Genomic DNA, 68,883 nt, shown 5'->3' on the forward strand with positions numbered 1-68,883 from the left:
TGAGTAATCCAAATAAGAGCCATAAACAACCAGTAATCACAACAAACCTAAAAACTAAGGCGGCCAACAAGGGCGATAACCAAAGGCAAAATTTCGTAACCAAAACAACCAAAGAATCAATTGTGATTTTGCACACTGAATGAGCATGCACTGAAGGGGGTTAAGTCAGAGCCGCCGTTGAGAAGCCATATCTTGGAGTCTAAAACAGGCGGTACCCGGCAAGAAATGCATGGAGGATACCAAAACAAAAGCTACAACTAGATTGGTGGATTTCCGTACATGGCCCAAAAAATGATACCATCTATCTATGGAGATCCATTACTGGAGAAATGGAGCTAGCACAACATGGCAGGAAAGCACAAAAATAAAATAAAAGAACAAACAACAAAAAAACAACACACAAAACAGAAGCTCAAACATGCACCACAAGAAAAACTAACGACAGCAACAAATGTGGAGGCATTTGAAACACGACGATACTACAAACGAATATCAAAACAACCAAAATTCTACTAGCCCCACAAAACATCAAACAACAAAATACTAAAAGTCTAAAACAAACGTACAAGAATTCAATTACAAGTCAACAACACACATACAAACAAACAGATCCCCACACAGACTACCCATCTTCAGTTTTTGCAGAACCATAATAATGTATACAGCAATCTGCAGAAAACTCATTGAAACATAGCTCTTAATTTTCTAAGTTCTTCTTAAACTGGTAGCTTTCTTGATCTGATTTCCTCCCATATTTCAGCACTAGAGTATTGACCTCGATATTTTTGAAATCACTTGTGCTATAGCTAGCTTGTTTGAAGATCTTCTTTTGTTTCAACTAGCGGTGTACATGCATGCTAAGTTATTTAAAATTTTAAATGACATAATAAAATATACACCATATAATAATAATAATAATATATACTATTAAATCTCTAAAATATAATATGAACCATAAAATGAATTTTCCCTATTTCACTTGAAATAAAGAAAATCTTGATTCATGCATGTGATTGGTAGGCGGTTGCACAAATTAAAGTATCTTGACAAAATAATTAGTTTATGTTTGCTAAAGTACTCTTTGTTTTTTGTTTTTTTAAATAAAATTATTAACAAATAACCTGATTAAAACATAAAATGCTCTTTAAAATACAAAAAAAATATTCACATTTGTACGCATCATAACACTTTTTTAAACTAAAATAAAAAATTCGACCAAAAACAAATAGAGCTATAATTATAGAATAATTTTTGGATCCAATAGAGGAAAAAAACACAAATGAATTTATTGCCATTCTTGAAGGCATGGAATTGAATTCCATGCATTTCTAGTTCCATTTCATGAAGTGAGAAAACTTTTTTTTAAAAAAAAGGGGTTAAAGTATTTATTTCTTTGACATCAAGGGTACGTTTGGCATTACAATTTCATAATTAACAATCTTAAAAAAGCTGTGGGATATCTTGGCCATGCATCGAAACAATAGGCGCGTACAAAATGGGATGTAAACTTCTTATTATAATTCGATCGGAAATGTTTATCCACTAAACTAGTTGACACCCATACGATTCACCGCTACGAGATTCTAGGCTTCTAGCTATGATGCACCAAAAAATAAATAAATTCATTTGAGCAAGAAAAACTTTTGGGTAGGCCGGAGCCCAACCCAAAGTTATTTTGGGCTCATTTTAGATATATATGGCCCATTGTAAAGGGCTAGTAATTAGCCCAGCCTAAAAATTTACAGAGTGCGAGCCGCGCTGTGAACCCGCCCATTCCTCAAAGACTCAAAGTCCAATACACTTCAATCTATTCCCGTGGATCCACGTCACGCTCGCACCGAAATGTACGGTGAGCAGGAGATCTCTCGCTGCCCATTGCACTGGAATGGAGCAAACGTCAAGGACCCCATAGACTCTGTACACGTGTACTTTGTCAGGTCCCACGAAGTCCACTTCCACTTCTCATTTCCTAAAACCCTTGGCTCCGACTCCGAGGCCTCGTTCATAGGTTTCCATGCTTTGAATTTTCACCGGTAGCGTAAAAATCAGCCTGTTCGAGAACAACACAGCGAAGTACCTCTCGCTCTCGTCCATGGATTCGTCTTCTTCGTCTTCTTCTTCTTCGTCTCCAACGACTTCGTCTCTGCAACTAGCCATGGCGGCCTTGGTGGGGGCCTCACTGATGGCCATCTCGGCCTTCTACATCCACAAGCGCAGCGTCGACCAGGTCCTCCAGCGCCTCATCGAGATCCGCCGCAAACCCTCTCGCAATGCCGGCGACCGTTTTTCCATCGAGTATGACGACGAGGCAGAAGAGGAAGAGGAAGCGGAAGCAGAAGAAGAAGAAGAAGAGCGAGACGACGACCGGGGGTACGGCTCCGACGAAGAGATGGTGGTTGATCGGAAAATGCGGGGCCGGAGTTTGTCTAGGTCGCTGGACGAGAACATGCTTCGGAGTTCTAAAATTTCGGCGTCGTTGCCCAATGTGGCGTCGAGGAATGATTGGTGGGACGAAGACCCCAAGCTTGATCAGCCACCGGTTGGACTAAGGGCTCAAGGTTTTGCTTTCTCGCTGGACAGACTCAATTTGATTCCCCAGGGGCTTCCGCCTCTTCGACTGGATCAAAGAGACGGTATGCCTTCCATTTTCTGCTTGGAAATTTAAAAAATAATTTTATTAAGGTTTTTAGTGATATTATTCTATAGAGGTTCGGAACACTTTGAATCAAATACGGTTCATTGTTGGTTGAAAATAATTTGAGAAATTAAAGTCATGTGATAAAAGAGAAAACAAAGATAATGCTATCTTTTACTTATAGTATTGTTGGTTTTCAACTTCTTGAGTTTCTGTATTTTTTAAGGAGTCTGTGTATACTATACATTTTAGAAGTTGCAATATTTTAATTACTTATAAATAAATAAAAAGTCATTTTCCCAATATTTGAGGATATTCTACTTGGTCTTGAATAGCTTTTCAATCAAAGGACAATTTGGGATCCTAAATTGCATCAAAATTTGTTTTCTTTTGGCTATTTGCAGGAGAGAATCAGTATGTCAAGCGTTCTGGTATTGGTACAAGGATAGTATCTGTTGGTAGGCTAGTGACTCCAAGATCCCCTGCTGGCAATGCTTTTGATAATGCAGGAGATTCTGACGAGGAAGGAACTGAGCTTGCAAATGAAGATGACATACTTTTTAGCTATGGATATATAGATTTTTCTACTGATATCACAAATGCACAAGTATGTGTAGTACTATTTACTTAAGCTCTTAACTGTCACATTCTAGTATACCAAAAGTAGGGTACAGATGATATTGAGGTTACCAAAATTAGCAGTTTCCTTGAAAAGTAAACTCAAATCTCAGGTTGTTACTTTGTTGTTCATTACGGGGCGAGTCATGTCAACATCAAGAAAAGTTCTGTAGTCTAATTATATACTTATTATTTCTGTTACTAAGGATACAAGTGTGACAACATATTTATGATTAAGTGAGAGAAATAATAAATCTGTTTTGCTGGTTGATGGATTTGCAGGATGTAAATTCAGACAACCACCAAAATTTGTGCACTGTTCCAATAATGGGTGACGATGGGAACTTTATGCAAGATAAGATGTGCAGTCCAACAGCAAGTGAAGCAAAAGCTGGTGTAGATCCGCTTAGCAACGGAAAGATAGATAATGCTTCAGGGCACATAGTGGGGAATGATCCTAATTTTGGCAACACTAATACTCTGAGAACAACAGTACATGGTATTTTCAACTTCCTTGTCCTAAAGAGTTTCATGGAGATCTATGTCTTGTTTCCATCACTTCTCTATTTTGTTGATGCCTGTATTTTCTGGTCATACTATCTGTTGACCAGCTCATTGGCGTTATTGACATTTTTCTACTTGTTGGGTTTTTTTAATCACAATTCTATGGGGAAAAAACCTAAAAAGTATGTTATAAAAATTTATCAGTTATAGAGATAATTAGCCAACCATTTGCACTCTTGTTTTGGTTAATTTGTATTATTTGAAGAAAAGACTAACTACTTGTGGCATATTTCTCTTTTGTCAAAACAATAGGTTCAGATTCAATGAGCACCGAAGAGGAAGAAGTACAGAAAATTATTCGTGAGTGTCTAGATTTGCGTAAACGTTATGTCTATAGAGAATTAGTTGAACCATGGTTGGTAGAAGCTGTTGGGGAATCTGGTGCGTCAAAGATGAATAGCGATCCATTTCACTTTGAACCTGCTGAACCAACAGCTGTGAGTTATTCTTTGCTTGTTCACTGTGTGAAATTTTCTAAAGATTTTTTCTGTTTTGTTTTAAAGTTAAACAACATATTAACATTCAAGTACTGCCATTCATTTGTTTGTTAAGCTTTCTTCTGATAATTTCTTTCTGGTTTTCCAAGCAGCACCATTTCAAAATGGAAGATGGAGTGGTACATGTTTATGCAAGTAAAAATGGTAAGCATAGCACTGTAGTTCAGAGTGCGGTAAAAGTAACAATTATTTGTTGAATACTTGATGACTGATTATCCTTTTGTGTTATTATAGGAATATTTAAATATTTAAGCCTTTCTCTGAATTTTAACTCAGATACTGTGGATCTTTTCCCTGTTGCAAGTTCAACAAGATTTTTCACTGATATGCATCACATCCTAAAAGTTATGTCTCTTGGAAATGTTCGATCTGCATGCTATCATAGACTGCGATTTCTTGAGGAGGTAGCATTCTGCGTTCTCCATTTTTCACTTCTATTTCTTAAATGTTCAACATAAATCTTACAAAATTCATTTGACATATATCTGAACATCATACAGAAATTCCGCCTTCATCTGTTAGTAAGTGCTGATAGGGAGTTTCTGGATCAAAAGAGTGCACCACACCGTGATTTTTACAATATCAGAAAAGTGGATACACATGTGCATCATTCTGCATGCATGAACCAGAAGCATCTCCTTCGCTTCATCAAGTCAAAGCTAAAAAAGGAACCTGATGAGGTAGAAACTGTCCCCCCACCTTTCCCTGAAGTTTTTGTTTGAGTTTTTCAACCTACATTTGATGAGTCAAAATCAAGGCAATTCCACTTTAATATCTTACAAAATTTCTCCCCCTTTTCAATTTCATTTTGTTAATGCTTTTTACTTATGTAACTACTTTGGGCAGGTCGTCATATTCAGAGATGGAAAGTATATGACCCTTAAGGAAGTTTTTGAGAGTTTGGACTTGACAGGGTATGCACTATTATAGTTCTCTTGATTTATATTTGCAGAAGAACCCCTCTTCCCAAATTTAAATGTGTTTTCACATGTATGCCCATGTTCTAAACTGAAGACAATTGCAATGCAGGCATGATCTCAATGTTGATTTGTTGGATGTCCATGCTGATAAAAGTACCTTCCATCGATTTGACAAGTTCAACCTTAAGTATAATCCTTGTGGACAGAGCAGACTCAGAGAGATATTCTTAAAGCAGGACAACCTTATCCAAGGTTTGGTTGATAATAACAGTTAAACCTATTGCTTGTAATTTTTTATGACTACAAACTGGAATGGGATTTAATTGCTTTGGAGAAACTTAGGGAAATACTGCTAGTTTCTGTTTGGCTTGGCCTATCCATTTATTGTGTAATTGCTTTGTCTCCTTCATTATTAGTTCAAAAGTTTGTTTAGAACATCACATGAACTTATCATTTAGAAATTTAGATTTTCTTCTGCTTAAACTTGGTAAATATGCATATGACATTGGATTTGTATATTCTTAAATAGTTTGAAGTGAATTGTTTTATCTCTCAATGTGCACCTATTATGGTTATTACTGTTTTGGTTAATTCATATGGGTGGTGCGTATTCGAAACCAAAAATATGGTTCATAAGAAAATGGAAAACATGAAATTAATTTAGTATTGACTAGTGTAAGAAAAGTTTTTGGGGAGGACTGAGTTCATTTATATAAGCATACTTAGCAGAGAATTGATCTTAAGTGCTTGCGTTGGTTACATATATACTTGTCATTTTACTTCAAGCAATATGTTTCTTGAATCCTTAACCATGTCTTTTCTATCCAATTTTTCTTTTTCTTTTTGGTGCTTTCATTTTGGTTAATTTTGAATCAAATCTCTCGAATACAGAGTAGGTAGGTTCCTTTGAGCCCTAATTTTATAGAATTCAACTTGGAAACTCATATTTTTCAAATTTAGATTCTATATTCTTTACCGTTTTAATTATTATTCTCTTCTTTTTACTTGTTCTGTACTTAAGATAGCAATCATCATTCTTAATTTATTACTTTTGTGAAGCTGATTGTTTGAGTGAATATTACAGGTCGGTTTTTGGCAGAAGTAACCAAGCAAGTTTTATCAGATCTTGAAGCAAGCAAATACCAGGTTTATTAATATATGGTGTCAGAAAGTGTAGAACGTCAAATTCATTTCTGCCTTGTTCTATTTCTCCTTTTCTATGGTCAACTGTATCTTTTGATTAGAGTATGCTTGTACTTATAATTGCCATTCTCTTGGTGATATTTTTGCACAAAAATCATGTCTCCAGCACTTAAGTTCAACATAAAAAAGATATTTGTATGTTTTAGATACATTTACATGTACAGTCTCTTCAAGGTTTTTGAATTCCTTAAACTTCCACAAATAATCTTTACTTGCTGACCAGGTTAGTTTGAAAGCCAAAATTTGATTGTGGATAGTTGATATTTGCTTTGTGAACTTTGTCTCAAATTTGAGCGATGTTTCTATATTGGTGGATCTCAAGTATTCTTCATGTCTATGGATTCCCTAATGCAATTGTTTTTGGATCTACTTGGTTCATTTTTTTTTAATTCATAATGGCAAATTTGAGATTTGTGGTTACTTTGGCAATGATGACAAAGAAAAAAAAAAGATTAATTGGCAGTATGTTTTCTTTGTAATAAAGGAATTGATGCAGAACACATTGTAAAGTTTTATAAAATAAAGGGTAAGATGAATTTTTGGTGTTTGAATAAGCCAAAAAGTATACTGCATCCTGGATCATCGAGGGCATAATACTGCTGCTTATATCAAATTGATTCTTTGGTGTGGAAAAATTCCGTTGTGTCATTTTTTTGATGTTGGCTTTGGTTTCGGTACACCTCTCTTAATAACTACCTTCACTTATCAGTTGTGCTGAACATAAATCAGTAGCTACACCAATTGGACTCTTGTCTCCTTGGTATCTCAAAGAATTGGTCACTTCAATTCTAAAGAGCTTATATGTCTCTCGTTTTCAGATGGCAGAGTATAGGATTTCCATTTATGGTCGGAAACAAAGTGAATGGGATCAGCTGGCAAGTTGGTTTGTTAACAATGCTATTTATAGTGACAATGCTGTTTGGTTAATCCAGGTATATTATGTTTTTAGCTTCTTATTCTCGTAGCTGCTTTAGTATGTGTGGTTAATTGTCTATCCACTTTGCCAGTACTAAATTAAAAAATGAGGAGTTGGTCATGTTGCTGGTACCTCATGATCATTATATCTTCTATATGTTGAACTTGGTTTGTATGAATACATTTGGCGTGGTCCTGAATGTGGTAGCAGCATGGCTCTACTGCCTCAAGTAATTATTTATTTAGTATTTTTGTTTTATTCATGATCGTGGGGAAAAGATCATATTAAAAAGCAATATTGGACCTTTTGATGTTACTCCAGACTTTAGACCAAGCATATTGAACTTTCTTAAGCATATATGTGCACTTCTTTTATTCTGATCTAGACGTGTTAATTAATGAATCTCATTTTGCGTTGTGAAAAGATTACGTTTAAAAGTGATACTGGATTATTTTATCTTACTTCAAACTTTTTGGAAACTAAATGTTTGTTTAACAATACAATTTGCAGCCTTATGGCAATTCCTTTCTTTTGAACACATGGAAGATAAACCAGGCATAACATTTAGACACGGCAATATGGATTCTACTCTATGTGGCAAAAAGATCTTGTTGAAAAGTTATATGGGACTGCCATATTGCTTGGGACAATATACCCAGAGTGAACCTATGCAAAATATGTCTGTCCTGCACACATTTGAGCCTCATGATAATTTATTTATTTTGTGATGCCGTAAGAGATTGATTACATTTTGGAACGGGTAAAAAATGACTTAATTTTGCATAAATGATTCAAAACAATGTGGAACATCACATTCTGAAGAACCTTTATTGTCTTCTTAGTGGTAATTTTATTTCCTTGTTTCTCATTTGTCGGCTTTTATCAAATTTTTTGAGTTGGATTTTCATTTTAATTTTACCAATGCATTGTTGATTGCAACTTTCTCCTTAAATTTCCGGTGAGTTGTATAGTTCTACATCATTTTTATTAACCTCATTTTCAATTTTTGTGTACACTTTGATGTGCAGTTACCACGTCTATATAACGTGTACAAGAAAATGGGAATCGTTACCTCTTTCCAGAATATTTTAGATAACGTGTTTATTCCACTATTTGAGGCCACAGTTGATCCAAGTTCTCATCCTCAATTACATTTGTTCCTGATGCAGGTTAGTTGAATGTCATATTTATGTATATCCCCTTTTTGATTGACAATTTTATAATCATTCCACTTTTCATTGATTAGATAGAGTTAATTCTCTTTGCCTTCTTTCTATTGGCCTTTTGATTGTCTAGTAGTGTTGCAGCATCATAAAAGTGTTCTCATTACATAGTTGTTCTTGTTTTTGCATGTTTTAGTGATCTTTAGTTTGTGATTTTATGCTAACATAGCACTCTGTGTATATTGGCTTATGGCTTATTTCTATTATCCAATGTTATTATTTTTTCTCTAATTCTACATGAGACAACTGCCAGTTTGTCTTTCTATTTGACTGAAGCGGCTTCACACTGCTCCATTTGAAGAACAATTTTCTTTGATAAGTAATCGAAATATTATTAAAAGTCTAAAGTGCCCCTAGGTACACATGAAGTGTGCAAGAGAGGTCACCTAAGGAGAAACAAAAGCATCTGTCTAAAGATACAATGTGTTGAAAAATAGACTTTTACTGTTTATCCCTTTTGAACCTTTAACCGTTTATCCGTGTTGAACCTATACCTGAGTCAAGTACTTGGCAAATTATGTCTCCTCTTTGCCCACCCTTCATTTTTCTGCATTCTTCTTGTCACTTGGGACCCTTTAACTTGAATTGAAGCACTTGTTTATACTGATTACTAATAGGTACTTGTTGCTAATGGCCAAACCATCTTATATGAGTTTCCCTCATCTTGTCTTATCTTATTGCCACCTCTTAATAAGGTTAATTGTTTCTTAATTCAGGTGGTGGGTTTTGATATTGTTGATGATGAAAGTAAACCAGAAAGGCGCCCAACTAAGCACATGCCAGCACCAGCCGAATGGACGAATGAGTTCAATCCTGCATTTTCCTATTACTCTTATTACTGCTACAGTAACTTGTATATTCTCAACAAGGTCTTACTATAGTTTATCTTCTTCACAAATTAACTTCATCTTGTCCTCTTATATTCTAGAAATGCTCCCCTTTTTTCTAATACATTCCATTCTTTTTAAAACCTCACCTTAGCACCTAAGAAAATAAAAAAATATGTAGTTGAAATGGATATAAAACTCTTTATCTTTTATTTTCAGCTTCGTGAGTCAAAAGGAATGCCAACAATAAAATTTCGGCCCCACTGTGGAGAGGTTTTATCTACCACTTGTGTTTCGGTTCCTATCCTTTTATGGTTATTGTGACGCTTATGATTTTCCCGACCTTTGTAGGCAGGTGATATTGACCATTTGGCTGCTACGTTCCTTCTATCCCACAATATTTCTCATGGGATTAACCTGCGGAAATCTCCAGTTTTGCAGTATTTGTATTACCTTGCACAGGTTTGATCCACATTCTCTCTCTCTCTCTCTCTCTCTCTCTCTCTCTGTGTTATTCTATATGCTAATCGGTGTGAACTACTCTGATTTTCTCCTGCCTGTCATAATATGCAGTTCTAAAGTTAGTTCATGGCATTGTGGAGTGTTTTTGGTAACTTTGTTAATGAATCCTGTCCCAATTTCGCTAATGTTGTAATTCCTGTTATCTTTTTAGATTGGATTGGCTATGTCACCTCTGAGCAATAACTCCCTCTTCTTGGACTATCACCGCAACCCCTTTCCCATGTTCTTCCAGCGTGGCCTAAATGTCTCGCTCTCAACTGATGATCCTTTGCAAATCCATTTGACAAAGGAACCTCTCGTGGAAGAATATAGTGTTGCTGCAAAGGTTTGTTAAATATTGTTTTATATCATTGCTCACGGTCATTTTTCTTATATAATCATATTTTGCAGGTCTGGAAGCTCAGTGCTTGTGACCTCTGCGAGATAGCTAGAAATTCTGTTTATCAATCTGGATTTTCACATCTCACAAAGGTAAGGAACTTGATGAACAGAAATCTTCAATTTGGCTTATACAAGGCTGAATTTGAGAAAAAAAAAAAGAAAAGACGACTATTTAAAACTGTAAATGGATTTGTACTCCGAAACTTTTTGGTTCAAGAAAGTTACAACCACCCCCTTCCGTTTGTTCTCCATTTGGTTGTGGGCAGGTTTGCTTTCGGCATGGAGAAGCAGAGTAATTGCCACCTGTTGTTACTTTATCATGGTAAACTATAGTAATGATAATGATAAATATTCCAGTTACTATTTTGATTCCTTTTGCAGTTGCACTGGCTTGGTGATAAATATTGTATGAGAGGCCCTGAAGGAAATGATATTCGCAAAACAAATGTACCCAATTTAAGGATTGCATTTCGGCATGAGGCAAGTTTTATGAGTTTTAACATAAACCATAAAGTGCAAGTAGTTTGATGTCTCTGCTGTTTCTTAGCTAATGAGATTGATGTTTCGCAGACATGGAAGGAAGAGATGCAGTATGTCTACTCAGGAAAAGCCCGGTTTCCTGAAGAAATAGAGCAATGAAGCAAACAGTATAGAATCCCTTCTTCCCTGTGAATAGGAGAGAATAGTTCAAAGGCGGGACCCACTTTCATAAGTGAGTCTTCTTCCAATCCCCTGGCTTCACTCAATATAAGAGTTTATTAGGAGTTGCAGTTTCAAGAGGGATGAATCAATTTTGTTAGGCCAATATTGTAATGTTCTATCAATCTCCATACCTACTTAACCGATTTTGTCCAGGTCGAGTGGGGATTTTAGTTTGTACAGGTAGATGGTGGTTTTGCCTTGCTTGTGGCATGATCTTTGGAAAATGACTTCATTTTGGACTATCTATACTTTAAATATCTGTCTCATCTGATAAAGATGCCGTATGATCTACGGTGGATTCTTGCCCTGTCTACACCATTTTTTACTCTAAAAGCGATGAATGATACATGAAAAAAGTGAACCGTCCTTTACATTAGGCTCCATTATTTAACCTTTTTTTTTTCTCCCTAAGCATACTGTTTCCATTAAGAACTAAGAGAACCATATTCATTTGCAATGTTCCTAAAGGCTAAAGGTGCCAGTGACAGGTGAACCTATGATTCTCGAAATAAATAAAAAATCCTAATTAGATGAAAATATAGTGGTAAAAAGGAAAAAACCCATTAACCTAAACGTGTCCCAGTCCCGTGCTTTGTCATTGCCTCTCCTCCTCCCTTTAGCCCCCAAGCTCTGTTTAGCAGCCACATAGACATCTCTGTCCGATTTGGCCAATTTTTCCTTTTTTAATGTAGAGCTTGAATCTAACTTTTGCTGCCATTATTGCTTGGTAATTGCTATGTCAAATAAGTGAAGGATTCACTTGGATACTCCATGGCCGACTCCGCCTAAAGACACAATTGCAGTACCCAAGCAAAGGCATGTATGTCGCTATTGTTAGGGCTGAGAAGGGTTTCCCAATCCTTCAACACTTCAATATGCCGTCGTTCCTTTGCCCATTGTCACTTCACTACTCAATCTCCCACGGGCCGAATCTTGTTCTTAGCCAATCTGTCTCAGCGGGAGCAATACTTCTACTCCGCAGAAATCAAAGAGGGTGGAACCCTACCCCCAATCTCTGTTCAAATATTTGAAGAGGACAGGTTCCAATTCTGTAATGGCTTGTTATACACTCACGGGATCGGTCAAAACTGCATGATTGGTGACGGTGGTAAAAACTACATCATTAGTCCCGACACCGGAGAGGTCTCCCCTCTTCCTTATGAACTTCGGCAATGGCGGATTGGGGATGGGTTCGATCAATACTTTGGGTTCGATCCTTCGTCCAACAAGCATAAGGTTCTCATTGTTCATTATGATATGTGGCTTTTCAGGATTTTTACTCTAGGCAGTGGCGGATCGTGGAGAACGATACACACGTTTCTATCTAAAGAAAAAATTAATCATCCATGGCCTCGCAATGTTGTGTATGCTAATGGCACAATTCATTGGTTTTATTTTGGTTCTGAATATGTGGTGGATCATCCTGATGTTGAGATATATTATCGTATTCGTGGGCGTGGCAGAAATGATCTACACCAGAAATGTATAGTATGTTTTGATATGGCGGATGAGCAATTTACAAGGATTCATTTCCCTGATGATGATTCGTTCCCTCAATATCTAACTGAATTTGGTGGACGTTTGGCTTTGTTGGAAGAGTTTGTATTGCGGAACAGGAAGATGTTGGGGTACAATGTGCTGGACGTGGAATATGATAAATTGCAGTATTGGGTATTGGAAGTCTACAAGTGGGTTAAGGAAACAATTCATTTGCCTTTTGGTTGGATGAGACATAATAACGTTGTTGCCTTCAACAATAACACCGGCGAGATGTTGCTAACATCGGCAAATCGACGTCGGAATCCAGTTAACGTTAAATCCTTACTATATTATAATACCAAGACAGGATTTTTTCGGAGGCCCCAACTCACCGGTGAAATCACCGAATTCCTTGAAATTCCCCAAAAGGACGGAGACAAATGTTATTATGATTTGTTTCTAGTCAACGCTACTTTCTGTGAGAGAAAATTTTCAAAATAGTTTTTATTTTTTGGATGACAAGGGAGACGAGGCTTCAACACTAGAAACAATCGTATCCATCCCACTGATTATTGCTCTGGCATGAATACATCTGCTTTTTGATTATTGATGTTTAGTCCTTATTTTATTTCGTTTTGGGAGGATTCTTGACTACTCTCTTTGTTAATTTGATTTTCTTTTGTTTAATATTTATTATGTATGGGCTCCCAAAAGCTTCCATTCACTTTATGGTTTATGAGTTTTAACATAAACCATAAAGTGCAAGTAGTTTGATTTCTCTGCTGTTTGCAGGTAATGAGATGGATGTTTTGCGGACATGGAAGGAAGAGATACAGTATGCCTACTCAGGAAAATCCAGGTTTCTTGAAGAAATAGAGCCATGAAAGCGAACAATATAGAATTCCTTCTTCCCTGTGAATAGGAGAGAATAGTCTTCTTCCAATCCCTTGGCTTCACTCAACAGAAAAGTTCATTAGGAGTAGCAGTTTCAGGAGGGATGAATCAATTTTGTTAGGCCAATATTGTAATGTTCTATCAATCTGCATACCTGCTTAACCAATTTTGTCCAGGTTTAGTGGGGATAAATACTTGTACTACACAAGTAAAAAAGCTAGTCCCTATTTAACAAGAACAGTTTGCAATCCTGTAATGGCTTGTTCTACTTTCCCACTGGGTACGGTAAAAAACACACATCTTCAATCCCGACACCGGAGAGGTCTCCAATCTTCCCTATGAATGTGGTCAAGGGGGGATGGGGTACGATACGTTGGGTTTGATCCAGAATCAGATAATTGCCCATCATTTTTCTGTAACGATTCTCCAGATAATTGAACGGAAAGTTTGAAATTGTTTTTTATTGGATTGAAAAATAACAGGCACTTTTAAAAAACCGGCCTGACTTGAGGTAGTCCGATGACAGCATGCCTGAACATCCTGCACAGCCAAAAACGCTCATTTGTATTTGTCAGATTATGTAGATGTACATTTGTCGCAACCCCCCGGTAGCCAGTATAGTTTGACAGCAGAAAAACAGATTTCAGGGTTGAAAAAATAAATGGACGGGAAAACTTACCTAACCTAGATATGGCACAAAAGCTAATTCAACAAATATTTCTAAAGCTTACTGTCAAAATGAAAATTTTTGTACAATAACATCAATTCAAGCTACTTCTTAAGGGGTATCTTTGGCCGTGATTTCATACTGGCTCTCCGTGCAACGTCCCATGCCTTGTGTGGGGCAAAGACACCAAGCTGTGCAGCGAAAAATGACTCATACCCTGGTGAGTCAAAAGCAAAGCCAGTGTGTTTTGATCTCTCTTGCGGTAGTTGAGATATGGCATATCTCCTTGCCTCAGCTGGCGTAAGTTGGTTCCCAGTGTCAACCAGATCCAACCCGCCCGTATCATCAGCCTCATGCTTGTGAAGTTCCTGAACAATCTGATAATCATAGGGGAAGAACCATCTTTGAACCCTACATCCAAATAAAAAAACCACATGTTAATGCACAGAAAGTCTACCATCAAAAGAAAAAGATGTTCCAAGTATTTATCAAAAAAATTATTAATTTATAATAGGGTTTCAATGTGAAACGCAAACACAAAGTGCAAAATGGGGAGGAAGCTTTCACCATGCTATATGCTGCAATCACAACATATCTATCTGATGGATCGCGACAATGCTCTGGTTATTTTAAATCGGGAGATGTAATTACGAGATCCAGCTTCGTAATTCACCAAAAGGACCACACCTAGTGTGCAGGTTGAATGAGCATTCACCACAATTGATGAACGCAAATGAACCAAACTAAGAGTCATCAATACCTTAAGTTGATTCATGGAGACACATTCCAGTCTCTCTTATCACTGGCCCATTTTGTACAAAGTCAATCCTCCCTTAAATCATATTCAGTAGCTGAGAAAGGCTAATCCCCGCAGGACAGCGAATTATTCCAGGCAAATGATGTTGGGGTCCTATTGGGAATCATAACAGAATACTTACACAGGTGTTGCATTGCTCCAAAAGCAAGAATAAGAAGATAAGGAAGGTAGTGTTGCTCCCAAAGCAAGAAAAAAAGGAAAAGGGTAGTGTGGCTCCAAGCTCCAGAAGAACACACTATACGAGTATAAAAAGTGGCCTTACTACAAGCTTCGTCAGTTGAACCTGACCCTGCCTAAAACCAATAATCCTAACTTCTTGATATGATCAATGAAAACATGCATTGGGCAGCTTCATAATGCATAAAAGACTTGCAACTTGTTTCATATATAAAAGCCAAGGAATACTTTTAAAACTAATTTCTTACCCTTGGTAGATGAAGTCACCAAAAAGAGCAACAATGGGAACAAGAAGAATTGTGAGGTAAAAATAGAATGTACTCATCAAGACATATATGGTGAAATAAATATTCTCCTGCAATGAATGTGAAAAAAAAAAAATTAGCATTTAGAATGATTTGAAAGGGATTTTAAAAAATATACCAAAAAAAAGGACCCACCTGTCGATCCATTGGGGTCATAATTCCTGAATAAATAAAAATGAAAACAAACCATGCTAAAATACTTCCTCCAACACTAATGTAATGCCACCTTGTAATCGAATTACACATCATTAGAAGTCGCAAGTTGACTGTCACTACAACACAAGTAAAGGCCATCGTGCTGACATCCCAGAGACCAAACATCTTTCCTGATGGATTTTTACCATTTTTACTGGAAGTCGTAACAAAGTTAAAGAATATAAGAGATTGGTAGATGGAAAAGAATGCCCATATCGCCACAACTCTCCATTTAAAAAAGACGTCTCTTATTCCTTCCCTATACAGTTGAGGGTACTTCTTAGAAAGGGAAGCACTGACATCCTGGCAAAGAACATAAAGGAAATACTCAATAATGATTTCCCTAAAAAATAATAAAAACAGACAGTGCAACTAGTATATTATATTTTGAGATAGGGCTTTCAGATAAATGTTTTTCCCAACTAAATTGATGAAGCAAACCAATGGCATTTGCTTCAGTATAAGTGCAGTAAAATATTGTAGTCATAAGCAGTCTGAAAGAAGGCACTACCTTATCAAAAAGCCCCACAATGATCACAGGCAGTGCTGTGAATATGACATTGTACAATGACTGAAACCAGTCGTCGTAGAATCTCTGACCAGAAAATCCAGTTTGAAAGGTGAACCAAAATTGGGTCAATGTGAATGTAAGATTCTTGTAAAAGAAGTATGTCACCACCTGCACTATAAAAATTCTCATGTATGTAACACACAAAAAGATGTTAATAAAGTTTTGAAATTAAAGGAAATTCAGACCTTGCATAACCTAAGATAAGACCACCGTCCATGCACAAGAAGCAAATCCGTAAGGAAACGAAACTGGGCAATTGCAAAATCACTAGCCATCACTGCTTGCATCCCTTCCATCCCACTTATTCCAATGCCAATATGAGCAGCTTGAATCATGCTAACATCATTGGCACCATCACCAATGCTAAGGGTAATTTTCTGTGCACCTTTTTTGACCAGACTTGTCACCTGCTAAGCACTGTTTGGTTAGTATCATAACAACTACTATATTCTTATAGAGGAAAAAAAAAACAAAAAGAGTACTATTTTGTTCAGCACAGTAAAAGTACTTGCATGAAGGGGAAAGGAAAAAAAACAACCTAGCAAAAGCAAGTTATTTTTCTTTTAGAAAAGCAGAATTTAATGTACTTAAACATAACTGAAACCTGCTAGGTTTTCAGTCTTTCTTTCTTAGGGTCAGTTTTGGTTGCACATCTTCAACATTCTAGTGAAGATCCTTGAGAGTATCAGCATTGTTGCATAACCAAACATACTTCTCTCCTCATTTCTTTTACTTCACATCAGATGCTCAACAATAGAAGTAAATGCTCCACAAATGGAGACTTAAGCTTAAAGCTCAAAACTTAATTAACCAATCCATATCCTCTTAATTTTGAAGTGACTCCACCATCTAAAATTTACCCAATCTCACTGTTGAACCAACATTTGACGCCCAGAACTGCACCACATTGGTCATGGGCAAAGAGACGCAATGCAAATTCAAGTTATACTGAGAGTTCAACAGCCAAGATCCCCAACTCCCATGCTTTCCGCTCCATGTTAAAAGTAAATATGTGGACATTGAGTAACTCAAATCAAATTTAGTTTACAACACAGTAAAAGAACATCAAAATATAAACCCACAAATCCAAGTATGGAACTTTTCCTTTCATTTTTTTATGATAGAGTTGCATGATAGAACTGCATTTATCACACGAGATGCCATGGACTGCTAATCACAACATACAGGAACCAAAGCCAAGCACAAGCTAAGAAGATATTCAGACAGAGAAACAAAGCACAGCAATGTCAAGTATTCTGCAATGCATCAATAGCTCACTCAAACTTAAACATCTATGTCAAGATAAATCCAGAAAGATTCTTAACAATTATATTACATCTGGAACCTACCTGTGCTTTCTGTAAAGGAGAAACTCGGCAGCAAACAACTGAAGTGCAATTCAAGCTCAAGTTTAACAGCATCACCCGTAAACTTGGGTCTAATGCATACATCAGACACTTTCCATCTATTACAAGTGTTAATTTTGGTCCAGACAACGTCTGAAGATAGTGCTGTGCTTTCTCAAGGCAATTCTTCAACTGTATTTTGACTTCTTCTTTGATGAAGCGTGCAATTTCCACTTGGTCGCCCTAACAACAGGATTTCAATTAATGTTATCTAACAAATGATTTTAATATAATTCCTTCCAACTTACATACAAGTAAAAACATGTTAGCAAAATATTGCTGCTTACCCTCTCTTCAACTTCTCTAATCGCATCAGTTTCTGAACTGATGATAAATTGCTTCATGTCATTGTTAATTAAGTTGCAGGCTACAGCAGATAAGTTGTTGTGGGCACAAATGTCGAAATAACAAATAATTAGAATTTTAAGCGAGAGAGACAGAGACAGAGACAGAGAGACAGAGTACTAGCTCTTATTTTATACCAACCCACCATAAGCTATGTTTATTGCTGTTTCCATCTTGTCCCCAGTCAGGACCCATATCTTAATACCAGCTCTAGAAAGAGTCTCTATACAAGCTGGTACTCCTTCTTGAAGTTTGTCTTCTATAGCAGTGCACCCAATCAAAATAAGATCCTTTTCTATGAGTTCTGCCACCTGCATAAATTTTACGTTTTTTTTTATTGTTGCAAAATTTACTTAATTTACATCACAACAAATTAATCAATGTGACACAGTAAACAAAAAATTTCAAGTATGTTCACAATAAATTTTATACAAGAAAAAGAACTAAAATCATGCTTCCATTTAAAGCAGAGGTGCTCAAAAACATGTGATACGAAACTCGAATCATATATCACCAAGTGTTTGCCAGTTAGCTCAAAATTTGTGGTTTTGGGTTGGGGGGGGTTGGGGGGACAACGCTTTGACAAAGGCAATACAAACAAAGTCTTATGAATTCCAGCACATCAACATCCACAAATAAAGGGTTGGAAACATCACTCTTGTGACATTTTCCCTTAGTTCAGATTTTGCGTTTTGAGTGCTAATGACTTGAAATAAGTACGAAATTGTACTCCAGAGAATATCAGACACATCAATATCCACAGAAAGACTTTTCCATCATTCTTCCCCCTTCACATTTTGTAGAAAGTGATAATTTGTAATCCAGTATAATAACACAAAAACATCACTAAAACAACGTCATTCAAAAACAGAACATTAATATAGCATCATGCATTAAAGCAATAATTGAAATTTTCAAAATGCATCAACATTAAAGATAAGAAATGCTTGCTTTAGCAAAAGAATGCCATCAAATTCAGGTGGCCAGACCAACATGTATCCAAAAGTATATACCTCATCCAACTTCTTCTCACGATCTCGTAGAGAAGATTTAGCGTGGATGAATTTCTCATTCCAGCTTTCATACATATCTGGATGTAAGTCCCTATAGGCCAGGCAAAGTGTACGCAATCCAGCTGATCCAAACTGCTCCAAGTGTTCCCTTGTTACTTTCTTTAAGTCAGCATTTACATCAGCCAATCTCTCAAAGATTACAGAATCAGCACCCTGAAAAAAGCAGATTTCTAGCCATGTGTTATTTTCTTGTCCAACAACCAAGCAAATTCCATCCTAATTAGCCCCAAGAAACTATTACCTTACAGTACAATACAAGCCGGCCATCTGGATAGCGACATATAACAGATTGACGCTTCCTCGTACTAGTTACAAAACATGGATTACAATTGATGTTAGAGAGGTCAATCCTAAACTTATAAATGATGATAAATAAATGAACTAAAAAAAATAACAAAAAAATAAAGAATGATGTATATCCACCTATTGAACTCAAGGACATTTAGAATCTCATAAGACATATCTTGGATTTTACCCATCTTCTCAACATGAGACTCACGAACATATATCATTGTAGGTGTACGCCTGAGAATGAGATACCATTAGCCTCAGACATGGATAAAAACATTAGGCTCAAAACAAGCTGTATACCTTTGAATGATAGCAGCTCTCTAAGAGAAGTCATACTAGAACAAGAACCAGAAAGCCGTATTCTAACATTCCAAGTTGAGTTTATATGTAAAAATATAATCCGTTAAGGTTTAAGACTATTTATTATGACTGACACTCAATTGAACCTCATCTCTCAATGAAAAGATTTCAAAGACTAGTAGGACCATCTTTCAGTAGGTACAACTACCCCAGCGGGTATGCGAGGATTCACAAACCACCGGTGTCAGATCAATCAGCTTTGTCACTTTTATGGTATTCAACAGAGGAATCCAAGGCCGAAAACTTAAGAAACAAAAAATAATCCATTCTTCAAGAAGCCATAGAAGAGAATGGCAAGTACAAACCTGTAAAAGAAAAATCCAAAGTTTTTTGCAGCAGTAACCAAGGCAGACTCATCTGGAGATGCAGCTTGATATGTAATTTTTTCTGGGTTTTCATCACCCTCAGGGAGTACAGTATGACAAATAGCAAGGCATCTGAAGAACTCCTATACTCAAAACAAATTGTAGCTAGTAAATTATCTTACAAGATTATGCCTGCTTCATGGCTGTGAATATGCTGAACACCAAATATCATATAGAATCATTTTTTTTATGACGAGGAACCCCTCGATATAGAATAAAATTATATGTTGTCAGGACTTGATTAACAGCCCACCTTCAGAGCTCCTAAGAAAAAAGATAGCACTGTTCTTGATAAAGGGTTAATAGCATTTTCAATATTTCTTCTTTACCATTATAATAGAGTAACAATAAGCATTAACCCATCCTAAAACAAATAGATAAAGGAAAATCCCGATTATTACAAGTTATATAATAAGCAGGATTTTCATAGCCACCCAAAACAACACAGCAGTAAACTTTCACTGCCACAAATTTTTAAGCCCAAAAGTTTGTGAACCCTCAGAAAATGCAGAGTAAACAGTTATGCCAATATAGCACAAATTTTGGACAAAGTTATTTTATCCTATTATTAATTCATTGAGAGAACTTTATACTTACTTATGTACAGACTTTCCTATCTGTGTAGATCTAATATGATAAACACCAAATTTATTGAAAAGTAGTTTTAGTAACTCATTTTTTAAGACAAATTTAGGGACAATTCCATCAATAGCCAAAAATTATATGATTCCATCAAATGTTCTGAAAAGTAAAGTCACAACTCCAAATCATAGAGTATAGTTCTTGTCAAGACTCTGCTTTCTAAAGATTCAAAAATGGAAACAACACGCTAGCAATAGAATCAAATACCCTGTTCAGATTCTTTTCTCAAGAAAAGAAAATGTGCTTTTTTCAGCCAGACAACATGTTTAGCATTGCAGGTTCTAATTTTGTGAAAAAAGAAACAAGCATAGTGGCAAAAGAAAAGGGAGGGCAAGGCAGCATCACAGAGGGGAAAATTGAGGGGAAAAGAATGTTATCTTCAGGGTACAGCCAAACAAAGACAGTTTTACCCATAGTCTTTCCAATAGGACCATTTATTTTGAATACAACGAAGTTTTCTCCTCTCGAAAACTGTCTTCAGTCAAAGTACAAAACACTTATTCAGAGATTAAAAAAAAAAACAACAGAAAACAATTTTTTATTTTCTTTCGTGAAAAAAAAAAAAAAAACAAGATTTCCAAATGAGCCTAAGTATCAAAACAAGTAAAAATAATCTTATCCGGCATAAAAAATTGGAATTACAGTCAGACTTCCCTAATGCTATACATTTTTCTTTTCAACTAAGGCATGTAAAGTTGTGGCTTTCCCGCCTGCATATAGCAACTGCCAGAAACTCTTAAAGAAGCATAAAGCACATATATAAGAATTTACATACACAACATGGGAGGCAATCAAGATAAATAACCTCACCACCTTACTACAACCACAAACAGTTTACTCATAAAAAAATACTCTTCATAATAAGCATGCCATCTGATTGTCATTTTTAACTTGAGCATATATGGAAACAATAATGCATTCAGTTCACACTTAAAATAAAATACCTACCTTGCAAATATCAGGGTTAGGCTCATTTCTCCAACCTCCTCTCATAAGCCTAGCATCATCAAAATTAAAACCCTTCTCATGCACTGAATTGGCTGAGTTATGCTCCTGTAATGAATTTAATGAGTCTTCAGTTCAAACAGTAATCATGTGAGTCTCCATAAAATGACAGTGATGCATACCGAGACTTTTAAGCCATTTTGCTGTGCTATTCCCTTCTCTATTTCAGTGATACCAGTTCCGTACACCTCTCCTCCAATTGAACACTTAAAGAACTCCATCAAATTTCTTGTTAAAGTTCCAGTTTTGTCAGAAAAGATGTATTCCACCTGATTATAGCAGTAAAACAGAACAAAATAACTCTTTTTGGATAACTATAACAATAGAACTCACACCTTCAACAATCATGATTGATCAAGTATATTAACAAGAGTAGCAGACAACAAGAGGTTTCAGCAATGCAACTCTCCCAGATGATGATGAGGACAACAACGATGAAGCAACAACAGTGACACTTAACATAATTTTGTTTTGTTTAGTTTAGTAATAATAAAGAACGCCTGTTGCAACTTACTCAAGAATGTCAAAATGGCAACAATTTACCTGTCCAAGTTCCTCATTCAAGTTGGAAGTACGAGCCAGTGCTGGGGTGTTGGTTTCACTATGGTACATGTGTAAGTCCTTGTTGATAAATTGAGTGCACTGAATGAATTTGATCATCTGAAGCAGTAATTTCAAAATAACAAAAAGTGTTACCCTTCAACAACACTTTATGTACATTGCTAACACACAGATTACAATAGGCTAAGGAACCACCTCAATGGATACATAAAGAGAAATGGGAATAATTGTTGAGTACAAAGTAATCAGGGTAAACATTGTAAGAAGGGCAACCTGAAAAACCAATAAGTAGAATTAACTTTAAAAAAAATTAAGGAAAACGAAACAACATTAGCTCATTCCATAGCATTCCGCTCGCAGCAGCAAGCAAACAATACCAAGAATCGGTTGTCCGGGTTGAACTGATCGTCCACACTTTTAGAGAGAGCTAAGTAATAGTACTTGCGATCTATGAATACACCACTGCAGAATTTCCAGAAGCCAAAAATATCATGACATGGGAAAACTTGCCAAGTAATGTGAATATATTTTAGTTGTTAAAAAAATCTACAAACATTCAGCATATATGGAGCAAACTACAAAATTTCCTAATTGTCAAACCTGCCTATAGCTCCAATCAGGCACATTGTAAATAGAGCACCAAAAAGCATGAGGATAAGTTTGTCAAGTTTTCTCTCTAATGTACTTCTTTTGGAAGGAACATTCATGGTATTCATCATAACCTGCAATTAAATCCAAATGTCCATTAAAATGAACTAAAAAATATAGACAGTAGAGAATAGATATGCCTTCAATTCAACACATCAGAAATTGGCATGCATTCGACATGACTCCAAAATGTCTGACATGTTGTATGTGCTAAAAGTTTTTTTTTTTTTTTTTTTTTAAAATTCAATATAGGATACAGAACAAGTAAAGATCATTTCACATAATTTTAATTTTTTAAACTATGTATTTCAGTCATACATTTCAACCCTTCTTTTAAACAAATAAAATTCGAAGAGTAGAAAAGAGAACTATAAAGACGGGCAAAGAGAAAAACTTAATAATGAGCTACGCCTTTTCGACCAGCCTTTTTTTCTTATTAAACACATTAGGAATTTTGGAATTTTGCACTTTATTATATTCAAATTGCTTAAAAAGAACAGAAAAACAGACTCGTAGAGAAGAAGATACACTCGCAAACATGATCATGTCTGGCCATGCTTTTAGGAATAGAGGTGGTGGTAAGAGAGGAAAATAGCTGTTGTATATAGCAGTGTAGTTCATGATATCAAACCTTTGTTTCATGTCCTGTAAAAATAACAGCCCCAACAATGTACTCCGTATTCCTGAGACTGCACCCCTGAGAACACATAGCCAATGCTGATGAGTAAAGCCAGCTAAGTTTCACCAATGGAGATAAATCAACATTGACCAAATAATAGAAGATTAGAAGGACTATCAAGAAGGGAGTCTTCCATATTTTAAAAGAATGAAAACTTTATTATGAAAGAAACAACCCATGTAGATACAAGCTTCTCCAAAAATTGCAAATTTTAATTTAAAAAATCAACAAACCCTACCAAAGAGGAAATGTGACTGTTGCCACAAGTGTTTGACAACTTGTAGAAGGTGCATGAATAATGACTTAATCTTCAAATTAGGCAACTCTACACCATAAATGCATGATTGTTCCTCTCTCCCTCTCACGAAAATAAATAAATAATGCACAGGGGACATAGAAGAGCTGCATTCCAAATGAAACTATTCCTTTGCCTTCCTGGTAAGCCTTTCCAGCAAAAGCACACATCAACAACCCTTGGCATCACACATTGAATCCCAAACACAATAAATATGAAAGACCATAAAGCAACAAATGGTCAAAACTCTTGCCACTTCACTACCACATACAATACCAAGTCACTGTGATGATATTTAAACTGGTAAAATTATTCTGAATGTAGCATAAACTAGTAACAAAAATATTTCATTCACACCATGAAGATCAACAAAATATTGGAGGGCAACATACAGGATTCTTGTATTAAAATTTATTTTATCAGATTCCTAGCAAATAGTAAAGAGCTGCGAGACTTTTTTTTTTCTAAGCGCAGTAAAAACATATTTAATGGCAAAGATTGCACTACTAAAACATAAAGCTGAAAACAAACAAATATTAACTGCAAATGTTGTAAGGGAGAAAAATCATGTCATACTCGCAACAAAATTTGGTTCGGACTGAGAGCCAATGTTTGCTTTTGAATTATAAGATTGCCAGTGAAAGTGTATAACGAATTGTTTGGTTGCTCACACTGCACTTCACCTGCGATAAGCAAAGAATTGGTTGTCAGGCATTTTATTTTTATTAAGTAATAAATGTAGGGCTATAAATGAGCCAAGCTGCTCGTTAGTCACAAAAGCTTGGTTCGACTCAAATTAGACCCGTGAACATAGATCGTATAAGCCCAAATAGGCTCACTAAACTTGTTTATATATATTAAACAGCCTCGACCCACGCACCCCTCTTTCTTGTCTACCCCTTTACTGCTTCCTTGGGTGTGAGCTACACACGCTGCGTCTAATAAGCTGTAGATTTACTGCTCTATGCCTAGGAGGATTTTGACATGCTGCCGGTAGAGGAGATGATGAACAACGACCTGGATCTGCCGGCGAGGACCCTAGACTCAAGGTTGGCGAGGAGAAGGAACCATTTCTAGCTTCTTCATTGCTCAAAAAAATTAATCTTGACTCATTTACATTTTTTTTTTTTTGCCGAGTTCGAGCTGAGCTTGAACTCAAAAAAAAAAAAAATCATATAGTTATTTGCGGAGCAAGCTTGAACAGGCCAAGCTTGGCTCGGCTTGATTACAGCACTAAATAAATGTATTGATTTATTTGTATCCCTTGTAAAAACATTTCTCAGCACAACTAAGAAGTTACAGTCATTCTGTTAAATGCAAGGTAGATAAATGGGCATAATAACATGGGCACACTGCAACATTGAGTGGAAATCTCCCATAACTTCCCCCCCACCCCAATTATGTTTGCCCAGCTTATGTTTATAGTTATTCCCTTGCTTAACTATAACAGGGAATCAACAACATTGCATAGAGTGTCCCAGTTTCATATTTGATTAAACTCCTCCCATTTTGTAAAAAGCATGTAAGTGCTGGTAAAATTTCATATGCTTTAAGTAAAGGCTCCAAGAGAAACTATAAATGCAGATGACGGTACTAGCATTATGGTCAACTACACTTAAGACAGACAAGTGGTGCAACAAAAATGCTAAACCTTTGAATTCAGATGCCTTCTCAGGAGTCAAGTAATCCCAGGTCCTTTCCAATGCCTTTCTAATTTTCAAATTCGTTTCCCCATCCAAATTTGCAGTCTGCAACCAACAACAAAAACAAATAGAGGAAAAGAAAAGAAAATATAAAGTTATTGAATTATAAATCACAAGAACCAAACACTCTTCACTCTTCTAGAGAATCATCACCATCATCATAATGACAATAACAATAATAACAACAAAAACAAAACCAATGATAATAATAACAATTAAATATTAGTAGAGAACATTTGGAGAACCTCAATATAGCAGACACCATCTGGGTTTGTACTAGCAAGAAAAAGCACATCCGCAGGAAAGAATCCATCCTGCTTGACCTGCAAGATGCAAAATTCGGCATCATACTGTTTAAAGATAACACATACTATGAATAAGTTACTAGAGAACTTTTCAAATAAAACCTTGAAAACTGTTCTATTCCCTAACTTAAGTCTACACTAACTTTAAATAGCCACATAAACTTATAGAAAACCAGAAACCAAAGCAAAAAGGAAGGAGTAACAACTAACCAATTTTTCCTTTCTAGTTACATAGCAAGAAAATATGTACACACGTCTAAAAAGTAAAAAACTGGAGTCCAACAAGTAGCTCATCAAGACTACAACTGCAATCCACTGTCACTTCCATCCATCATCACTCCACCTATCATACCCCCACCAAAAAAAAAAAAAAATAGAGAAAGGGCGAAGGGCGCCTTCAGCTGAACTGGATTGATTAGGAAGCAACCACAAAGTGGAGCTCTCTTTCCCTCAAGTGGCCAGCTTCTAAAGCTAAAACAAAGACGTCTTTCATTGATCAACATACAACACCCTTATATCCAACCACAGATTCTGTTACACAATAACAACAGTAAACTCTTACCAAGCAAAAGGAAATCCATTCTGACCGTTTATGCAAAAAGCCCATATCAGATTTAAGTACCACATTTCTTTGATAAGTAGATTTAAGTGCCACAATTACTAGTGGGCACAGCACATACGATGCCCATGACAATAGCTGAGATAGTCGAACATAGCAAATAGTGTTTTTGTATGCCAAAATCTGGGACCAAAGTCAAAATAGTTGCAGGAAATAAGAGACGAAATGTCCACAGGTGAAGAGTATGCTCAATAAGTACCATACGACTTAAGATTAAAACAAGTATGAAATGGTGCACAGCTCACTAGGTTTACATTTGACTTACCACAAATATGAGAAAATGAATTAACATAATTTGCACACTTGAAACAACACTATAACTCCACAAGGATGACCAAGAACATATCTGGCACAATTTATCTCAAAGATACTATATTTAGAAGATGGGTTTTCTGGAAGCATCAAAGCTCAATGCTTAACATATACTACATCAATATACATCCCATCACAAAAACATTGAAGTGCAGAATACTCACCCTGACAATGTCTCCAACCTGCAATTTTTTCCAGGGTATAGGCTCCCACTTTTGATCTTGCAAGACGTCTATAAGATAGTTATTTATTGCCATATCATTCTGAAAACGCTTCTGTTGTACACAATTAAGGGAAATAATAAATAAATAAATTAAGGAAATAAGCATTTGTTACACATTTATAATCCAATGCCGATACCAACTAATTCATGGAATATTATGCCCACGCTAACACATAAAACATAAAAATAAAAAAAAATTAAAAATTAAAAAAAAATAATAAAAAAAATATATATATTGTCTAAGAAGAGAACCAAAGCCAAAAAAATTAATTCATTAATTAATGAATAAGAGTGCCTGCCACAATGAGCAAGAACTACAGTACTCACCCAATCCTCAAAAGCTTCTTTTACAAGAGAGACAAGGAGCACCAGACTTAAGGGGACCACATTTGTTATTGGAGACACAGGACTGCATGATCAAAATAATATTAAGATACATCATATCCAGGTTCACAACAACAACAAATCAAACATTAACAGGATAGCTCTAATATGACCACTAACACAGTGATATAGTGGTAATTTGATAATTACTTCCATGCAAAAGGAGGATTGCAAAGCCAAAGCAAGGCATGTAGAAGAAAATGGAGAGGGAATGAATCTCAATGAAAAATAAATAAATAAATAAAATAAAATAAAAATGGGGCAGTAAATGATGCATGTAGTATCATAATAAACATAAAAGGTGCAATAAACATATTAGAAAACACTTTATAGCAAGATTTACAACAGGCAAAGATTATCTTTTAACCGTTATATATATCAGCATTACACAAAACTTAATGTAATTCATGCCAGTAAGGAAGAACAGCTTGCAATGAAACCAGACACAATATTTAAAAAAAATGTTGCAGAAGTGCAATTTCAAAATATTGAAATTAGGTGCAATCTTCCACTACCGAAATGATGAGCTAAATGCTTCAAAAACATCTGCAAAGCCCAAGTCTAAAAAGAAACTTTAGCCCATCTATCAATTCTGTTACATAGTAAGCTAGAAACAATGTAAAACTAAATTTTAAAAGCAGGATCTAATTGGGTCAGCTCTATAAAGGATTTATAGAAGCAATCCCAATTAGTTGGTATAAAATCTTAGTTAAGTTGAGCAGTTTAAAATCTAGATGGATAACTATCACAGGCCAAGAAAACATGTGATCTAAGAATAGAAGGATAGACATCAAATACATCAAAACTAGTACATGAAATACATCAAAACTTGTAATATATAAGATTATATTAGAAATTGTTGAATGTAGGTATATTTAGACCCAAGCCCAACATAGCAGAAGTTCAAAACAAGCTTAAATTAACATACCTGATTTTTGTTGCTGATAAAATTGAGATTGTAAGAAAGTAGAGGTTAGCTACTCGCCTAAACTGTCCAGTGTCAGGGAAAAAAAAAATCTCAGGAACATAACCAAAACAAAAATCATGGGAGATGGCAATGAACTAACCCTAACCCATTCATGTGATATGCTTAAACCATTGCACAGTCAGCATATATCAAAAATTTCTTTAAATTCCTAAACCCAATTCCAAACATTCAACATGAGAGCCATTGTATCAGTAATGTAGTAAGGTAAGCTAGCAGAGTTTAATTAGCCTAATCCAGATTACTGGAGAATTCATCTGACTCCATTTCCATTTTCGTCAGAGTACATTGTTGTCTCACTTCCAGACAGCTTAAACCTATGGGAGTAATGGTTACTAATAAGGTACACTAGTTCTTTGGTTCAAGTCTTGTTAAAGACAATGGACCAAGAAAAGTTGATGTTACATGCATCAAAAAGGAGCAAATACCAAAACTAATAAAGTTTTGAATAAATTTTTTTATTTAAATTGAGTTGAAGAGTTTTTTTTTTTTTAATTTAGTTTATTAATTTATCATTTGTCCTTAAGTATGTAATTCTTACGTGCAGTTTTTTAGAATAATTTCCATATTAGCTTGATTTAGTTTCCTTATACATCTATCATCGATTCCCTACCTTAAGTAACACACCTGTACTCTTTACCACACTTTAATTTCACACATTTTTATTAATTAAGATTTAAGATTAACATAGCATATGACATATATATGCTTTTAGAGCATGTGCTAGAACATGTGATTCTCACAAGTATTTTTAAAATAAAATACATGCTCTAATGAAAAATGTCAATTTAATAGATTGATTTGAAAAAATAAAAAAATCTTTAACCCAACTTAGAAAAAGACATGGTCCTAAACTTTTTTTCATGTGAGAACATTCACAATATGAAAAAGTAAGAAACAATTCCGTTTGACTATGAATACGAATGATTTTTTTTTTTTTTTTGAAAATATTACTTTTATAAGTAAAGGTATTTAAAAAAAAAAAAAAAAAAAAAAATTATAACAATACTTCTTTCTCTATTCATTTCATAAAAATAGAACATGTTGCTCTAACAAAATAATACCATAGATACAATGAGAAATTTCTTTCATCTAAATTTAATTACAACAAAATAATTTGAATACAATTCAGATTTACCCATTTTATTTTCCAGGATGCTTGAAAGTAAGTTACCTGTTCAAACAGTCCTTTCGGTAGAAAAGTAAAAAAATTGTACTTTGTAGTCGATATAGAATTCCCCTGATACAAATAAAACCGTACTAATCAAAATCAGGTAATATTTATTGGAACCAGATGCAATATAACATCAACAGAAGTTTAGGAATTGCCTATTGCAAGATATCACAAACAGTATCATCCGTGTAACGAATTAATTGATGTCAAGATGCAAATATATGTCTGCAAGTGCATTAGACAGCAGAGTTACGTTTTTTCCCCCCTTTTGCTTAACTCAAGTACAATGGCTTAATATAGACAGAGCATCATGTCACACAACTGGCCTTTGTAAATTGCGGAATTGAAACAGTTCTAGCAGAAGTAAAATACTGTGACAAAGAAGCTATCCCATCAAAAGTGACATTGTTTGCATGTGCAACTGCTTCCAATAAGATCCTGATGTAGATCATCTGAATTTCAAAATGAGGACAAGCCATAGAGGGCTGTGTGCATCAGCTGGCAGAAATTGAGTCGGAAAATTACTTACTGATTCATTGACACTTTGTCAGTACTCCTCTAATCAGGAGACACTGTTGGCAGGCCGTTTAGCAACACTAGTGAAGCCTCGAGACGAAAGGTAGTTGGTGTATGGGTTGATTGAGCTTAGAATATTAGAGGCTAACTCCTAGGGAACATTGTATGTTATTTCTCAATCCAAAAATGAGAGACTACAGAGAGTTTCAATCAAAGGAATTGGAATTAGTGCTTTTGCCTTAATCAATATAATCTAGTAAAACCTGCTTTTCCTATATCTTCGAAAGAACTTCAATTCAAATACTCTTTGTCAAAATCCAGTTTGAAGTCTGGAAATACTTGTGAAGAATGAACAATCTTAAATTTCTATCTTCCTTCATTTCCCACCGTTTCTTTTCAACCAAACAAAGGGAAAACCAGAAAAAAACAAAAAAAAAAAAAAAACAGAACTCGGAAATACGCACACGCAAACACACATACAAATTACAAATAGATGAGTGTATTTATTGTATACGAAAAAAAAAGGTTGACAAACCCTGAATCTGACGAGCTGATTGGCCTCCCGATCGTTGCAGTATATGGTGCGGTGAGTAGGCGCCTGGGGCGTGACCCGGCCGAGCCGGACCGTCCGAGACGACGGTGTGCGCTCGTTCATCGTTGAATTGCGACCAAATCTCGCTCCCGATGCCGATGCCCTAACCTTATCCCATCCTCTCATCTTCCTCCGATCCGAATCGATATACGCGTTGCTTGTCCTCCCCACCGATTGGCCGTTGAAACTCACAGCATTATGCGCACTCCATTTCCATTTTTTACCTTTTATTTTCAGTTTTGCCCCTTCTCTCTTTTTCTTCTTCGTTTGCTTTTGTTTTTTAATTTTACTTCTAGAAAAACAAAAGTAATCGCGCTACTGTTTTCTTCGCCATTAATTTACCGTGTCGAATATGACGTGCGGCGTTTACAAGTTTTGGCGTGAGATAGACGCGCGCGTTGAGCGTGGAGTTGGACGGGGAGCCGAAGCGCCAGGTAGTCTTTTCACTTCCACGGCGTCGTTTTGATGGAGACTCTTGTTATTGTTGCTAACCAACCAACCTGCGTGCGCCACTATAATTAATTACAGTGCAGAGAGAAGCGGGTCGTGGCGGCGTGGAGGCCGTTGACGACGTACACGCGAACGAGATATTTGTCTCCGATCTTTCGGGAAGAGGAGTTGTGTTCTACGCCGTTCAAAGACTTTGCGATACACGCAGCCAAACAAATATTTTGTATAGCAACTAACATTTCATTTGGTTACTTAACCGACTTGTCGTTGCAGAATATGAGAATATTGAGTCGTGCTATGCGGCTGCCAAAGCTAAGAACAAATATTAAAAAACTAATAATAAAAGAAAAAAAATTGTTAATATTTAGATTTTAATGCCTCAAAACTTATTTTTAGATTTAAAACTAAAACTTAGGAGTGGAAGGTTAATCCTTTAAGGATAATATCACTTAAAAGGAATATTATTATTCTAAATTTGGTGCTAATACCTCAAATTTAGTGCTAATATCATAAATTTGAATTCCCCTTTAATATCTTTATTCTTCAATTAAAAAAAAAAAAGGTCAGATGTCTGACGCTTGGCTGCCTCATGGTAACCAGAAATCTCTATTTGAGAATATTAGCTTCATTCTGTTTATTGGATGGACCGTCTCAACCAATAATAATGTTTATGCAATTGATTAATAATTGCAATTTTACATGTAAAATTGCGATTTTATTAAATATTTAGTTTTTTTTTTTTTCACATGTTCACACAAGAGAGGAATGGAGGATTTGAATTAATGATCCTCGCTTCATGAGGCGTAGTTTCCAGCCGATTGAGCTACCACTTGGGGACAATTCTATTTTTAAATTGCACTATTTGTCAAGATTAATTTAAGTTTTAAATGACAATTTAGTCTTTTAAAATTGTGAAATTTTTAAAAAGTGTTTGTTATATATATTTGAAAGCACAAATTTAATACGATTTCAAATCGCAATTTAAAAAAATAATAATAAATAATTCTAAAAAATTTATTTTTTTACAATTTAATTTAAAATTTGCACTCTTATCTACAAAATTGCAATATCAAATGATCTCTAATTAATCTCAAAAATGTATACAATTCAATGGCATATTCTTTTTATTTTCCTTTGTTTTCCTCAGCATAATAGCGGTTTTCAAGGGAAAGATTATGGGTGATCGTTAATGGACTCGGGCTTGTTATGACTAAAACCCAGCCCAAGAAATTTGCTAAAGTTCGTAGTGCCCGCTTGTAATCGGAATCGGACGAGAATGGCTGGAGCAGCAACGTTATCCCCGTTGATCAACATCACACACCTTCACTCCTCGCTCTCACCGGCGGCAAAGTTCTCCTTCCCTCACCACCACTACACCCATCGTAGAAAGCCCATAATCAGCATTTGCCAGAGCCAGGTATCTCTCTCTCTCTCTCTCTCTCTCTCTCTAACACGCACGCACTGACACGTGCACAGACACTCAACAGTTAGAACTTGGAATTGAGTGTTAGGATGGTGTGTGGTCTCAGCTTAACACTTCAATCGGCGAAGAAGCAGAGGAGATTGATGGGGCTTTCTTTGAAGGCGATGATGTGGTCGAGGACGAGAGCGACGAGGAAGATACAGAAAGCAGCGTTGATTTGTTGATCAGGTTCCTGCAAAGCATGCTCAAGAAAGTCTCCAAGCGTGCCAAGAGGGCCTCGCGCTCTGTTTTGCCTTCCGCAATACCGCCCCAGCTGGTAATTATCACCTATTCCTTAATGATTACATGAAGGCAATGAATTTTGCTGGCTAGGAAGTGCTCATTTTTTGAGAAAAACCACTCGAATGGACACGATATAGTTGTTTGAGAATCAATTGACTGCTGGGTTTTGTGTTACATGTGTAACATTTTAAAGTTACAAATCTCTCGCTTATGAATTCTTTTGGTAGAATTTGCCGCGGCCGGTTATGTTGGACCGGTCTACTACCCTGTCAGATGATGTGATTTCTAAAATTTAACTGGCTTTTTTGTGATGTCTGCTAATAGTTTTTGACGCACTGTTTACAATGTAGGATTTTTGCACAAATTGATGCCTGAAAAAGAGGAAATTTTAGTCTTGGGTGAAATGAGTTCATGAGGGAATGTTAAATTCATTGTACATGTAGCAATGAATTGTTGCTAATATGGGTAAATTGTTGCTAATGTGCACTGCAAGTGAAATGCCAGTGAGCGATTTACCCAGTTTCTTGTAGGGAAATTTCCGAAGGTGCGGTGCACGGGACTGGGGTTTACTCTGCAGGGATGGGTCCGAAGGGCCCTGCCTTGAAGAGGTTCTCCGACATCAAAAAAATAAATAAATAAATAGTAATTATTATCTGTATCTCTGCATGTTGCTAATATGGGTAAATTGTTGAAACTCTTGGCAAAAGTCAATTTTAAGTTCTAGTTGGCTGCTTATTTCTATTCTTCCACTGGGAAATCAGGTGTCTTTTGCAGTTGATGGGATTCTACTGTTGGCTGCACTTTCTATTCTTAAAGCACTTCTTGAGGTATCGCTCTCCCATCACTAAATTTTAATAGTTAGATCCTATTAACCGTTTGAGCAAACCACATGTGGGCATAGACTTGAAAGCCATCTTTGTGACATTGTGACAGTTATTGGATATGTAGATATCTTTTTGATGAATCAAACAAGCTAATTTAATAGGCCTCTTTACTTACCAAATACCATTCTCTCTTTTTCTTTTTCTTGGTTTTACTTTAAATCATATTATCCACAATTGAAAAGCATTCCGAAATGGCTTATGTTTCACCTTTTTCTGGGGAAAAAAAGAAAAAGGGACACGAATAGCATATATATCAAGTCATCTTCCCCCCTTTTATTAAATTTCCTTAGCTTGTAGACTTATTCCTGTCACATTTATACTTACCAGACTGTCTTTAGCATTCTGAATTGACTGATTCATGGACATATCACAATAGGCAAAATGAGCTAACAGATAATGTTGTGATTATCTATCGCAGGTGATCTGCACCCTTGGAGGCTCTGTGTTTGTGGTGATCCTGCTCCTACGCGTGATATGGGCAGCCGTTTCTTATTTCCAATCAAGTGGGAGCGGTTTTAACCAGGGCGGAAGTTCTTTTGGAACAACACAGCCTGTTGCATAATCTTCGCAACTTGGCCGGAGCGCAGATGTAAATAGGAAGTGTAAATTTAAGTAGGAAGTGATTCAAACTGCTTTGTTATTAAATGGTTCATGTACCCTATTGGAGGTGGATTTTAGGCTAATTTTATGGCTCGTCTTCTTTATACATATGGCATTGTGAATCTGCAGGAGGGTTTTTTCTTTGATATGTGTTTGCGTCCGGTCACCTGATGAACTGATCTTGATTTTCTTTTTCTGAGCGGTTAACTGGTTTGATTGATGCAGTTGTGACGGTACCAATGAACTAACCAAGGATACACTAGGCAATTGCAGAACCTACTGTTGCTGTCAAACTTTGCTTGATCCCATTGTTCAGCAATTCAACTGAGGTAAAAAAAGAGAAAGGGAGACAAAAGGGGTGGAATTGTGGAAACATCTATCCAATCCGCAGAGAGATGTAACCAAGAATCAAATTTTTTTTTTTTTTTAAAATCAAACTGATACTAAATTCGTTTTTTTCATTTGAGCACAACATGGATATTTGTAATCCATTCAAATTGTGCTTTTTGGTATCCATCAGCACTTTTTGTTCTTCCATGGTCCTTGTTAGGTTACACCCTTGGGAAACCTTACCATATTTGTTCTATAAGTAATACTACTTTTCACACTCATTTCACACTAATTGATATTAAATGTTTTAAGTAACTAACATGAAAAGTCACTTAAAACATATTATGTCAACCAATATAAAATAGGTGTGGTAAATGAATGTGACGAGCATCATTACTTTTGTTCTATAGATAGACAGTGACGTGTTTGTTACACCAAACTCATTCTCCATCCCCAACAGGCAACAACCATTTATTCACAACACATATTTGGTTGGAGACTTGCAGTTTAAAAGGTCATTTAACTTGGGTTTCATAATGTTCTGCCTAAATGCAACTTCCAGACATCCGAAGTGCTTACAATGCATAAATTGATATTATATCTCTGACAAAATCAAAAAGAAAATGTGCAGTAGAAATTCATGAAAGACTTTTTACCAAGAAAGAAAGGCCCGTTGTCAACTCAGTCAGGACCTCCAAAATGAAGGGTTATGATTGGGTATTAGCAGAGAGACAACTTTGAAGCCTGCTACAAAGTACAAACTATATGAAGCAAAAGAATTCATATTCCAACACACAAACAAATGGAGTTGTTCATATAGTAACTTAAAAGGCAGTCTTATAGACAGCAATTCCACAGCTCCATGCCTGATGCGTCTCTTTTTGGTTTAATATGTTGGGGTATATGGGGGTATATTCAGTGGCAACCACTGAAGGAGTAAGCATTGCTTCTTAATGCTTTTATTACTAATCAAGTACTTCATTTTTTTTTTTTTTTCTTTTCCTTTTGGGGCATGAACGATGATGACTTCATCGACTATGTTGTTCTCTCAAAACCACCACCAACCTGCATGTGCAACCACTCTGGTGAAGACCCACGAGTGTACTCCCTTGTAGCTTGTGAACCAAATGCCATGCCAGCAGTATCAAATGTCTGTAAACATTGGAACTATTATCAACTGATTGCTAAATTAAATCTAGAAAAAACTCCATTTCCTTTAATGATTTTACTCTTTTTGTGCAAAGTTAGTAATTCAAAAAATCAAGAGCAATAAAAAAAGGGAATACCTACGCTAGCATTCAAAGAGAAATGTATTAAACAGAGGACCAACATAAATTTCAATATATGTACATATAGTTGGGACTTACATCTTTAGTAGGAAAAACTTCAATACCAGGATTCACTCTTGTATTAACTGCTTCAAGCTTCATCGACAAGAACTGCAAAATCCAATAAACTTTATAAGGCTTAACTCTGGATTTAGAGTCAGTTTCGTCCTGCAATTTCGGAAGTCAAAAGTGCATTTTCAAACAAAAACATGAGAAGCGTCCCGTTTGAGAAAAAAATGATAATCTGAAAACATAAAAAAAATATATATATATATGCTGTCAAATCACAGCTAAAGAGTGCATATAAACAAAATAAAAAAGAACACATGATTTTAAAGACCAAACGAGAATTTACCAAAAGCTAATTATATTTTTAAAAATCATATCTTTACTAACTACATTTTAAATCATTATTTTTTTCAAACCACACATTTTAAAACTACTATACCAAAGAGACCATTAGTTAGCCCCCCAAAAAAAAAATCTAAATTATTTAAAGGATTCAATTCATACCTCAACCTGACGCTGTAGTGATTGGATGTAATTAATTATTTCATCAAGAACCAGCGCTTTGCCAATAACCTGAATTCAAAAGCAAACTCGGTAAACAGTAATCCCATGTCAAGAACTTTAAAGGAAACTGAAAGTAAATCTCAAATAAATAGAAGAACATGAGATGGGAGTTAAACTGTAGAAAAACATTTTTATTTCCAGAAATAGTAAAACCATACCTTGTTACAACCAGGGACCAGATCCTGGAGAATTTTCATCCTCTCGCTTATCTTTTCTCTTCTAGCCTGTGCACCAAATCAGCAAAACTCATTCAATAGCTTTCATGCAAGTCACTTTTATATCTGGATCTAAAGCCCCAAGTAATCCAAAATAAGCAACAGTGTCAACGGTCAAGAGGATTCAAGTGAGAAAATTACTCTTTCCGCTAGACTGTGGCTGTCAGTAGCTTGACCCCTTCTTGCTCGTACGTGGATGTAGTCTTGCTTGGGCGGCTCCGCCGCTGGTTGAGTATTCTGTTCCACACGCTTGCCTGAACTGCCTTCTGCTTCAGCTTTTGAATCACCATTCTCATCCCCACATCCTGGTGTTTTCAGCCGCTTCCCCTCGCAGTCATTCTGCGCAATTTGGCACCCATCATCACAACTTATCTAATTAAAGCTAAACATCCACAAACTGTCAAACACTCTGTTTTCATTCTCTGAACAGAGCATCAAATTAGGAACTAAAACATGATTTACAAGCTATTTAACTCAGACACCCAATTCTCAATTCGTTCAATCAATTCTAGATTTGTCCATAGATTTAGCAAAGCTCATAAACAAAAGTTGATGATTTTCGAACAAATTAATACCGCGCCATTGCCATTGCCATTGCTGGTGGAGACGCCCTTGGCGGACTCGTCCTCCAAATCACGCCGCTTCCTCGCACCACCGCCATTGGCACCGCCTCTGTCACCACCGCCGGGATTCGCTCTCAGGTCCAAACTCATCGGATCACTGCCCGAAACGTCACGATTCGCACCGCTAACGTCCCCGAACTGCGCGCTCCTCAGCCCCAATCCCCCTCCGAACTCCCCCACCCCCGCGCCGCCATTCATCGGGAACTGCCAGATCTCCGCCAGGTTGTATGGCGCCGCATTCGCGCTCGTAAACGACCCCTCGTTCATCATCGCCGGCGGATCCATTTCTCACGCACAACACAACAACACAGCCTTATTCGGATTACAATCCCTCACATTAATAAGCTTGATAAGCCAAGTTAGGAGCCAGAGAGAGAAACAGAGTCACAGAAGTAGCAGCTTCGAAAAAGAAGCCTAGAGAAAGATAGCGCGTTTGAGCTAGAACGGAAAACGAAGGCGAAGTTGAAGGTGGTGTGTGTTTTGCGTGTGTGTGATCTCCTTGGACAGTGGAGGTTGGTGCGCACAGTGTTTCTCTTTCTCTGTCCACCACCACTCGCTATTCAGAGACAGAGACCTCGGGAGTAGCAAACAAAAGTCACTTCCAGTGAGGTTTTCTCGGAGGGTCCAGTCTCCAGTCCAGGACCAGCCCTTTCAATACCCGGCTCTTCCTCTCTCTTCCTCAGGCACACCTGTACCTTCGTCCTCCACCGTCCGATCAATCTAAACTCCCATCAACTCCATCTTCTGCCTTATCAACGGTGTGGATGACACGGATGGCGTACTCGTCAGCAGGGCAGGGGATTTTTGGGCTTCAGAGCTGGGGTCACGTACCTCAGCTAGCGTAAAGTACAAAATTCAATGTACAAACTGAGCCGGTGGGGTTTTCTCGCTTCACATAATTTAATATATATATATATATACGTGTAAAATAAAAAGTGCGAGTGATTGATTAACAAAAGATTTAGTTAAAGGTTATATACTTTTGAAGGTTATTAATGATTGTGATGATTGTGATAGATATAAGTAAGTCTATTTATGGTAAAGTTAATGAATGACGCATGGTTTTAGATTTGATTAGGGATAATAGGCTCATCTGATAATCAAATATCGGATTCCATAAAAGGGGGAGGCCCACCGTTAATCAGTCTCTTTTGTTGACGTGCTTAGACTAACAAGATTCCAAATTATTTTTATTTCACCTCCCAAAAATAATATATTACATTGTTTTCTAAAATCAAATTACAGAGCAACATTTGTAAATGCAGAATTTATTCTTCTTCTTTTTTTTTTTCTAAAAATATTTGTTAATGTTAAATAATTAAGAGATATAAATTTGCATCATGATTCATGACATGGGAGTGCTACACTTCATGGTTCCAATGATCGTTGATCGTTGATTTGGATTAAAGAATAAATAGAGGGAGTCCTTGAGATGCACGAAAAGTGAGGTGATCCAAGTCAATATGTAGGTAATCTTCTAAATGCAGCCTTAGAAGGTAAAGCGTAGAGATCAATAAAATGAACATAATGATCAAATTATTGGTGATGAAATTCTTCTAAACCACGTTGCCAAGTATATGATGCTAAGAATGAATATCATATCAACTCAATACTACTTTAGTGCTTCCTTTATGCAAATGCCCTTTCTTTTTTTGTTTGTTCTGTTTAACAATCTGAACATGATACTTGTCCCCAAACCTTTTTCATCTTTTTACAACGAAATCTTTAGATCTTAAGCAATTATCTTATCCAATTGCTAGTAAACGCAAGCAATTGTCCGATATTCTTATAAGGCACATGTGTCTAAATAAGTATTGGGTTATTCAAATACTTGTCTAGACTAGACAGGTAAGCTTCATAAAAACTCTCTCACAATTATCTGCCCTGCACGTAATTGCTTGAGATCTGATTATATGTCCAATATCTTACATTTCCAAAAATTTTACATTTACTGCAATTGGATGTTTCTAATTCTTATTTAGCGCACCAAATGTAACACCTCATAGTTAACCTTGGTTAGCATCATATGCACCCATGATGTGCTTGCTGATGTAATGGTCCAAGTGTTGTTTTGTTGTATATAATGATGTACATGTTATCACATTTACACAAAAAAAAAAAAAAAAAAACAAAAAACAAAAAACAAAACAAAATGACATAACGACATATTCACTATATGACAGTATATATACAATTAGGTCTATAAAATTTGATATGAACAACTAAATGAATACTTTATATTTCACTTGAAAAATAGCAATTAAAAACATAGGTAATGACAACAAATTTTTAAAAACGCATTAAAGTTTTTGGTAAAATTATAGTTTGACCTTTAAAATTGCAGTCTGACTTTTAAAATCGTGCATTCTTAAAAACTCACCCACTTACCTAAGATTTGAAAACGTAAATTTTTTCTTTTTATATTTCCAAACCATCACTTTTAAAATGCATTTCCAAACATAATACTTTATGTGATTTGATTTATAAACACACTTTTGACATGAAAAATCAAAAAGCCAAATGGGATAGTAGAGGATCTTGATCCGCTAATCTACCATTGGTGACAAAAGCACTTAATGAACCTTGAAAGAGATATAGCTGGAGCATCCACATCCCGCTCAACAAATTATAGCCAAAGAATCACAATTTTTTTTTTTTCTCTATTTTAACTACCTATCCTTTTTTTTTTTATTAGTTTATTTTATGCGTTTGTTAACATTTTTTTACCCATTTTTGTTAACATCCATTAAATTAAACTTAGCTGCTCCCAAACAAGGCCTAGATGGATTTCATTTAATTGGTTGAGAAAGGTTTGAAAACTATGAACTGCAAATTGTCCCACTTCTGCATTCCAACACAATATACTATGGATCTCCAATATAATCTTTACAGAAAGTCATCACCCGTTTGGCCTCTTACAATTTCAAGAAACATAAAAGTAGTAGCCACTGACAGCGATTTTATTGCTCACAAAGCATGGAATTGATCAAATCCCACATGCAAATGGAGGAACCCATCAAATAGGCATCCTTTCTTGTTGGGCAAAATGTGATCCCCATTTCATGCACGCTTCAAGGAGTGGTGCTTGTCAAATGTCAGCTGAACCACAAAACGAAACTGTAGGCCCGCTCGGTAGCGGTTTTCTTCTCCTATGATTAAGACCCAATTCTCACGTGCTTCAAAAAGTCGCAAAGGAATAGCATACGACACTGCCTTTGCCCGTTTCAGCCAACATCGCAAGAAATTAAAGAAAGGACTGTGATTAAATCAGAGACAAGGGTTGCGTACATCTTCTGAAATTCTCATGTATTGGCCATTGGGTATTTGATTAAACTAACCCACTTTTCAATTACTTTGACCGTTGGATACTCCTTCCAATTGCAAAAAGATCAAATATTTAGTTAGGCATATATCATATATGATTTGGCAATTTGGCAGAAAGAGTAGGCTACTCCGTTCTCAAAATAGCGTCCACAAATCGGCTTTTCGTCACATTCGATATGCCCAACCCAACGCGATAGATTTGGCTAACACCAAATCAACTAATCAAGCAATGGAAGCTTATTAATTGATATTATTTTCAGCACGTGGTAAGATTGCGATGACATCATCGTGGCTCATCATGAGATCTATCTGTTAAAAAAAAACTACATGTGCAAAATGCATGACTTTGTGCATTTACTTCACTGTTGCATCAAGAAACTATCACAAATTCAGAAAACTACATTCTCCACCGATTAGTTTGGTGTATTAATATATCTACCAGAGTACCAGCCATCCTGTTGATTCATATGCCATTTTGCTTCAGTCACGGAATTTCATCACTTTAAGTGGGACGCTAATAAGCTCCAGTTGATCAAAAGATTAATATTTAATTGAAATGAGATTTAATTACCCTATGTGTAATATTCTTTTCACCTAGCTACCATATTTCTCCTATAAATGTGACCTTTTGAGATCTTCTTTAATGGTAAATGTAGGTGTTTACTGTTGTGAAGCCAAAGTGATGGGGAAAGAAAAAGAAAAGGCAATTTTAGTTGCAACAAACTTCACTTATAATTAATTGTCCCTACAATTCCAACCATCACCATCAATGGGCCAAGCAAAGAAAAAAGAAAAGGATACACACGGCATCTTTGGCCCGTATTGTACAGTGGATGACAGTTATAGATGTCGGCTCTATCTATCGACCAATGGTTTATGCTTTATGAATCCTTAGGACTCCTCATCAGTACAAGTCCAATCTGTTGATGTGTTGGGTCCCCTCCTCAAGGATGTTGCCCCAGGAGTTAATTTCGTTGCTTTAACTAAATTACCAAGTTAAACCAGAGAGAGAAAAAAAAATAATCATATTTTGGCTTTCTTTTAGCAGTAAAACCAGCTTCAGATTTACCCAAGAAACATATTATACATATATTATTGGTGGGGTTAATGAGCAGAGAAGTTTGATTGTGTAGAGAATGGCTCTTAATGGTCACTTGCTTACTGGTATGCAATATGTGTGTGTAGATATGAATTGTGACAGGCAGGCTGCCAGCTGCAAGGCAAGGTGGAGGAATTAATGGAACTTGGACAACCAGTTTTAGCCAAAGGAACAGAGAGAAATGGCCCACTCTTGACTCTTGGGAACAAATTGTACAACACTTGTGGACCCTCAAAAACCAATAATTTGAACAGTACTGGGGAGCTCTAGCTTGTGTGGTTTACCAATCAGCATTCAAGCTGGATTCTTGATCAATTATGACTTTGTTGAAATCAAGCTGTGAGCCCTGTACATTGTTGCAAGATAAGGCAGACGACAGACATTTGGCAGCAGCAGCAGCAGCTAGCCAGCTTCTTCAAGGAACATGTTGAGATAAGTTTAATAGACGGCTCGATTGTGACCCATTTCCACTTCCAATAGGCTACTCCATTTTCATTCTTTCACTTGATAAACCTGGTGATTGGCATTTCTATTCAACTTGATTCAGGATTATATCATGTCAAGTTTGATTTTTTTGTTTTTGGTCGGCTAGCTGTCCAGTTGAATTGAACTGTGCATGCTTTTGGAGAGAGATGTAAAGACCTGAAGACAATGACGGGTGTGGTGGATAAAATCTTAATTCTTGGCTACGTTTCTAGCTCTTCTTTGCTCCTTTAATTTGCTTGAACTGAAGAACCCATTGCTTAGTTGTACACTAGAGAGAGAGAGAGATTGGGCATATTAAAGTGGTACTTCTCATCTTCATTGGTACTCCATTAATATTCATTGAGCTCCCAAAGAAAATACAAATAAATAGAAAATGAGCCAAAAAAAAAATGGCCTAGTCCTCTAGATCTTGGTCAATAGACCAAGAAATGGCACCTTCAAAGTGGTATTTGAAGCAAGCCAAAGAGTTTACTAGCTTTGAAACAACGCCCACTAAAATGAAGCCGTTGAAGGAGACACATTGAATTCCCATCTAGATCTGTTAAAAGGGAGTAACGATCTCCGATTGAGGAAGCAATCTCCACACAAAAAAATCAAACTACAGTAACTAAAAGAGAATAAAACCCACCAAAATAATAATAATAATAATAATAGAACAAACATAAATACAAGAAAGTAAGCAAAAAAAACTTAAACATTAGCAGCAACGAAGGAGCAAGATTCTTGGCTGGCGCGTGTAAGTCACTCATTGGTGCATGATGAATACACACGGTAATGGAGACCGGAGGGCAAAAATCAGAGGCCAACCATATGTAATGTGTTATAAATGATATTTTTTTTCATTATTTTGATTCAGGTTCTACAGTTGTCTTCATAGAAGGTCATTATTGATATTTTGATCATTCAATTTTTATCTTAAAAGGATCATTGTTCTTATACAGTTATACATACATTGTATATCTTATAATATTATATTAATTAAGTAATTAACTCAATAATTTTTTACCCATGATATCAGAGTAATGGGTTTAAACCTTGTATTTGTCATTCATCTCACATTTTAATTAAATATTTTATGTGTTTGACTGCACTTATTAAAAAAGAATTTGAATAGACATATAGTTGCACTTGCCGCGCTTAAAAAATAAAAAATAAATTAAACGTTTGCGCCAAATTCTTGAAATTCAATTAGGGCTTGTCCCCAATCTTTGCTTTGAAAATACATCGCAATGAGTTTTTAATGTTTCTGGCCATGCAAGAATAGTATTTTGGGTAAATATACATTTGAGTTCAAATACTTTAGATGGCGGGAAAATACAGTTTCTGCTGCTTATTTATTTTTTGTTTTTTAAACGACGGGCGGCCCATTGAAAACTTTGTCTTGGCAATCCTTTCGAGAGATTGAATCGAAAACTAAAAGGTTGAAACAGAAGCAATTTTCAAGAAGAAGAAATACGAGTATCTGAACTGAACCATATCTTAAGGGAAAAATGGGTTTGCTTGAATTGTCTAAATTCAAGCTCCAGCTCCGAACGCTAATCACCGAAGTTGAAGAGCTCAGAGTACGATTTTCCATCTCGAATCCACTAAATCTCCGAGTGTTTGTGTGTGTGTGTTTTAGTGTTTATATGAATATATATATATTTAAATTTTCAGGAAAGGGAACGCTCGGCCACCGAACAACTTCATCTTCAAATTCAGGTTTCTTTCTTCGAATTAGTTCGCTTCCAATTTTTTTTTTTTTTTTTTTGCGGTTTTCCTTTCAATCTAGGATTTTTGGTGTTTGGATGCAGAAGCAAAAGCAAAATGAGGAAGAGCATAGCAGAAAGTTCCAGGAATTGCAAACGGAGTTAGCTTTGTCCAAGGAACTGCGGCAGAAACTCGAGAGGAAGGTTTATGAATTTCTGGATAGACTTTGCGGCCTATGTGCTTGTTGAAATGCTCTTTAGAAATAAAAGGTTGTTGTTGATACTTGTTATCAACTCAATTGTGTTGCCTCAGGTGAACTGCCTTCAAGACGACAATGCTTTACTCGAGCACAAGCAAAAAGAACTGAAGGAAACAATACAAAGCCTACTTCAATCACGGGAAAGTTTTGTGAATGCTTATGAGGTTTTATACTCTCCGATCCTTTCTATAACGCAAATGATTGTTACTTTTGTTAATTATCACTTTGTGGAGGAGAGGATGAAGATGGGTAAGCTAGTAAAATAGTGGCATGGTACATATTGAATTCCAGAGAAAGGAAGGCAGAAATAAATCTGAAGATGTTATGATTAAACATGGCGGTGCCTTTTCAGCCAAGTGGTGTATAGAGAATGGACTTTATGATGAATTCAGTGTAAAACAGCTCAAGCATGTGAATGGCATAGCTGAATATATGAAATACATGTGAATTTGGGCACTAAAAGTATTAGGTGAATTCCCTTTCATGAGATGGTTTACTTTGATTACCTAGTGCTTCTCTGCAGTGCATAGCTACTGTCATGTCTTTAAATTTTGATCTGCAAAGAAACCATCTCTGCTATTTGTGTTTCATCCTTTGCATATGTTACCTTTGGAATCATGAATTTAATCTTATTTCTAAGTTCCTTGGAAAATTGATAAGTAATATGTTAAGCCTTATGCTCTGATTTACATAATTCTAGAATTCCATGAAGCTCAGTGTATTAGTGACTACCCATATGTTGAGGGATGAAGGTCATATTCTGCACAATCCGGGAGCTAGAATGTTCTACAAATATACTTAATGTATGAATAAATCATCACGCAATAGTATTTCTCTGGTTGAATCCAAACCTCAGATTTCTTCATATCAAGAAATGTATTTGAGTAGTATATGGTTTTATGATGTCATAACTGTGTGCAGGAATCTACTTGTGAAATGAAACGTTCAATTGAAACCAGAGATAGAAAGCTCACTGTCCTATCTGAGAAGATAAAATCTCATTTATTATTATTTGATTCAATAGTAAAGGAGGCATTTTGTATCAAGCAAGTTGTCAATGATGTGCAATGCCTTGTGAGTGAAAAAGAGGAAGTAGGCAAGTAGCTTTCTGAACTATTACTTATTCCAGGTGTAAATTTATTATTATTAGCTCATTTTTAAATTTTTGACATAGACCGATTCATAATTTCATGAAAGTTGCAGCATCAGATTACTTTTTAACTTCGCCTTTTCTATTCAGTTGCCGGCTTAAAGAGCAAAATGGATAAAGTCCCTGTATTTGAAAAAGTTTTTGTTGGTAATGCCAAATTCTCATTCACCTGCTTTAATTAGCTCTTCACTTTGTACTATAAAATATACATATTTGTGTATATATAACTCTCTTTTTTCCCCGTATATATGTAACTATGTGTGTTATATTGAAAGGAATTACTCCTTTCCAGACCAAAATATGCTTTTCAGCACCATCCTTTCTCACAAGGTGGCTCCCACAATGGGTCCATTCCTCCATTGGTTCCCACCATTTGAGAAAGGATGGTGCGGAAATAGCTAATATTGGTATGAAAATGGCACTGCCCTATATAAATTCATGTTGTTTGATTATAATAAACAAACAATAATATCATACAACTCTGGAGCATATCACATCATTTATTTGGATTCAGCCAAAGTGCTCATATATTACTTTTCTTTATTATAGTTTTGCCTAACGCTTTATTTTTTTAACAAAAGCGCTATGTGCATTTATGATTTATTAGGACTATAATTTACTCTATTTCATGCAGAGAAGATCTCTAACCTTGAACATAAACTGAAAAATGATGAGGACGAGTTACAAAGAAAGGATAGAATCATTTTAGAGCTAGAAGCCCATCTGGAGGCAGCAAGAAGTCGCAACAACTACCAAAATGAAATAGAAGAGATATCCATATAAAAATTGAATATCATGTGTTTTATGGACTCCAAAGAATTAACATGCACTTTCAACTGAAGGTATACTTTTATGAGTGTTTTATCTTAACTGGGCAAACCTCCAGAAAACCCTATCAGCAAAGGATGCGGTCATACAGAATTTTATTTCTGAGAAAGAGGTTTGAATAGTAGATTTTTGTTTATTGATTTCTGCCCGTCTGTGCTTGTTGGTTTTCTAAACTTATTTTAAATTTCTCCATAATCAGGAATTGCATAGTGAAGTGGGGTGTTTAAGCATTATCTTACAGAAGATTCAGGATATCGTTACAAATATGAATGAAGAGGTTAGAAAAGAGTTTGATCTCGACGTGGAATATGCTAGTCTTTTGATTTGAAGGTTTTATGCTTTTTTCACTCTTAAGAAATATTCCATCACCATGATGACTCTTATGCTAACTTAGAGAGATTATATGCCATGTAATGTGGGGAGTACTTAATAATATGATGATTCCACATAGTATGTAGAATTCAAATTTTACCTAAACACTTTGTCCATGCTATATATTAAGTTGCTTGGCTGTAGTATTAAAATTCTTCTAGCCACCCAATTGAATGCGACTGTTATTGGTGCCAATTCTGTGGATCTATGGGAATCTGAAATATGGTTTAACTTATTAAATTTTTTGTACTGTGCTTTGTTATGCCTCTGGCAATTTTATGTCATTCTCTTCCTCATTTGTTTCCTTATGAGTACCTTATAATTTTTATTTTTCTTTCTTCTAACTTTCGTTTTACTTTGTTGTTACAGTATCGTATTTCTTTCACAATCATTTGCTTCTGTTTGAAATACATTTGATTCTCATGCCAGGATAAAAGGGTATTTTCATCGATACTGGAATGCCAAGAAGGATGTGATATCATTATGGGAAAGGAAGTTAATGGGTAGGATACTTATGTTCATTGCCATCATTCATGTTTAAGTTCTGGAGCACTAAAACTTATTAGCATGTGTCATTTTGAAATCTTAAGTAATTACTGTAGAGAAATAATCTTTCTTCCTGTCAGGGAGCTAGACACGTAAGTGTATATGTTGGGTCATTTGGATCAGGTAATTCTGGTCTAGTTGTTAGATGAACCACAACACTGGATGCCAAGCATACAAATGACACATGATATCCCACCAAGAGAACCTCTTTAACATCTGATTCCTTGTGTGGGCATGGGTGCCTGTACATACATTTTAATTCTAAGGCTTTCTCCAAAAATACTGATTATGCTCTACTGGAGTAAAATAGGAGTATTCCTGTAGTTGTCCACAACAGGTGAGCATGCATCTCTTACCCAATTGGGTCAATGCACATTTGATTTTTGTCTTTCTTTGATGGCTAGTTCTTATTCTTAATATTTGGTCATCTTTGGCTTATCAGGACTGAAGACGGGCCTCAAAGTAATATAGAAAAATATCCAAATAAGGCATCTGAGACTGGCTGTACAGAAAATGCAGGTTTATTCTGCCTTCTCCTTCTTGTTCTTATTTCTGTAGGGCTTCTGTATTATATTCATACCAGTTGTTTAGTCATAGATTTTGAAATATATGGCATTTGTGCAACTTGAAGAGAATCATCATATGAGAAAGATAGCCTATGCTTGTTGATACCGTAGTAGGAAATAATTCACTGTAACCCATGGCGATCTAGGAGCACTAGGTGTTGGTCAGGGTGATTCTCTCTTTCACGTGTCCCTTTCTACATTAATCTGTTGTGCAATTTGGTGGGTTTTGAAACTTGTTCTGCAAATGGAGCAGCACCCATATGCAATAGTACCAACATCAAAAGCCACTTCAAGACCCATAGAAATTGGTCCTATAAGTGAAATGATTAGTCAGTTTAAATGAAGAACTCTTATTCAAGTGCAATGCAAAGAAAAAAATTATATACCTTTCCATGGGATATGATGTGGCTATATACATCATAGTAATTGAGGGTACTTCACGAAAATGCCATTGGAAATTCATGCACACATGCATTCCCTCTCTTTTTTATGTATCTGTGTAGAATGCCTTGTATTTCCAAATATTTTGATGCAGCTTCACTTCTATGTGAGGAGTACAAAAAAGTTGCTGGCACCTTAGGGGAGGACAATAACAATGACTCCTGTGTGTCAGAGGCAAGTTGACAGTTTTTACTAAGCTGCAAATTCAGAATTTCATTGTTTGGTTATGTGTTAAAAGACATGTCTGGCTCTTTTTTCTAATGGTTCAATGACACTTTGCCTGTTATCTTCCGCAGTCAGGTTACTCAGAGTCTCAAGCAGCAGCCAATGTTCCAAGCATCTCTGCCAATGATGGTCAGGTATGGAGATGACTGATCTTATAGTCAAGATGCTCAGTTATTTTAAATTGCTTTAACAAATTGCTTGAAGAAAACTATAACTTGATGGAATATTTGACACTTCAAAAACTGTTCTACGGCAACTGATGCCTAATTTGTACATCTTTCTCTCTTTTTTTTTTTTTGGTGTGTGTGTGTGTAGGATCACTGCACAAGGTCAGTACACCACTTGGATTCTGAGTGCTCAACAACACAAGCAGAGCCTCAGAAGATCCAGGTTAGGTTTTCTTATTATAACATAGTTTCATTTTTTAATTATGTCTGGGATATCTGTTAAAAGTAACAAGAAGATATTCTGAAAATGCAGGAGTGTGATAATGTACTAGGGTAATGGCCTTTACGAGTATGGTGATGATGTAAGGATAATTTCACTTGGCACAATGATCTCCAAAAGTTTGCTTGATTCTTTTCTTTTTTATCAAATTCATTGGGATTGTGAATAGGAGCCTTCTGTTTACTAAATCTTCAGTCCAATGAGAGATTCTGATGAATAGAAATTTTTTCTAATTGCTAGAGTTGTATATGAATAGAAAAATCTATTTCACCAATATTTTATTTCATTCATATAATCATATTTTCCTTGACCAGGTAGATAGACAAAACAATTTAATATGTGAGGTTTGTAGACTTGTAATACTGATACAGTAAAAAAAAATTAGTATAAAATAGAGGGGGGCATGCCCTAACCCAGGTCCGCTCCTGGAACTTAGATCATCATTGAGATTATCTTACTTTATTATTTTTTTGAGATTCAAGTGCCAAATCAATATTATAGATGTCAATTGGATCCTGCAGTTAAAGTAATGACCAATTAAGCCCATTTTTATTTATGGGCCTGTCCAAGCCATATGTTGTTTGCAATTAAACACTTGTTTTTTTGGGAAAGCTTCAATACGTTATCCCATTCGTATTCAGCTGAGGATTGCAGCTGGGCTCAGCTAGACTTGATTTTGTAATTTCCCTCCCCTCTTACACATTAAAATTTGGAAAATTATACTTACCCCTCAAATTTACACAAATTGCAATGTTTTCTCTAAATTTTTGTCAAATTTAACCGAAAATCCAAATAAATGAGATTAAGAAAGAGAATTAAGTAATTTGGGGTCAGTTACAACCTTTTAAATGTAGGAGAATATTATAGTTGGTGAAGCGTAGATTTCCTTGAGATTTTATTTGGGTCACCCTACATTTGTTTGGTTGAATACAATTAGGGCTTGTATGCATTTGAAAAGATTCAGTCAGAAAGTCAACCAATGATCACAAAGTCTGCTCGGCTACCAGCCAAGGGAATCTTATCAAACCAATCACGACTCAGAAGGTTCATTTAAAACCATACTTTGGAGAATATTATTTTTTGGTGTCCGAGAGAGATTGAACCATTCTTTGCATCTTCTGTGCATTTGTAATTGTATGGCAATATTTAATCTCGACAGGGACCGATTGATATAGATGATTTTCTTTTCTTTTTTCTTCAATGTTTTTCATTTTATTTTTTCATGACTATGAGATGAGAAGTTTTAGAGAGCTAAACAAATGAACTCTGAAAATTTTTCAAACTGATGTGAGAATTACATTTTTTTTTTTTAATTTAAAAACCCTTATTATGTCAGTTTAAAAACTTTGCTAGTTCATTTGTTTGACTTCCTAACACTTATCCTATGTGATTAATATTTAGATAATATAACAAGTGAATTTTTTTGAAAGAAACATTACAACTGTCGTAATAATTTAGGATCACTCAAAATATCATTTGTTTCGTTCTAACGACAAAATTGCATAAAGAATTGGTCTAAATAAACGTGTAGTGCTGATGGTCTTGGTTGAAATTATCGCCATCGCTTTAGATCTCTGTGAAACTGTATTCCAGGCAAGAGGCTTTCCAAGACAAATGGCATAGAAAACTGCGATTTTGTCTCCAAGATGAAAGGGTGTCCATGGCTGGCTTGGCGTTCTGTCCTGGGCTTGCTCTAAAACCATGGGTTTTGCTGGGTTGCTGTGCAGCTTTCCCTGGACGGCACGTGAGCCCACAACTTTTTTCAACCGATAATTTAATGCTCATATCCAACTTTAATAAAATAAAATAATTCCCATCTAATTTCTTTTAATTTTTCTTTCTTATCTTTTTGGGGAATCCTGCTATTTGGCTGCCAAGAGTCAGACAAGTATCTACCAAAGTCTGACATGGCTTTATTAAAAAAAAAAAAAAAAAAAAATCGTAGAAATCTCTCTCTCTTCCCCCATTTCGTATTTTTTTTGTTAGTTAAATTTTTATGAATTAATATTTAGTTTCTAATGCCTCAAAACTAAAACCTAAAACCTAGGGGTGGAAAGTTAACTTTTTCGGGATGGTATCACCCAAAAATGATTTAATTATCCTAAATTTGGTGCTAATATTTCAAATTTGGTACTAATATCTCAAATTTGAATTCCCCTTTAATAAAAAAAATAATCAAAAAAATTTGTAAATGTCTGACGCTTGACTGCCTCATGGCAGCCATAAATCTCTACTCCTTTTCGGGTATACATCAATCTCCACTAGGGAGGTAGAACCTAGTAACCACAAAAATATGGAATTAAGATTCTCTCCATTTTATTTAAATTGAAAAATATCTAATTAATTATAAAAGATGAATATTTTTGTCTACTTAAAAAATAAAAGTACAAAAATATTTATTTATTATAATTAACTGAATATTTTTTAATTTATTTAAAATGGAAAAAGGATCCTCAAAGACAGTGGTGTAATAAACGTATAAGTTAGAAGTCCATAGGGCCATTAAAATACACATTTTCAGGCATTTAATTAGTAGTTCGGATCCCACAAAGATGATGGTGTAATAAATGTACAAGTTAGAAGTCAAGAGGGCCATTAAAATACATCATTTTCAGGCATTTAATAACTAGTTTAAGTTCTTTGATTTCAGTGTCATTCAATGATGAAGAATGCAGCACGTACAAATTTCTATAATTTTTTGAAATCACTTCGGTTACTGAATAAATCCTATTAAAATAGATTTAGGATTCTTACAATGTCAAAACATGTGAATTCAAACCTTTTTAATTAGATAATGACACCACCCACGATGCTTCTTCACGCGTCAGTAATCTCTTTTTCTTTCACCAAGAGTAGAGCATATTGCAAAATATATATATATATATATGCTTTAAGATGAGATCTATAATAATCACTAGGGCAAGATCATAAAATGACATTCATCTTACAAGTCGTGGGTTAAGATCATATTCACTATTAAAGTATGAATTTGTGTTGAATGAGAAGGATATCTAATCCGAGTACAAATTCATTAACACTTCTTACTCAAGTCTCCAAAAGATTGGGATTGAGTGGATTGGTCTCATAGAGAGAGATTACCAGCGTGGAGGAGTGTCGTGGTTGGGGTCGTGATTGGCAGCGGCAGATTTGGCTAGATGAATATGAAAAGCGGTAAGTAAGTTGTTTAGGTTTTTAACCTATATGAAAATAAAATCTAATGTCTTTGTTTATTTTGTTTAAAATGTTCCAAGCCTTCATTGAATAATAGATCGAGTCTATTCTAAAAAGTGGAATAAAAATTGAAGAAATAGCAGAGGGTAGATCACCTAAAGCTTTCGAGTAGCTGGCGTTCCAATAAATTTCAAAGTGATACTTTCATTTAATGCATGCACTGACTTGTTTTTTTTAATTGAATCCCTTGGCTACTTAATTGTATTTAAGGGCTACTTTAAGTGCAGTGAAGTGAAGGTAAGGCAACAGAATAATTTTATGAGACCTATTTGTATTTTATTAAGAATGATGTGGCTATTAAAATTACTATTGGACTTATGATTGATCATTATTAAATTTTGATTAAATAATAATTTTAATAACTGTATTATTCTTAGTAAGACACAAATAAATCTTTTAAAATTATTCGAAGCAACGAAGATTAGCGACATATAATAATTAAAATTGGTCTTCAAGAGGTAGTTCAATCGGCTGTGAACCACGCCTTATGAAACAGATGTCACTAATTTGAATCCTCTCTCTCATTCTCTTTGGACATGTAAAACAAATAAATAATTAAAATTGTAAAAAATTTAATTTAATCATAATTATAATAATAATTACTCTCCATTTCATTTCATAGCATTGTCCTTGTCCCGCCATAGAGCATTTAATGAAGTAAATTTAATGTTCTCGTAAAAGGTGTGTGGTGTTACTTTCAAGATATGTGTATTGTGCAGGCAGAGCAGATGATTATTAGATTGGATAAATCCCTTGCTTTTCTTGGTTTTCCCAACCAAAATGTTTGGACCGGTCTCACTTACAGTATTACTATCACCATGCCACTCTTTTTCTTTTTTAAAAGATAGATTACAACATAAAATGTTGGACATGTCAAACAAGAAAACCTAAAGATAACCAAAACAATGGGTCATATTTTGTTATGGTTCATCTTGTGAGGGTTCCGGAAGGTATTTTAAGGCTATTTGCTTTGTCTTTATTAGCAGCCTTGTGTAATCGTTTTGATTTACTTAATGGGTACGGTCCTTGATTACGTTTTCATATTACAAACTCACTTGGTGTTTCATAAACTAAGAAAACCTAAGATAACCAAAAGTGTTACCCTACTATAATTACCATTATGTTATTCACAAAAATAATTTATCTTTTTAATGTTTAGAATTAGCTCATGAGATGCCCCGTGATTAATCCTACTACTTTAACGCCACCATTTAAAAAATAAATAAATATTGGATATTCATCCTTCGTTAATCTCTTTTCAATTTTTATACAAGAGATGAGCAAATTCATTATTGAATCAATGAGACTATCCGACGTATTCAATTATGAATTTATACAAAAGATAAACAAAAAATAAATAAAAAGACAATTGAGTAACAATTCTTTTTATAAAAAAACAAAAACAAAAAAAAAATCCATTGATCCCATTCCCCATCAAATAAATGGTATTAATCAATAATCTTAGAATCCAATGGCACTGTTATAAATAGAAAAATGTCTAAATTTAACCAACTACTAATATAAATTTTGTAGAGTTTTATACCATAAGAAATCTAAGATTACTTATATGATTTGAAAAAAAGAGAAATAAAAAAATAAAATAAAAAGGAAAAAATACATTGTACTCCCTTCAATTATTTACCTATTTACATTTTGATCTCCAATATTTAAAAAGTGACACTTGATTACCCAAATTTCGAAACTCTTGCAATTCAACCATCCTTACTTTATTTTTTTCTGTCCCAAAATGCCTCCATCCCAAGTTTTTTTAAAAAATAATAACAAAAAATTAAGGGGCGTCCGGTTTGGTTGAATTGCAACAATTTAAAAATTTAGAGAGTTAAGTGTCACTTTTTAAATATTAGAGATAAAAATATAAATAAGTAAATAATTCATAGTGGTAAAATGTATTTTTTCCAAATAAAAACTAGTAGTATCATTCTGTGACGAGGGTCCAATTTCCTAGCGCTGTCATGATTTTTTATTTGGAAAGGGCCCCCCCTCCCCTCTAATCATAGTCCTTGCTTTAAAGGGCTCATTTGGGGTGGATATGGCGGCATTCAAGGGCGTGCAACCCTCAGGGCCCAGTTGGTCCCCACCCCTCAGAGGCCTTGTATTTTTTTGTGAGCTGTTTACCATATAATTTTAATAATTCTGCTCACTATTCATGTTGTTTTTTTTTTGGATCTGAATTGATGATTCTCTGACTGTAGTTGTACTGTTGTACAGTTGTACTTTTAATATATAACTACAAAACTTACTCCTCATAAATGTAAAATGTATTAAAATCAATAATTATTTTAAAAATTTGGCAGGAAAATTATATATTCTTTTTTTTTTTCTTTCATTAATTTCGATATTTATTGGTGCCTCTCAAGTCTCAAGCATAGAGTAACTTGGATCCACGTTTTCAGCAAGACATACCCCCTTACCACTAAGAAATAAGAATCATTTTTCATTTTAAATAAAAAATATATAAAATCATTTCACGGTCCCATTAATTACTTCATATTTTGATTCATCTCACTCTCTACATGATGTGTGATGTGTCCCTACCACTACAAGTTCACCTCATGGATTGCTATTATTGTTCTCTCACCATTAAATCTATGCATGCCTAGCCAAGAAAAAAAACAAAAACTAATTCAAATCAATAGCCAGTACATATATATTGTTAGAGCATAGGTCACAATGCATCAAATTGAACCGTAGCCATCAATTGTTCTGGTTTCATTCTCATCTTTCCTCCTCTTACATCTTCATAGTAGCCATTAATTATTCTCGCTTCATTTCCGTCTCTCCTCTTATAGTTAGAAGGGCCGGACGCCCTCTTATTTTTTATTGTACTTAAAAAAAAAAAGAAAAATACAATGATTATCATTGTTTTAAAAAGTTTGGTAAATATCCACATATTAAATAAATCAGATAAGATTTGAGAGATGAGAGAGGGATTTTTTTTTTTTTAAAAAAAAAAAAAGCAAATAGGGAAGAGGGTTACGAGAGATAAAAAAAACCGCAAAAAGAGGTAGGTTCCCCTACAACAAACCTAAACATAAAAATTAACAGTGTAAGAAAACGAAACAACGTAGGGAATGGGCCAAATTAATAGCCTGATCCTCTCAAAGGGGCCCCAAAAAACGGTTTTAAAGACAAAGAAATATAAGAAGGATCACAAACCTCATGAGGTTTATAAACCCTAATTATAGGTGTAAGAACTTCAAAAAGTCCAAATTCATCAATACCCCCAGCAAATAACACAATCAACCACCAGAAGGTAGTCAAAGTAGGAACGACACTGATAAGATCCGAATCTTGAGCGTAAAGAGGGATTTATTTGTTGAATTGTTCTCTTTTTGTACTTTTTTGGGTTTTTTTTTTCCTTTAAAAAAAAAAAAAAAATACTAATTAACAAACAGAAGCTAAAAACTGTTATAAAAGTAAAAGTCACTATTATTGCGAATTGACTTGTAACACAAAACGGGTGGGCAAGGGCAATAGGCAACAGCCAATAGGCAATAGGGATGACTATTATTTTACTCATCTATGCCATTTTTGTTTTCCACATCGGGATTGATTTTATAGTATTATGATTGCTTTCACAATATTCCTTGATTTGTACTCTCGCAACCAACTTGCATGTTAACATTATGGATTCTTCTTTCAAAATCATTTTCTCTTTTTGTCTTTTGACCAATTTTCGTCCTCATCTTTGCCCTATATATATATAAATATATGTAATGATTTATTCCGCACCGGCATATATGAACAATGTGTATGTCGGTGTTATAATATTATAAGATAGTATTAAAATAATATTTAAACAGTAAAAAAATAAAATAAAAGAATATTATAATACCGGTATGCACACGGTTTATGCACACTGGTGTCCAATAAATCATTACTATATATATTCTAATTATTTTTGGCATATTTGAAACATCAAGGGCATTACCCTCTAAAGTAAATTACTCTTAAGTCTTCTTTTTTTGGAAAAGAAAACAAAAATTGTCCCGTAACACTTAATAAATGTCTAGTTCCACTCCGGTTGGGTTTTCGGTCATTTCAAATTCAAACACTTTCAGTTTCTTCACCCCCACAGTTCAACTGAAAGGGCATTTGCTAACCCTACGCACGCAACAATTTTTTTTACTTTATTTAGTCCACGATTAGTTGGCATCCAACATTTATTCATTTAATACAAAGTTGCAGGGACATATATTGCTCTTATGAATGAAAACACATCACAATAAAAATAAAAAATAAATTTAAAATTAGTAATAGGTACCTCAACTACCTTTACTTTTTTTAGTAAATTAATATATATATATATATATATATTTTTTTTTTCCGAGTAGGATCATATCCATTTCAAGTGAAGTAGAAAGAATGAGTCATACTATACAGCGCATTTATTTATTTTTTTTAATCTTATAAATATCTCACAATACTTGTGTGATAATCCCAACCAATTCTTAGATTAGTCATTGTTAAAAAAAAGAAAAAAAGTTTGTTGAGATTATCACGCCAAAATTGCCAAATAGTTGTAAGATAAAAAAAAAAAAAAAATGTTGTATGTATCATTTCTTAGAAAATAATTAATTTCATGATTAAAATTACAATTTCTTATATTTAATGGTATACATAATATCACTCATTTAAAAATTTTAAATTACGTGACAATATACTTACCATGCGACGACATATTTACTATTGGATTTAGAAATCTTGGATGATTGCCTTGTATTCGAAATGCCCTTTAGTATTCCATCATTTATAATGCCATCCGCCGACATGATCGCCTCGAAGCATTGAACACGCTTGTAAAATTTCGGGCAAATTGGATGAAGTTGTACTTTCACAACTAGAATCGAAGTCCTAGGCCGAACAAAATGGTCAGATGCGAAGCAAAATTGTTTGACCCGAAAATTTACGAGCTTGTGCAGAACTTCGAGGCAATCATGTCGGCGGGTGCCACGAAGTGATTCGAGTTCGTTTACCCCCCATCTTCACTAGCGAACAATAATTTTTTTTGAAAGTTTACAAGAGCCCCAATCCCGGCCGGAACGACTCGAATTTCATGCCTCTCTAGATTTTACATTTGAGTAATTAACTCTTTTAACTATTTGATTAATTTATTATGCAATAATAAAATAAATGCATGAATTTAATAACAAAATAACAGATTTTCGATGAACTTTAAAGAGACACAAATTGACTTATAATTTAGACGTTGATTATTCAATTTATTTATTTTTTTATAAGGGGAAATTTTACTGAAGACCTCCGAATTTTTACCCGTTTTGAAATACCCTCCCTAAACTTTAAAATCTCTTAATTTAGTCCTCTGAACTTTTAATTGCTTTCAATTTGGACCATTCTGTCTATTTTAACCGTTAAAAATTCAAAAAAGACCAAAATATCCATGATTTTTATTTTTATTTTTTTTAAAAAAAAAAATTTGGAAGTTGGAATTTTATACAAAAGTCAGGAGTATAAACATCATGTAACGTTTAAAATCTGATGGAGGGATCCAAATTGAGAGCAATTGAAAGTTCAAGAGATTAAATTGAGAGATTTTGAAGTTTAGGAGGGTTTATCAAATCGGGTAGAAATTCAGGGGTCTTCAGTGAAGTTTCCATTTTTTATAATATAGATAAGGGTGTTTTTGTAAATGTATTTTGATTGTTTTGTATTTTTTAAAATATATGAATTAATTGTATATATATAATAAAGTCCACTTAAACTCCTTAGACAATCCCCCTAATGACAATTTACCACCAAAACTATCAAAACAATGACAATGTATTCCAAATGCCAGCAAAATGACAAAATTACCCATATAAAAATTTTAATAAGACAAAAATACCCTTAAAATTTTTTTTTAAAAAATTAAATTTTAGTATTTTTTTTTATTTTAGTAAGGTTAATTTCGTCATTTTTTAAAAAATTGAGGGTAAGAACTAATTCCTTCACGTAATATATATATATTAGGTAGGGTTTGGTAAGAATTCCTTCACGTAAGCAAGCTGGCTAGGTCTCATTCATTAATTATTCACCAACCAACAAATAATAACGTTTTTATTTTTATTTTTATTTTTGTATTTGGAAATTTCAACCTCGGAATCACAGTTTTGGCCGACCTGCTTGTAATCGACGCAATTGTTTTGTACCACAGCTTTTGGCTCTGACACATTTGGACAGTTTCCACGAACAAAAGAAAGATAGATAGAAATTACTTCTATCTTTCTTAGGTTATTGGTGTGAAACGTCAACAGCGCATCAGCCAGCACACACGCCAAAGCCAAGTCCACGAACTCCTTGCCAGACTCCCACACGCTCGCTGAACTATCTTTTACCCACGTGTCAAATCATTTCCCACACGGGACCCTTCTTGTACAAGTCCCTCCTCCCCCCCGAGTCCCACCAATCCCAACAACAGCCAACTGTGCCGTCACTGCGTGTCCGGGTGTCCCCACCAACCCCCATTTGATTGACTTGCTTTTCGCTAGGAGCACCCAAGAGATTAGAGAAAAGCATTTACAACAACAAGCGGTAGCTTGAGCTCAACTCTCTCTCGCACTAGAAATTCACCCTCTCTTTCTCTATCTAGATTTCGTCTTTCTTTCTGTGTCTTGAAGGGAATGGTGGTGGTTGCAGGGGTGGGTGGTTGATCTGAGAGCGAGATATGGGGGCGTGCGTGTCCACCCCTGACGGGTGCGTGGGAGGGAGATTGAGCCGGTCGTCCAAGAACAAGACCCGTAAGAGGAGGAGACCAGGACTCGGACGAAGAGTGCCTTCTCGGTTGTCTGAGGGATCACAGGACAAGGTTGATAGGTCCGCACCATCTGATCGGTCCTGCGCCAACCAAGGTCTCTCTCTCTCTCTCTCTCTCTCTCCAATTAGCATGTTCTTCAATGGAGATTGTGAAAAAGATGGAGATTAATTTTATTTATTTATTTTTGTTGAATTTAATTCTGGGTTTGTGTTTTTGGATGGATTTGTTTGATGGGTTTTGGTGTTGGAATGTTTCTGTTGATTGCGTTTATGGTTTGGATTAGAAGGCAGGTTTTGGATTGTCGGAGGACGGGTTTTGGAAATGCTGTGAGGCAGTTAATCTGTTAGCATCAAATGCGCTTGTGTTATGGGGGTGGTCTGGTTAAAAAGTGTCATTTCTCTGCAAAAGCGGGTCAATTGTTGCGTTGTGTGAGGATAGGATACTGGGGGTAAAGTACACGTAAATTTTTAGTTAGCGTCTTTTGCTTCAGCTTTATGCAAAGCAAGATATTCTTTATGTGAGGTTTTGATATATATCTTGCCAACATGAACCTGGCTATCTGCATTTTCTTTACACAAAAATTCTCGGTAAGCTCAGAAGTTGAGGATAATTCTAGTTGCTTAATTTCTGTTTAATTTGATATTTAAAGAGAATGTGGTTGATTAGGAGGAGGTTAGGCTAAATTTTAAATTGAATGTCGATCCGGATGGCAATTTTATGAATTTGATTGTTCTTGATAGCTGGAAGATAGATCACTTTGCCCAAGATTCTTGATGTGCAAAGCACCGTCAATTGTCCTTTTCATAGGGTATAAGTATGAAATCCCTATAATTTGATATTATATGGCTTCGTGCTTTGCCAACTGGTTTTTTGGATCTGAAGTTCACTGTGGTTGAATGAAAAGCAATACGGTTTAAGGGTCCATGGATCAAAAGGAAGAACCAGAAATGGTCTTTTGTAGAGGTTAAAAGTTAAAAAACCTGCAATGTGATATTTGTTGTAAGAGATGGCTTTTGCAACGGGCTTTTTCGGCCTGAATTTGAATATGCTTGGATCAAAAAGCGATGTGGTTAGCCTTTCTAAGAGACTGTGGCGTTGAATTTTTGAAATGTTATAATGGTTTTGGGGAAGTAGCCAATGAACTTTTGATATTTTGTATATTTAGACAGAACAGTCATAGGAGTGAATGTTGATTAACTAAATACCTAAATTGGTTCCTACTTATAGAAAGAAAGCTGTCCATGTTGGAGGCTTGCTAAAGTAAACGGCTAACAATGTAAATGTTTTGCAGTGAGAATGTAACATGAGAATTATAATTTAGAAAATTGGACCTTCTCATTGACTTAACATGTTGGCATTGCTTGCTGTGATTAAGTTTTTAAAGGAAAGAATGAGCCATCAAGAAAAACATTTGCAATTAATGACACAAGTTTTGCCACTGAAGAAGCTTAAATCTAATTACAGATAATGACAATTCAGGATCTGAGCATCAAATCACTTTTCTTTGCCATGAATTTTTTTCTTTTTCTTTTAAACTTCTTTAGATAGGTCATTGTCCCTTAGAAATATATATCATGATCATTCTTTACTTATAGTCCTTCAGAAATCTATCTTATGATCTACTGAAAAATAGTTACATGAACACCAGAGTGACATGGAACTTGATTTTTTTTTTTTTTTTTTTTCTTTCTTTCTTTCTTTCTTTTGATGGATAATTAATGCATGTGGTTGTTTATTAGTTGTTTAACTGCAGCTGATAGACTATATAAAATGGTCATTGACTGCGCCAACAAATCCACTTCATCAGCCACTTGGAAAATATTGGAGGACAATCCTTTTTTTTTTTTTTTGTCCTTTCCCAGGAAGAAAATAACTTTTGGCTTCTTTCTTTTAATGCATGATGTAAATTTGGAATTTTCGTTGTAGTTTATTTGCTTTTTTATTCTTCTGTTTTCTCTGTTCTGAAACTTTTTCCATTTTTACCAACATAAGATTTGCTATGTTATGTTATTATGTATCTCATTGTCCATTTACATTTAGCTGCAATTTTTCTTATACCATTCCCCTGATTCTGTTCAATGTAGTGACATCAGCAGGAAGTTTTGAAGATGCATGGTTTGATCCAGTAGCAATATTAGAGTCTGACTGTGATGAAGATTACCAAAGTGTTCCAGATGGTATGCTTTTGTCGATATTTAAAGTCAGTGTTACATATGAAGTTTCTTTTCCTTCTCTTTCTGAGATATGAGATATGCTTATATTTTTCTTATAATATCTGCAGACTTGTTATCTCTGAGTGGCTTTGAAGGTACATCCAGATCAAGTATTTCATCTCTGAGAGATGTCAATCATGGAGACTGTAATGTCAATAACCATCATGCTTCTTCCACTAGTCATATCCAGAAACCAGGGCGTTTGTCAACTGGGAGTTCTGAACGCAACTCTGTTTGTGAGGTTTCTAAAACACAAAATTTTCTGGTCTTGACAAATTCCGATGATTTTGATTCACAACCCAGATGTGATGGACCTCTAAATGATGCAAACCAACCTGTGTACCTTGACGAAATCTCCTCGTCTGCTGATGGAAGTCTTGGCAAGGGGGAAGGAATTTTAGATAACTGTGGGATTCTTCCAAGCAATTGTTTACCTTGTCTTCCATCCACTGTTCCTGCTGTTGAAAAGAGAAGATCATCTAGCCCTTGTCCCCCAAGTTCAAGAAGAAAGACTACCTCAAAACTTTCCTTCAGATGGAGAGAAGCGAATGCTAATGGCGTTCTATGTGAGTATCGAGAGTTTCAAGTTTTGACATATTAATTTCATTTGGATGCAAAATAGAAGCCACAGAAAATTCGTCTTTACATTGGGAGATCATATATAGAGTGCAGTTTATCATAGTTGCTTTTACAATTTTGTTTTATTAAATAGATTTGTTATTCCAAATCTATCTTTCTATAAATAAATCTTATTGATACGGTAGTGTTTATTTATACATGCATAAATACATGCACGCACACACACACACACAACACAAACATCTGTAGCATTTTGCGCCCTTTAGAAAGAAGTACAAATATGTGCGACTAATCACTAGTTATTTCTGCGTATGATTTCAGTGTCCTCAAAAATGCTTCTGCAAAGACCAATAGCAGGTTCCCAGGTACCGTTTTGCCCAATAGACAAGAAAATGCTTGATTCTTGGTCAAATATTGAGCCAAAAATTTTCAAAGTTCGGGGGGTGAATTATTTTAGGTAAGACTCTGATTAACTGCTTCATATATTTAAGTATGTGGACAAATACATGCATGTGTATACATATGCCTAATTGCATACATATGTCTACATATCAAAATACTGATTGTACTAACTCAAGCATGCACTTACATGTAAAGTTCATATAGCCTTGCAATGGGACTTATATTAGTTGGATCTTTTACTAATGGAGCTCTCTTCATATTCAACCATTCACTTAGAATTTGGTCTTTTGCGTGGCAGGGACAAGAAGAAGGATGCTGCTTCCGATTATGCTGCATATTATCCCTTTGGTGTTGATGTTTTCTTATCTCAGAGGAAAATAGATCATATAGCTCGTTTAGTGGAACTCCCTGTTATTAATTCTTCTGGAACCTTCCCACCACCTATCCTTGTTGTAAATGTCCAGGTATACATTCTTTCTGTTTTTTATGGCTCTCTGTTTTGTGTGAGGAAGCCAGCATGTCTCTTTCTATTCTTATTAGCCATTAGAGGCTTAGAGGGTGAAGATATTGTTAAGCTCCTGGGACTCTTGATCCCTGTTGTGGATATAACCTTCCCCAGTTTTTTCACTTTGCTGGCAGTCTGGCTTGCGTTTTCAAGAATCAGATGACCTGATTATTTGTTTTCAATTTTGGTTGAAAATTGTTGAAAAAAAATTAAGAATTTTAAATTTCTTAAAAACAATTTCACAATTGCAGACTTGCAGAACAATTTTTAAACTCTTCCCCTCTTTCTGCTAAGCAGTATTCCAGCCTTAGACCCCATCCACTGCAAGGCCCATGGTGGCCTACAGAAAATACATCTTGCTTGTTTTATTAATTTTTTTCCCTCTCTTGGAAGCTTAATGTTTATATTTTAGTTTTTTTTTTTTTTTTGAGGGGATTCGAACTTGTGACCTCCGCTTCATGAGGCGTGGTCCACAGCCGATTGAACTACTCCTTGAGGACATATTTTAGTTTCTAAAGTTGCCAGCTTTGCAATTTTTTTTTTTTTTTTTTTTTTAAAAGTGACCTCTTTCATTTTATTAGTTTTTTTTTTTTTTTTTTGAAAAAAAAAATTGGGGTGGGTAGTTAATATAGATCCCTCCAGTTCATTAATGAAATTAACATAAGCTTGCTTTCTACTAATTAATTCATTTGAAAGATAACAACTTGATTCGACAAAGCCCTAAACCGACTATTTGACCTGTTAATAAAAGCCGTTTTAGTCTCGTAAAGATCTGTAATGTGATGAGTCTTACTCTCTATTTGTCTCTTTCACTTTTTCACTCTTAAAAGATTGGAAGGACTTCTTTTTTCTTGGTGCTCTAAAGCCATTTTAGTCTCGTGAAGATCTGTAATGTGACGAGTCTTACTCTCTCTTCGTCTCTTTCACTTTTTCTCTCTTAAAAGATTGGAAGGACTTCTTTTTTATTGGTCCCTTTCCCTTGTCCTCGTAGTGTCATTAACCTGAGTCTCTTCTCTAATTCTTATTGGTGCAAATTCATAGTTTTGTTGCACGAGCAAACCAAACCTGACAGTCTATTTATCTTTTTTTCCTAACTTTTTTTTTTTGGGGGGGGGGAATTCACTCTCCAAGTTTCTGTTTGTTTTCATTGCTTCTCAACATTCTCGGATCAGTTCAGCTCTTTTTATTTACATCATGTTTCTTGGCTGCATAGCATTTCAAATTATCCATGTAAATCATGAAGTACTTTGTATCACAGAAACTCTCCCCAGGAAAAGCCTCATCCAGGCAAGAGTGTTTCAAACCTTTTAAATATTGGTTGAAGTTTCTAACTGTATATTTGCTTGAGAAGAAGATTTTCTTTTTTTAGTTTCTTATTTGGTCTTTTCATGTATTCTGATACTTGCCCTTGTGGATTTTACAGATTCCATTGTACCCTACCGCACTTTTTCAAGGTGAAGCTGATGGAGAAGGAATGAGTTTTGTTTTGTACTTTAAGCTTTCTGAAAGTTACTCTAAGGAGCTTCCAGCCAGTTTTCAAGAAAGTATCAGAGTAAGATGGAGCAAATGTTATGTAAACAATAAAAAATTGGAGCAGTAGTAACTTTGCACTGTAGTCTTATTGCTTCTTATAATGATAAGATAAGCTCTATCATTTTCACACCCATGCACTCTTCTTATAGAGTGATGTTCTCAATTTTCATATTGTAGACTGTTAATTTAAGGCACATTGCAATTTTCTTGTGTTGCTTTTCTGTCAGACAGCATATCTTCTCTGTTTTGTGTTTGATAAGATGTTAAGAACTTATAATGAAAATCGGAAGTAATTTTCGATTCTTTCTGATTATCTATGATTTCGAACAGAGGATAATAGACGACGAAGTTGAAAAGGTCAAAGGTTTTCCTGTAGATACAATTGCACCCTTTCGGGAAAGGCTGAAGATATTGGGCCGTGTTGTAAATGTGGAAGATCTTCATTTGAGTGCACCAGAGCGGAAGCTTATGCAGGCTTATAATGAAAAACCTGTTCTTTCACGACCTCAACACTCGTTCTACTTGGTAAGTTTGCATCCATCATGTTTTACGTAGTAATTGAAATGAGTCCAATGTGCGAGTTATGCCAGTCTTTGCTCTTCAATACAAGACCTTAAAATATTCTATTTATTTTCTGTGGCGAAGTTTTCCTTGAAAACCTATTCGAGAAAATCCAAACAACATTGGATGACAAAAGACTAAGAATACTGACAGTGTTTACCTATTGTTTATAGGGAGACAATTACTGGGAGATTGATTTGGATATGCACAGATTCAGCTATATCTCAAGGAAAGGGTTTGAAGCATTCCTAGACAGACTAAAGCTCTGCATCTTGGATGTTGGCCTCACAATTCAGGCAAGTTTTGTTTCTGTTTTTGTTTTTTGTTTTTCCTCTTTATCATGGATTTTTCTTCCATGGATGCTGGCTTTGTAAAAGCCTTATTCATCTATGCTTTCTCTATTGATTCTAAAACAGGCCAACAAAGCTGAAGAGTTGCCAGAGCAGATATTGTGTTGTGTACGGCTAAATGGAATTGACTACACGAAATACCATCAACTGGGGTTTAGTCAAGAACCCCTTTGAAATTACTACAATTGCTAAAACAATGTGAGGATATAGTTAATAATTAATGAAGGCTAATTTCAAAGAAATTCCTGTTGCGTTTCTTGTGCACTTGTATTATCTCTCCTCATCTCCAATAATTAAAGGCAGCAACATGAATCAGAAGCCTATGCCCAATTTTTGCAAAATAAATGGGAGACATAGAAAGAGTAGCTGGATCTATGTGGTGATTGTAGCTATGTCACCATTTTTTTTTCCTTCTTATGAGAAATTAAGGGTTGATATAATTCAAGAAACTAGCCATATCATTTCCAAACAATATAGCGACGAGCCTGAGAAGCACAAACGACAGGTTTATTGGAATGTAAGAATATAAATTAAATGTTTTAAAAAAAAAATTTATTCGCTTAAGCTTTTGAGATAAGTAGTTATTTAACACAGAATCAGAGATAGAGATCATGAGTTTGAATTCTGACTTCACAATTTACCTCTCATATCAATTAAATATTTTACGCGTTAAATTTTACTTGTTGAATGGGAGTTTGAGCCTATACAACACACATATAGGATTAAAAGGCATAAGTACGCCTATCATATCCTTAGTTATGTTTTGCCATTATTTTATGATGATTCTCAAATTAAATAAATGTTCTTTGTGGTCTTTGGCACATGAAAAGGGGGAAATGTAATATTAGAAGTGCAAAAATATTTCTCTTCCCTGATGCACTGTTATGATACACATTTGTCCTGCATCCTTGCCCATGTATAGAATGAACGAAAATTTCCAAATAAATTATAAAATGAAAAGAGTATAGCTAGAAGCCTAGAATCAGTCGGAGAAACAATCACATATTTAAGAATTATAATCAAACCTCAGAGCTTACAAGGAGTAAGAGGCTTCCCACATAATCCTTTGTTTCCAGAATAGGCACTCTCCGGAAAGTCACTTAGAGGTTTACCCAGAGGAATTTCCCCCACCAATAGATTATGTGATAAGTTCAATTCCTTGAGCTTTCTCAACTTCAAAAACCCATTTGGTATATTACCAGAGAAGTGGTTTTTCTGCAGCTTCAGCGTTTCTAACAAGCTTAGATTTCCTAGAGCCCCTGGCAAGTTGAAGCCTAACTTATTGTAGCTCAAATCCAAACTTCTCATTAATTTCAATCTCCCCATGCTAGTTGGTAGTCTGCCTTCCAAAAAGTTTTGTGATACATTAAGAAACTGAATCCCAATTTGTGATCCAATACTGATTTGCTCAATTCCACCTGAGAAGCTGTTATCAGAAAGATCAATGTATGTTAGTGATCCATCAGAAAACCTGTGTCCTATCTGGAAAACCTGATTTATGGTGCCTGTTAACTTGTTTGAATGGAGATCAAGCACACCCAAATCATGCAAGCTTGTAACTGAGTCAGGGATATTTGACACAAGTGAGTTCTTAGAGAGGTTTAATGAGTAGAGCTGAGTGAGGCTTCCAAGCCATTCTGGAATGCTTCCAGTGAGATGGTTAGCTGATAAGTCCAGCTCCTGTATCGGATTTGGAGTCGTTCGCAGGAACGCCGGAATTTTTCCTTGGATTCCACAACCCGCCAAGAAGATCCGAGAAAGAGATGGCAATTCTGCCAGCCACTGTGGGATAGTGGAGAGGTTCAAACGGTTGAATGAAAGATCAAGCATTTGAAGATTTTGGAGGGATGACATCTCTTGAGGCAATGGCCCCAGGATCCAATTATGAGAAATGCGCAAGACAATAAGCCCAGAAAGCTGACCGATTGATTTTGGTATCCTGCCAGATAACCGGTTGCCATCAAGATATAGCTCTGTCAAAGCTATTGAGTTCCCCAAAGTAGAGGGAACTGGACCGAAAAGGTGGTTGTTTGCTAGAGAGACTCTTTGGAGGGATACCAGATATCCAAAGCTGAGTGGTATCCTTCCAGTAAGGCGGTTGTTTTGAAGCCTTAGAAAGGCAAGAGAAGGCATCTGACCTGAAATTGATGGAAATTGGATTGCTCCCTCAAGATGGTTGGTGTCTAAGTACAAAACTGAAATGGCGGTTAAATTAGTTAGTGACCGAGGAATTTTCCCACTTAAGGAATTGTTTGAAAGATCGAGCTCTTCCAAAGCCTGCAACTGACCAATTCTGTCTGGGATTTGACCAGTCAGGGAATTGCTGTGAAGATCTAAATGAATCAAATTTCTCATATTTGTAAATGAATCAGGTATAATACCAGAGAATTGGTTTGAATATAGATGCAGTAGTTTCAGATTTCTGAGCCTTCCAAGACTTGGAGGGAGCGACCCAGATAATCTATTTTCATGCAGAGCAAGTTCTTCAAGTTCTGACAGCTTACCAATGCTTTCTGGTACAGCACCGGTTAGATTGTTGCCAAAGAGGTAGAGCTTTCGGAGCTTCGGGAGGCGGTACCCAATCTCCGGCGGGATATTTCCGGCAAGACCAGTTAGCCCACCAAGATCAATGACTTCAAGTGAGGTGAGAAGTGTAATCGAGTGAGATAACCGGCCTTTCATCTGGGACTGGAATAAGAATTCCTCTGTGGAAATGAATCCTGGAAGGCGGATTTCCGCCACCCTTCCGGTTGTATTGTCACAGACAATGCCTTCCCACTTGCAGCAGCTATGGCCGACCCACTTCGCCAGCCGGCCGGATGTGTCAATTTGAATACCATCCTTGAAACTGGCTAGACCTCTCAGGTCACCGGGGCTGCATCCTTCACCAAAACCTCTGTTTCCCTCTACAAGTGTTGTGATAATGAACACAACAACAACAACCCATATCAGCTGCGAAGACATTCTTTTCAAAAAATTCTCATGGGTATTCATCTGATTTCAACTGGGTTAAGAAAAATGAGTTGAATTTGGAAGCTTGACGACCAGTTTAGGGACTAAAGCAGAGAAAGAGAACAACAGTTGGTCCAAAATCTATCTGTTGCTTTTCTTCTTTTTTGTCTTCTTTTTTCCTTTACAGTTTGAATTGCTGAAAAGCATATTTGTGTCTAAATCATTTTGTCCTTAGTTTGTGGGTAGAGAAATGGCAGAAATCTCTTCCCCCAATAGTTTCAAAATGATTAAACTAATTCTTGGATTGACTGTAGTTTTGAGAGGATCCAAAGCGCCTTTCCCAAGAAGCTCAAGAGGGGTGATGCAGCACGTGCAATATAAAGGTTCTATTGCTTACGTCTAAAAATCAGCCCACTGACAGCATGCCAGCTAATGAAATACAAAATTCAAAAGCAAAATCACGTGGTGATCTGATACTAATTTATAGGATGCAGTCTAGTCGCGGAGCACATTAGATAATTCTCCCTCAAAACCCAGTTTGACGACTCCCACGTTGCTGTAGGAAATAGGAATATTATACAACATCCATCCTCAGACACCCGAGGAGGCTTCCTGTTGTCGTTGATGCACCAACGACAGGCCTGATCTATTAATCTTTTGAATTTCAAGAAGGATCACGGCTGTCAGCGTTGTTTAAGCTGCCAAAGCACACACTTTCCATGCACATTGGCTGTGTTTTGGAAATAAAATGAAAGAAAAAAAGAAAAAAAAAAGAAAAAAAAAAGTTGAACGGTATTATAACAAATTTGATTGATATGAGAAAAAAAGGTAATAATGTTTTGTATAAAAAAGTGAAAAAAATTTCTTTTGTAGTGATTTTTTTATTTGAATAATAAAAAAAAATGATTGATGTGATGTAAAAAGTAAGAATGTTATGATTAATTTTGAGAATTTTTTTTTGAGTTTTTGGGTTCGGTCTAGTCTGGCCCTTTGCCAAACATAGCCATAGGACCCTTGGCCGTGGGCCTCCGTGGCCGGAGCTAAGT

General features: G+C 35.6%; 8 protein-coding genes across 13 annotated transcripts; 5 read left to right on the plus strand and 3 right to left on the minus strand.

The window, feature by feature from the left end:
* The first annotated feature begins 1,924 nt into the window (after window positions 1-1,924).
* On the plus strand, window positions 1,925-11,321 carry LOC132176933 (AMP deaminase-like). 2 transcript variants are annotated; one of them, XM_059589092.1, is made up of 19 exons: window positions 1,927-2,633; window positions 3,040-3,242; window positions 3,536-3,752; window positions 4,070-4,254; window positions 4,407-4,458; window positions 4,591-4,718; window positions 4,815-4,994; window positions 5,161-5,228; window positions 5,344-5,486; window positions 6,319-6,380; window positions 7,256-7,369; window positions 8,382-8,522; window positions 9,293-9,445; window positions 9,623-9,676; window positions 9,755-9,865; window positions 10,077-10,250; window positions 10,316-10,396; window positions 10,688-10,786; window positions 10,877-11,321. In XM_059589092.1, exons 1-19 carry the CDS (start codon window positions 2,093-2,095, stop codon window positions 10,943-10,945), a joined length of 2,775 nt encoding a protein of 924 aa, XP_059445075.1. In that variant the 5' UTR covers window positions 1,927-2,092; the 3' UTR covers window positions 10,946-11,321. The 2 variants fall into 2 exon arrangements, with proteins under 2 accessions (XP_059445076.1, XP_059445075.1); XM_059589093.1 differs by lacking the exons at window positions 10,316-10,396; window positions 10,688-10,786; window positions 10,877-11,321 and having other exon boundaries at window positions 1,925-2,633; window positions 9,759-9,865; window positions 10,077-10,190.
* Window positions 11,322-11,830: 509 nt separating this feature from the next.
* On the plus strand, window positions 11,831-13,371 carry LOC132178442 (putative F-box protein At3g52320). The gene is made up of 2 exons (XM_059590881.1): window positions 11,831-12,929; window positions 13,280-13,371. The coding sequence occupies exons 1-2, from the start codon at window positions 11,831-11,833 to the stop codon at window positions 13,369-13,371; spliced, it is 1,191 nt and encodes a 396-aa protein (XP_059446864.1).
* Window positions 13,372-13,928: 557 nt separating this feature from the next.
* On the minus strand, window positions 13,929-30,871 carry LOC132177196 (phospholipid-transporting ATPase 3). Its single transcript, XM_059589442.1, has 27 exons — window positions 30,540-30,871; window positions 29,489-29,554; window positions 28,258-28,319; window positions 27,273-27,354; window positions 26,887-26,997; window positions 25,732-25,809; window positions 25,435-25,531; window positions 24,360-24,466; window positions 23,441-23,506; window positions 22,762-22,883; window positions 22,539-22,623; window positions 22,357-22,434; window positions 22,144-22,260; window positions 21,723-21,869; window positions 21,544-21,648; window positions 19,894-20,036; window positions 19,361-19,462; window positions 19,179-19,242; window positions 18,878-19,090; window positions 18,010-18,175; window positions 17,807-17,886; window positions 17,463-17,702; window positions 16,299-16,520; window positions 16,054-16,221; window positions 15,483-15,845; window positions 15,291-15,397; window positions 13,929-14,459 (listed from the first exon to the last, which is right to left on the minus strand). The coding sequence occupies exons 1-27, from the start codon at window positions 30,720-30,722 to the stop codon at window positions 14,153-14,155; spliced, it is 3,681 nt and encodes a 1,226-aa protein (XP_059445425.1). The 5' UTR covers window positions 30,723-30,871; the 3' UTR covers window positions 13,929-14,152.
* A 1,389-nt stretch (window positions 30,872-32,260) lies between these two features.
* On the plus strand, window positions 32,261-34,343 carry LOC132179123 (protein SHORT HYPOCOTYL IN WHITE LIGHT 1). Of its 2 annotated transcripts, none has more exons than XM_059591764.1 (4): window positions 32,261-32,463; window positions 32,558-32,785; window positions 33,513-33,578; window positions 34,054-34,343. In XM_059591764.1, the coding sequence occupies exons 1-4, from the start codon at window positions 32,323-32,325 to the stop codon at window positions 34,195-34,197; spliced, it is 579 nt and encodes a 192-aa protein (XP_059447747.1). In that variant the 5' UTR covers window positions 32,261-32,322; the 3' UTR covers window positions 34,198-34,343. The 2 variants fall into 2 exon arrangements, with proteins under 2 accessions (XP_059447747.1, XP_059447748.1); XM_059591765.1 differs by having other exon boundaries at window positions 32,267-32,463; window positions 32,576-32,785.
* An 848-nt stretch (window positions 34,344-35,191) lies between these two features.
* Window positions 35,192-37,914, minus strand: LOC132178734 (transcription factor BHLH089). The gene is made up of 6 exons (XM_059591253.1): window positions 37,257-37,914; window positions 36,823-37,020; window positions 36,625-36,690; window positions 36,407-36,475; window positions 35,933-36,004; window positions 35,192-35,717 (listed from the first exon to the last, which is right to left on the minus strand). The coding sequence occupies exons 1-6, from the start codon at window positions 37,587-37,589 to the stop codon at window positions 35,601-35,603; spliced, it is 855 nt and encodes a 284-aa protein (XP_059447236.1). The 5' UTR covers window positions 37,590-37,914; the 3' UTR covers window positions 35,192-35,600.
* A 5,602-nt stretch (window positions 37,915-43,516) lies between these two features.
* Window positions 43,517-49,031, plus strand: LOC132178974 (golgin IMH1). 3 transcript variants are annotated; one of them, XM_059591572.1, is made up of 13 exons: window positions 43,517-43,775; window positions 43,870-43,914; window positions 44,007-44,105; window positions 44,215-44,325; window positions 45,083-45,257; window positions 45,402-45,458; window positions 45,946-46,082; window positions 46,192-46,251; window positions 46,339-46,416; window positions 46,941-47,014; window positions 47,500-48,423; window positions 48,605-48,679; window positions 48,770-49,031. In XM_059591572.1, the coding sequence occupies exons 1-11, from the start codon at window positions 43,704-43,706 to the stop codon at window positions 47,684-47,686; spliced, it is 1,095 nt and encodes a 364-aa protein (XP_059447555.1). In that variant the 5' UTR covers window positions 43,517-43,703; the 3' UTR covers window positions 47,687-48,423; window positions 48,605-48,679; window positions 48,770-49,031. The 3 variants fall into 3 exon arrangements, with proteins under 3 accessions (XP_059447555.1, XP_059447557.1, XP_059447556.1); XM_059591574.1 differs by lacking the exons at window positions 48,605-48,679; window positions 48,770-49,031 and having other exon boundaries at window positions 46,339-46,469; window positions 47,500-47,512; XM_059591573.1 differs by lacking the exons at window positions 47,500-48,423; window positions 48,605-48,679; window positions 48,770-49,031 and adding an exon at window positions 47,138-47,167.
* A 9,345-nt stretch (window positions 49,032-58,376) lies between these two features.
* Window positions 58,377-65,158, plus strand: LOC132179678 (uncharacterized). Of its 2 annotated transcripts, XM_059592433.1 has the most exons (10): window positions 58,378-58,519; window positions 58,625-58,836; window positions 60,827-60,919; window positions 61,024-61,521; window positions 61,856-61,991; window positions 62,235-62,400; window positions 63,865-63,993; window positions 64,305-64,499; window positions 64,709-64,831; window positions 64,952-65,158. In XM_059592433.1, the coding sequence occupies exons 2-10, from the start codon at window positions 58,653-58,655 to the stop codon at window positions 65,057-65,059; spliced, it is 1,632 nt and encodes a 543-aa protein (XP_059448416.1). In that variant the 5' UTR covers window positions 58,378-58,519; window positions 58,625-58,652; the 3' UTR covers window positions 65,060-65,158. The 2 variants fall into 2 exon arrangements, with proteins under 2 accessions (XP_059448417.1, XP_059448416.1); XM_059592434.1 differs by having other exon boundaries at window positions 58,377-58,836; window positions 60,836-60,919.
* Window positions 65,159-65,744: 586 nt separating this feature from the next.
* On the minus strand, window positions 65,745-68,124 carry LOC132178985 (LRR receptor-like serine/threonine-protein kinase FLS2). The gene has a single exon (XM_059591585.1). It carries the CDS (start codon window positions 67,877-67,879, stop codon window positions 65,912-65,914), a length of 1,968 nt encoding a protein of 655 aa, XP_059447568.1. The 5' UTR covers window positions 67,880-68,124; the 3' UTR covers window positions 65,745-65,911.
* Window positions 68,125-68,883: the final 759 nt, after the last annotated feature.

This window comes from Corylus avellana, chromosome ca4 (assembly GCF_901000735.1).
Source record: "Corylus avellana chromosome ca4, CavTom2PMs-1.0".
NCBI lineage: Eukaryota > Viridiplantae > Streptophyta > Magnoliopsida > Fagales > Betulaceae > Corylus > Corylus avellana.

Excerpts from the sequence above, each read along its gene's own strand:
- LOC132178734 (XM_059591253.1), bottom strand. The coding sequence starts at position 37,589 with ATGGATCCGCCGGCGATGATGAACGAGGGGTCGTTTACGAGCGCGAAT. Across the intron at positions 37,021-37,256 it reads ATGGCAATGGCAATGGCGCG|AATGACTGCGAGGGGAAGCG; the intron begins GTATTAATTTGT and ends CAAATTGCGCAG. Across the intron at positions 36,005-36,406 it reads CACTACAGCGTCAGGTTGAG|TTCTTGTCGATGAAGCTTGA; the intron begins GTATGAATTGAA and ends TGGATTTTGCAG.
- LOC132178974 (XM_059591572.1), top strand. The coding sequence starts at position 43,704 with ATGGGTTTGCTTGAATTGTCTAAATTCAAGCTCCAGCTCCGAACGCTA. Across the intron at positions 43,776-43,869 it reads CCGAAGTTGAAGAGCTCAGA|GAAAGGGAACGCTCGGCCAC; the intron begins GTACGATTTTCC and ends TTAAATTTTCAG. Across the intron at positions 46,252-46,338 it reads ATTTTATTTCTGAGAAAGAG|GAATTGCATAGTGAAGTGGG; the intron begins GTTTGAATAGTA and ends CTCCATAATCAG.
- LOC132178985 (XM_059591585.1), bottom strand. The coding sequence starts at position 67,879 with ATGAATACCCATGAGAATTTTTTGAAAAGAATGTCTTCGCAGCTGATA.
- LOC132176933 (XM_059589092.1), top strand. The coding sequence starts at position 2,093 with ATGGATTCGTCTTCTTCGTCTTCTTCTTCTTCGTCTCCAACGACTTCG. Across the intron at positions 4,719-4,814 it reads GACTGCGATTTCTTGAGGAG|AAATTCCGCCTTCATCTGTT; the intron begins GTAGCATTCTGC and ends AACATCATACAG. Across the intron at positions 10,787-10,876 it reads GGATTGCATTTCGGCATGAG|ACATGGAAGGAAGAGATGCA; the intron begins GCAAGTTTTATG and ends GATGTTTCGCAG.
- LOC132178442 (XM_059590881.1), top strand. The coding sequence starts at position 11,831 with ATGTCGCTATTGTTAGGGCTGAGAAGGGTTTCCCAATCCTTCAACACT. Across the intron at positions 12,930-13,279 it reads CCAAAAGGACGGAGACAAAT|GTAATGAGATGGATGTTTTG; the intron begins GTTATTATGATT and ends TGCTGTTTGCAG.
- LOC132179678 (XM_059592433.1), top strand. The coding sequence starts at position 58,653 with ATGGGGGCGTGCGTGTCCACCCCTGACGGGTGCGTGGGAGGGAGATTG. Across the intron at positions 62,401-63,864 it reads TCCTTGTTGTAAATGTCCAG|ATTCCATTGTACCCTACCGC; the intron begins GTATACATTCTT and ends TGGATTTTACAG. Across the intron at positions 64,832-64,951 it reads ATGTTGGCCTCACAATTCAG|GCCAACAAAGCTGAAGAGTT; the intron begins GCAAGTTTTGTT and ends ATTCTAAAACAG.
- LOC132177196 (XM_059589442.1), bottom strand. The coding sequence starts at position 30,722 with ATGAGAGGATGGGATAAGGTTAGGGCATCGGCATCGGGAGCGAGATTT. Across the intron at positions 26,998-27,272 it reads AAGAAGCTTTTGAGGATTGG|AAGCGTTTTCAGAATGATAT; the intron begins GTGAGTACTGTA and ends TGTGTACAACAG. Across the intron at positions 25,810-26,886 it reads AGGTTGGAGACATTGTCAGG|GTCAAGCAGGATGGATTCTT; the intron begins GTGAGTATTCTG and ends TGCATCTTGCAG.
- LOC132179123 (XM_059591764.1), top strand. The coding sequence starts at position 32,323 with ATGGCTGGAGCAGCAACGTTATCCCCGTTGATCAACATCACACACCTT. Across the intron at positions 32,464-32,557 it reads TCAGCATTTGCCAGAGCCAG|GATGGTGTGTGGTCTCAGCT; the intron begins GTATCTCTCTCT and ends ATTGAGTGTTAG. Across the intron at positions 33,579-34,053 it reads TTCTTAAAGCACTTCTTGAG|GTGATCTGCACCCTTGGAGG; the intron begins GTATCGCTCTCC and ends TATCTATCGCAG.